This window comes from Rhea pennata, chromosome 3 (genome assembly GCF_028389875.1).
Source record: "Rhea pennata isolate bPtePen1 chromosome 3, bPtePen1.pri, whole genome shotgun sequence".
NCBI lineage: Eukaryota > Metazoa > Chordata > Aves > Rheiformes > Rheidae > Rhea > Rhea pennata.
Genome location: NC_084665.1, coordinates 27,885,181 through 27,957,269, shown reverse-complemented (window position 1 = coordinate 27,957,269; position 72,089 = coordinate 27,885,181). Strand labels below are relative to the sequence as shown.

The window sequence follows — 72,089 nt, the reverse complement described above, 5'->3', positions numbered from 1 at the left end:
CACACAGAAATGTGTGTTGTTTTTGATGTGATATTTTTGTTTTGTTTTTATTTTCTTCATTATGCTAAGGAGGAACTTAGTTTATCATTCAGAGGCAGAAAGAATGAAGGAAAGGAGATATCACTGTCTTCCCATTGTCTGAATCTGGAGCAATTGAGAGGGACCCTTGGGAGATGGCAGAAGATCATGGCAGAGAGTAGTTAGGCCCCCAACTTTTTTTTTTTTTTTTTTTTTTTTTGGTCATGCCAAGTAGTTTCGGGGGTATTTCCAGGTGCCTAAGCTTTGTTTAGCTTTCCACTTGTTCAAATATCTCCAGTTGTCTGTGAGACCCAGTCCTGTGAAGCAAATGTAAAAGTGCTTTCACTCTGCAGTCATCACTCCCCCCTCCCCTGGCTGTTATCGTCAAGCTACATTGCATACCAGCTCGTGACCTCTTTACTTGTCTTCCTCCTCATCCTCAGCCAAACCCTCTAGAAACGTTATAGTTAACTGTGCATTGCCCCAGGCTTTCATCGACTTTCTTGTGGGAGCAGGAAGAGGGAGAATGCTAGCATGACAGGTAGCTTCTGCATTTCATGGACAAGTTGAGCAACTCTCTGCTACAGCAGCTACCCTGAAGATATGGCTTATGCATCAGAGTCTCGGCAGGTTCCTCCCTGGAAGCAGGAGGCAGGAGGAAGGGCCTTGGAAGTGCGACCCAGAGTAGGAGGCCTTCGGCAGACAGCTCAACAGGAGAGCAGGATATAGGTGACTTTGCTGTAGTGCTGGTGAGCTCTACAGATAAAAAAGACGTTTTCCGTTGATGCTCTGAAACAGAATCTCTCGTTAATATTTTAGTTTAAGTATAAACTGAGATGGTTCGTTTTCTCCCCTGCCAAACCAAAGGTTTACCTTCAGCGCAGCCAGATCTCCCTCCTCGCTGGTGCATACCCCAGCAATGAGGGTACAGAGGAGCACTGTCACATAACATAGCTCAGGGAACATTTACATGTTTCAGACACAGCTGAAAAATATCAAGACGAGCCAGTGAAATCACCTCTCAGAAGAAGCTTTGGCCTGGTGGCTAGGGCTCCTTTTGGTCAATGTGCATGCTATAGGGTCAGACTTTTCTGGTAGAAAATGGAATGGGATTTTTCACAGTTTGAGGATGTGCTCTAGCCTTACCTGAAACTTCACTGAATCTGGCTACAGTTCCTGACTAGCTTTTGAATTTACCAAAGCTGCAATTTTTAAAAAGAAATTTTTAAAGTATTTGCCAAAAGTATAAATAAATCACTGGGCACTATGTCAGATGGGTAAAGCTAGGGTGGGGTGGGACTGAATGCCTGCACAGGAGAGGAATTCTTATTTTAACTGAATCATTCTTTATTAGCTGGGTATTTGTGGTATAAAGAGTGTGGTTTGTTGTCAAACTTATTTTCCTCTTCTACAATCTTCTCAGTATGCCAAGTTTTAGCAATTACTGTTTTAAATTTTCTTTCTCTCTTTAAGTAATGACTTACAAGTGACACAAGTGTTCAGGCAGAATTCTGTTGAAAATCTCACTGCAATATCCTTGTGTTGTTCATCTTGTCTACTGTGTGGACTCATAGAGGCCTAGAAGATAGTGTTGGTAAATTGCAGGGCAGCAGTACCTGAGAAAGCTAGAAGCATTCACAGCAGCTGCAACAGAGAAGTTTTCCTTGCTCTGTCGATTGGTTTTATTGTTTTTTTTTTAAAAAAAGAAAATTATTGTAATGCAGTATTCTGTAGTTGGGATTCACTTACTTTTTTACAGCAGCATTGAAAGGCTTATTCAACCACACTTTGCATGTAGCTATTGGAGGGCAAGAAAATTTTTTTGTAGTTACATCAATGATGTAAGAGTTGAGATTCCTGGGTCCCTGATTCCATGTAGTGAAGTTGTGAGGTGAAATTTGTAAGGAAAGAAATGTATTTCTGACAATATAGGAACTCCCTGGGCCTGTCCCCAAAGTGAGTGGGACTACAATTAAATTTCCTCCTTATGTAGAAGAAGCTATGATATTACAGGCTTTACTCAGAAGTTTGTTCTAATACAAAAGAATAACTTCTAATATTCCTTTCTGGGGTCAGTAGAGATTCAGCAAAGGAAGCTGAAGGCGCATGTGTCAAATCAAAGCCTAACTGCTATGCTTCTGCCCAATTGCTGGCTAATTTTACAGAATTTCTGGGCTGTCCAGGCATTGTTAGGGCTCAGAAACAGCAAGAGACACAGCGATGTGCCATAGCTTTTGGCTACACTCAGATCAATGTTGGAAAGGTTTGTTTGTTATCATTTCTTTGAGAACATTTCATTTACTCATGAGAGGGATATTTTTTTCATTATTCTACCTACTCATTCTGTCTTGTGGTTTGGTGCCACAGTCAATGGTTTCTCCATTAAATTTTAAATGTATTACAGTGTTTCTGGCTATAAAACCCAACTCTAGAGCCATCAGCTTCTTACTCTTTCTTCATGAGTCTGCAGCCTTTGCTTTTCATCACTTTCCTGCTTTACTTCTATTTCATCCCCCTTTTACTCAAATCTCACAGCAAGCACTGATTTTCATCAGCCCCTCTCTTTACTTGAACACTTTTCATCAGTTTTGCTCTTTGGGTTTGTTCCAGTAATCGTGTCTCTTTGTTTTCATGGTGTCAACTGTCATGCTTTGATCTGCAGCTTTTGTTGTTAGTAAAGTGTGTGCTCTAAAGAGGTTGTAACTGGAAAAGGGAAGATATGTGGAGAACCATATATCACAAGCAGTCCTCATGCACATTTTTGACATGTTGGAAAGAAAGGGGGAATAGTTATTCCTAGAATTATTTTTTTGTTCTTCACACTCATCTTGTTCAAGATTTGAGGTAAGAATTAGATTGTTTTTCCATGTATATGTACTTAATTGAGACATAGAGATCGTCCACTTGGCTTAAGATGTGCACCTTAAGGCAGTGAGGCAAAACCCTCTGTTGCCTGCCACTACAGGATATGATTCAATTGTCAACTGTTTTGTATAGATTTTATACAACCAAGGTAGTTAGTTAAATGAGTTTTGTGACTGTGGCGTACTTAAAAAAAAAAATAAAATAAAATAAAAAACAGCCAAAAGCAGCTATACCTAATAATTTTTAGGAAAAGCCTTAAGAAGTCAATGGCAATGCTTTTTCAATGGCTGGGGAGTGAATTGGATGGTTTCCAAAGTAGACCATGGAAAAATGCAGATCATATCAAGCAAGCATTAGCTGTGAGAGTATCCAAGGTTAGAGGGAGACTCATACTTCATTTATCAGCCAGGATTAAAGGCAGTGGAGAATGTTCAATGCAACTGTGCAAACATAAAACATATTAAAGAGCCAAGACTTAGAGAATGTCAACCGCTGCTGTTCTGAGCCTATCCATCACAGTGAGCCGGGAGTCACCGCTGAATCCTGCAGTGAGTCATGAGTGAAGCAAGTGTTACATAAGCTTTTTCTACTCCTGGGGATTTCAATTAACTTTGAATTAGAGATGTATTGTGTTGAATGTCATGGTGATACTGAAGAGATCCACAATGTTGTCACGCCCGTAGACATTTTAAGATTATTTAATCACCCTTATCTGGAAAGAGTTAAGTCAAGGGGATTCTTAAATATGGACAATGTTGCCAAAGATTATGGGCAACCCACTACAAATAGCCTGATGTTCACCGATTATAATCCAGTACAGCATGGTGTGGAGGATGAACTCACACAGAGTTTTGTGGTGATGATAACTTTATCCCTTCTGCAATCAATGTCTTAGCCAGCAGAGTGGTCCTTGCTGGGGGGCCCCAGCTTATGTCATTGGCAACCTGAAATCTCACTCTGTAGTTTTCCCCAAAGGGCTGTATCACTGCACACCAAGGGGTTGTATAGGTTAGAAGGTATTATTCACTCCTCTCTTACATTTCCCTAAGCTGTCTGGGGAGGAGTCGCTTGAGGAGGGCCTAGGAAGGAAATTCTGAGCTGAAGATGATGTAGTGGGCATGAGACACCTTATTTAAAGCAAACATTGAAAGCAACATTGAGAGGGCTGAGATAAATGTTTGGCAGGATACTCATCTACATTGTAATAGAAAACCTCCAATGAGAAGTTTAAGCTTTGACAAGAGTGCCACTTGACAGACAGATGGAGTTTCCCTGATTGATACATTACTTTTATATGAAGCAACCAAGGTGGGTTAGATGTCTTCACCTTCAAGTGAATTTCAAGCAATCAGGAAGTTCAAGCTCTGCTGCACAGAAGAAAAATTCCTTACACAGCTTTTGGGATAGTGTTGTTCTTATTGTATCAAACCTTAAAAGTGGTCTCTTAACAGCACTCTTGGCCAACAATAATGATGTGGCAGTGTGTTTTCCTTTGTAGTGGAGAAAATAAGGGTTTTGCTCTGCATTGTGAGAAAGATCCCCTCTGCATACCTACTGAAGGCATACAGAAGTCAGGAAAAAGAGGCATTTTTAACCCTTACTGTCAGGCTGGAGTGACATTAGCAGTCACTTTTATTACTGGTATCCTGAATTTTGTCCTTGTATGCTTTCCATATGCTTCTTATCTCTTTTTGTTCTGCTACTGTCCTTCTCATTCCTTCAGTTTGTCCTTCAGTCAGCTATCTTCTTCCTTTTCCTTCTCCACCAGAGGCTGGGGCATGGAGGGAAAGAAGCAAGATTCAGCTGCCAGTGCTGTAAACCAGTAGCTTTCTTGAATGTAAGAGATGACCATAGCAGCACCTTGAGTAGTAGTGAAGAGAAGAAAAAATGGAGATTTTTTTTTTTCAGTCTAACAGGCACACAAAGGTGAGAAAGGTCTGTGTTAAAATGGTTGTGAGTGGAGCTCTGCAGTGCATAATCTGATCCCTTCTAAAGGTTCATAAGGTACAGGTTTGTAGAGGTCCCCACCGTGTTCAGCAGGAGGCCCACATTTTCCCTAGTCTTCCTTTTGCCACTGACCTATTTGAAGAATCCCTTCTTGTTGTCCTTGACCTCCCTTGCCAGATTTAATTCCAGATGGGCCTTAGCCTTTCTCGTCGCATCTCTGCATACTCTGACAACATTCTTATATTTCCCCAAAGTAGTCTGTCCACTCTTCCGCAGTCTGTATATTTTCTTCTTCTATCTGAGTCTTCCCAGGAGCTCCTTGCTCATCCATGCAGGTCTCCTGCCCCCTTTGCTGGACTTATTTCTCCTTGGATGCCCCACTCTTGAGCTTGGAGGAAGCGATGCTTGAATACTAGCCAGCTCTCCCAGAGCCCCCCTTCCTTCTAAGGCCTTAACCAATGGGATTCCTCCAAGGAGGTCCCTGAAGAGGCCCAAGTTTTCTCTCCTGAAGTCCTCCTTTGCAATCCTACTTATTGCCTTGCTGCCTCCTCTCAGGATCCTGAACTCTATTGTCTCATGGTCACTGCAGTCCAGGCGTCCCCCAACCTTCACATCTCCAGCCAGTCCTTCTTTGTTGATTAGTACAATGTTCAGCAGGACACCCTTCCTTGTATACTCATACTCCTTATAAACACCAATGTAGCTGAAAGAATCCCAGCCTCTTGATTTTTAAAATAGATTTTTTTGACTCCTCGTCTTGCAGGCAAGTTCTCTTTGTCTTATTCTCACAAATAGACAACTGATGTTTTGCACAAAATGATTTTGTGGGTAAAAAGGTAATTTAAGATGCTAAGATGTATAGTAATCTCTTGTTGAGCATTTTCTGTGTCCTATGGTGCAAGTTCCTCTGACCTTCAGGAGCATATGGATAGATAGAAAACACTCACTCCCTATTACATGGAAAAAAACTTATTTTTTAAGTGTTCAACATCTTTTATAATGAAATGCCTGTAAGCAGAATGTTGAAATTGAGCGTGGAACTGCAATGGCTTGCAGGCACATTCTAGCACTATGTGGCAATTGATTTTGGTTTGACAGTGCCATTAAACAGTGAAGATTCTTCTTTATATTTTTGCAAGGCAGAAGAAATAAACACTGCAGGATTCTTTATTAGTTGAGAAGTAACAGTGGGCAAATTTGGGGTATTTTTTCCGTGTTAGGATCTCCCGAATGCTAGTACCGAATATGCTTGTAATAGGGATTTTATAAGATAAAAACCAAAATTCACTTTAAAATTTTCTCAAATTTCCTCATCTTCTTCAATTCCAGTTTGAATTTTGTACAAGTTTTTTTAAAAAAATCCCTCCAGTACAGTGAGGAAGTCTTGTAAGTTTGAACTCACTGTCCTAGCTCCCTGAGAAAACTGCAGAAAAAGTGGCAAGAGATTTATCTTTTGGCTTCCTAGAGAACATGTTAAACTGTCTGGACTGCTGAAGTCCATACAATTGCAATGAGACTCAGAATCGGGCTTAATTCTTCTCCATAGCAATATATTGGAAAATACCTTCCACCTGCAAGTTTCAATAACAGGAAAAAAAATAATCTTTAAAACCATTTATAGAGAAACAAATTATCCTTTGGGGCTCTATCTACAATAAAAGTCCATACAGCTTATTTAATCTCTGTGCTACTTTTGTTCATTTCTGTTGTAACCACTGGTGTAAGTGGTTAGACTAATGGAAAACTGGATTTTGCAGTATTCAAAAAAGGAGGGGAATGATTATCCTCAAGAGCAGGGAAATTATACCACACACTTAAATTTGAAGGCAAAATAGAGGGTTAGACTCTTCCAATTCATCATTGGAGTGTAAGAATATAAAATTTATGACTCCCTCTATAGCAGCTCCCTCTATATTCCAGAACAAATAATGAAACCAGTCAAGGGAGTGTAAACTAGAGCTACTACAATATAAGCATTTTCATTTTTTCCAGAAGACCATCTCATCCTTGTGTGATAGGTGACTGTCAGACAGAGACAGGCAACATGTGTGTCTCCCACTGTGACAGGCAGAACTCTTTGTTTTACAGGATAAAAAGAGATTTAAAAGATGTTATCCCTTTTGAGACTATTTTATTGAATTGTCACTTTAAAGGATTGGGTTGCGTTGCTTAAAGAAAACAAAACAGAAAAACCCTTTTAAAGATTTGTATTTTCCCTGAACAAAATGAGGTTGGCTGAGAGTTCTGTTTTCTCAGGACCTCTGTTTAGTAGCCGCAAGAAAACTCTTTGTGGGCAGAGACTTAGAAAACAAATACTGTGTATCCAGTATCTGATCTGTGTAGGTTTCCACAGCACACCTAGCACTGTGTTGTCTCAGCACTTGTATGTTATTTAAAAAAAAAAAAAAAAAAAAAAAAAAAAAAAAAAAAAACTTTGCTTATATGAACCTGAGGGATTTTATAAGACAATTCATTAGAAATACATTATTTTCCTTTTTGGTTCAAGTGTTTCAAAGAAGAAAGCTTTTTTCCCCTCCTGCTGAACAGAAGCCTGCACAAAGCACAGCCTGTTAATGATAGAGAAAGCCAAAATTCAGCTCAGGTGAGCTCCTCCCATCTGCACACTGGGTGACTTGTTTTGCTCTCCAGTGAGGGAAAGCTTTCCTGTGGGGCAGTGAGAACTGCCTGGTTGCTTGTCTTTAAAACCAGCTGCGAGTTCAGTAGATTGCTGCTCTTATATTGCCGTGACAGCGTTGTTCCTTAACATAAAGGAAAGCTTAAGTAATAAACACGTTTGCCCTCCGTTCGTAGAGGTAACTGCCTCTGCAGTCCATGTCCTCCTTTTTGCAGGATGCCCGAAGGGCGTTCTCAGGGCACGAACGGGCTGCGGAGGGGCTTGTAGGGGCTGCCCGCGAGGCAGCTTCGTCCATGGGGACAGGCAGGACAGGAAACGCATCTTCACAGCTACTTCCAAGACGGTTTTTGAGAATAGCGTGGATGTAGCTGTTGAGTCCTTTAACAAAAACAAACAAAACCCCCAAAAAGGAACATCCCCAAGTCTTTTAAAAAATCTGAAGATACCTTTGTCATGAGAGGAACTCTTTCTGATCTATTTAATTACCCAGAAGGATAGGATCTGCAGTCCTAGACAAGGGAAAAGGCTGTATTGTCTGGTATGTCTACCACGTGAATCCAAACAGACTTGCAGGTCTATGCTTTTGAAGATTTTGACTAATGGTTTACAAAGAGCAGACAGCCTAGTACACTCAAATAGCTGTTCCTTTTATCAATAGGAACAAAGTATTTGGGAAAAAAATATTTTTAGAGTCTGTACAGAAGTGCATTGACTTCCTAAAGTTGTGTTATCTTCTCCCAATGATTTGTGCAGCCTGACTTTTCTTGACACCCCCAAGAGGACTCTCTTGAACTGTTCTTCTCTTCCCTTATAGGAGAAGATTCTCTTAGCCAAAATGATATATTCAGACAGCAAACATCCCAATAACAAATAAAATCAAGAAATCATTATGGACCTAAGACTGTTTCATTGCAAGTGTTACGACAATGAAGTCTGACATCTTGCAACTCTGTGGAACTTTGTCAGGTGTCCAGCAAAGCACATAAAACTCTAATCTAACTGTAGAAAAGACTGTAATAGCTAACATTTACCTTCTGACCTTTTTATGTACATTAAAATCTGTTCTAGATCATTGTTAAAAGTTTTTATGTTTTCTTTGGATCTCATACAGTTAGTTAGATTCTTGATATTTAAGGCTTTACAGAAAGAAATATAAACAAATAAAAATCAATTTTCTCTTTTCCTTAGAGTATTACAAATAATTTTTCCACTGCTTATGTGAAAAATATTCCACTGCACTTACTGCTGTGCTGTAAAGAAGTCACCTCATCCATTTGGAAGGGCCATCACATCATTTTTTGCTCATTCATAGTAGTGGCCAATTTTAGGATAAGTTTTAGTTTATCAGACTAGTTTATCCCATCACACCATCTTAGAATTCTCTCTTATGTCTGCACATTTTGTATATGTGAACACATACATGCATGTATATATACTTACATACATGTATGTATACATGTACGTGTCTGTATGTGTTTGTCTATGTATTTTAAATAGAAATACTCGGAAGCTGTGTGGATTAAAAAATGACCATCCTGTCCATCTTCAGTTGATCACACTAAATTTATAGTGCCTGTGGGAAAAGGGCTGCCAGGTACAGTGCTGGCAAAATCTTTTTTTTTTTTTTTTTTTTTTTTTTTTTTTTTTGTGATTTCTTTCCCCTGGCTACCAAACTTGTCATGTTCAAGCTTTGCTGAGTAAGGTATGTGAGAATTCAAGAGAACATAGGCCTTTAAGTGTAGCAAATTGCTGTGTCAGGGCTGTGCTGACAGCCTGTGAGACAAGCCCAGTGAAATCTTCAGCTAGACAACACATTTTATAAGCATCCACTAAGTTCAAAAACCAGGAACCACCCAAATGTTACCACTGATATCTACACTTGCTCTCTGAAAACCCAAGTGCACTAACACAAAATAATATGAGTCATAGGCTCTAAAGGATAAAATTGTTTGTTTTATTGGCAATGCTACACCTTGGGATAGAAATGAGCATGGGTGTTAGTGAGACAGAAAATCGACGTCAAGAAAAAATACACCACTTTTGTGCTGCCTGTGTATAAGAACCTGAAGGGAGGGTGTCAAGGGGACAGGGACAAACTCTTGTCAGTTGCCCCATGTGACAGGACAAGAGGCAATGGGCAGAAATTGAAGCACAGGAAGTTCCGCCTGACCGTGAGGGGGAATTTCTTCCCTGTGAGAGTGACGGAGCCCTGGCACAGGTTGCCCAGAGAGGTTGTGGAGTCTCCTTCTCTGGAGATCTTCAAGGCCTGCCTGGATGCAACCCTGTCTAACATGCTGTAGGTGACCCTGCTGAGCGGGGAGGTTGGACTAGATGATCCCCAGAGGTCCCTTCCAACCTTACCGATTCCATGATTCTGTGATAATATGCCACAAGACCAACCCGTACCAAGAGGTGCACAAAGAGCTACTAGTCGCAACTTGCCAGTATGAGAACGTGCACTGGTCAGTACAAGTGTATTTTGCAGAAGACCCTTCCAGCCCGGCAGCCGGGGACCGCAGCCTCGCGGTGTCGCCTGCGGGAAGCGCAGCCGAGCTGCCTGCTGTGGCCCCTCCAGCAGCAGCCAGCCTGCTGCATCAGCCCTCGGGAGGCAGCTGTCCTGCTGGGTTACACGACTATCCCGACATCAAACTGCAAAATTTGCTGTCCACAAGGTAAAAGCAGGAAAACAGCCAAACTAAGGGGCACTGGGATCACATGAGTTGCACGGAAATCTGCACCAGTGAGTTACAGCAATTCACACCCATGATTTTAAAACTTTCTGGCAAAGGGGGACTTGGTCCTAACTCTTTGGAAAGTTTGTTAATTTAAAATTGTTTGGTAGGCTGGTGAGAAAATGTAGCGGGTGACTGCGGTAGACTCTACTTCGTGCACCTCCTGATAACTCAGGTCAGCGAGAATGCTTTTATTTGTCAAAGAACTTATTCAGCACACTTAAGCCATGGGTAAACAGCACACCTACTGTATTTGTGAAGAGAGTGTTTAAATGGGACCCCCAGCGTGTCAGCAGGCTTATTCACAGAACTTAATGAGTGTAAATTGGTGTTTGCTAGTGTAAAAAATACTTTACCTTATACGCAGAGAAAGAACTGATCTCTTAATTGATCTTTGAGCTATGTGATAATTGACAGTCTTGAGATGCCAGTGTGCGAAGTTAATTAACTTGTCAAATATATTTTAAGAAGCTGTTTTTGCTTGAAGATTCTTGTCATTTACAAGTTTGAGAGAGGCACTGCAAAGTCATGGATGATGCTAGTGTAAACACGGGATGAAAAAGAAGCTTAACAAAAGTTACCTCTGTCAGAATTTTTTCTTTTGCAGGTGAAGAGCATCTTATTCTTTCACAAAATCTCTGTGCAACGCCAGAACCAAAGCCTATTTGAAGTCTATAAAGTCTAAAAAATAATAAAACTGCGAGACAGTGTTGGTGAGTGAGAAAATGAATGGAAAATTTTTTGTACAATAGTGCAATTTCTCACATATGTTTAGCAAATAAAAAATAGAAACCAAGGAAATTAAAAACAAAAAAGAACACAACTTACATTTATACACTACCTAGTTTTTTGGAACTAGGTCCCTAAACATGCACTTTTTGAGCATTTTCAGCCTCTGCTTCCCTCTGCTATGCTTAAATGTTGAAGAGAATGAAATTTGGTTGACTTTATTCAATGACAACAATTATTTGAAGAACACCTTCCAAAATAGTCCTAGTATTATATCAATTTTAATTCTGTGTATCTGTGAGACAGTGGAATATATGGGTGTGCCATGTGTGAACAGCATCTTTCACTTCATGTAAGAATTGCTGTTTGTTTATGGTTGGATACAGTTTTCTTCAAGGAAGAGTCTCTCTCTTTGATGGGTACAATAACTATTCTCAGTAGTTCTTTTGTCCTCTCTATAAAAAGATCATTTGGGCTGAATGAATGAGAAAAATACTTCTCCTTGGAAAAACACAAGAGCAGGAACAATGTGTCAGCCCTGCAAATCCTTCCTCATGTACAAACTCCTTCCAGCTAACCAGAGTCTAATGAAGAATAGACTTAAAAGATTCCTAAAAAGACAGTACATGTGAATCAGCAACAATGGAAGTAATGTAATTTATTTGCAAATCTTTTTGTAGAGAAAGTTAAATGCTGGCAAAATGTATGGAATATTATAGAAAGTCAGAAAGTACTGTAAAATGACAGTATAAAAAGGGAAAATCAATGTCTACATAGTTACTTTCCGGTGGTGCTAATAATGAATGACAACTTCATTCCCAAAATTTCTCAGCAAATGTTACATCTTTGTGATGGGAATATGTTTGGTTTTTTTTTCATAGACATAACGGTGCTGGAAAGATGGTTCTGGTCCCAGAGTTCTGAATGGCTGATTGTAGAAAAGCATTGAGGTAATTCCCAACAGAATAAGTCAAAAAATTGGGAGAATATTTTTTTTCCTGCTTAATAAAGAGCCACCCCATCATGACAACGAAAGAGAGAAAGCTGTGACATTTTATTTCCTGCATATTAGCAGGTCTATACAGTTACATGTCTCAGTGAATACAAATTATGAAGGATAATTGAAACATAATCTTTGCACAACTTCCCTTGGATATGATTTTAACACATTCACAGATAACACAAGTCCCTTGAGCTCCAGGAGCTCAATAAATTCTTGTAGGTGGAGGCTGCTGGTGATGCACAGCAGGAGCTGTTTCCCAGCTGTATCACTGATTAGCAGGAATCTCACCTTGCCAAGACTTTAAAGCCCTGCAGAAAATGCACCAATTAAGTGCTCAAATCCTTCAGCCTTAAGCCATATGTTGGGGAAAATAATTCACTGGCACTGGGCTTTGGGTCAAGCTTCTTAGCCCAGCAGTTGATGTGATAATGCTCTAGCATTGTACTGCTTGCCCACCCAGGAGGAAGGAGAAAGAGACCTGGCTATAGTTTCTCTCTAAAGCAGAGCTCTGAGGAATAAGAATGTGTGATTTATTAATAATTTCAACTTTGAGAAAGGCGGGATGATGGAGAAAGAGGATTTAAAGTATTCTTGGCTCAGTAAGTACTCCTTGAAAAAGTGCTGCTTTGCTATGCTTCACAACTGTGCCTGCAGTTCAGGGTTCTTGTTTGCTATCTCCCTCTCCTTGTACCAAATAAGCAGTTTTATGAGTAGACTTTGGGGAATGAGCAAGGAAATCAGATTTATTTATGGAAGGGAAAGGTTGATTGCTTAAGGATTGGCAGAGAGCATGTAAGAGTCTACTGGCAATAGCCACATATTTAGCCCAAGGCTGACTTACGACACAGTGATTAGAAGTCCATGAAAAGCTCCTCAGATGCTGGAATTGCAGGGTAAGACCAGCAGCCTCTGCCCTAATTGCACTGTCTTTAGAACAAGGTCATCAACCTTCAAGGATATTAAGAAAAGCCTGAAATCATGCCTGAAAACTCCCACTGACTAAAAGGGATTTCCTGCTGTATCTCAAATGTGTGAGAGGGGCCTCACTCTTCCGAACTGTAAAACTTGTTGCCCTTCCTGGCAGAGAAGGGGCTAGGACCTAGTTGCACACAGTCATGTGGAGCGTTGCCACCCAGAGCGTCCCGAGTGAGCCCCAGGATCTGGGTTGTCCCAAGACCCATCCTGGCCACAGCCTCAACTCCCAGGAGCAAGAAGAACCTCGAAGACTTCATTAAAAAGGGAACACTGGAAATATTGCACACAACTTCCCACAGTAAAACAATTGCTTCTGCACTGAGGTGAATACTGGATGAATGAGGTGAATACAGATGTTCAAATAGACCATCTCTTCCCCTCCTGGACCCGTACTTGTTGCAAGATAACTTGCTGGCAGAGTTTAAGTAAGGTGAGATGCATAATTTGTGGCTACTTAGCTGAAGTTTTAATACTTGATTCTCCTGGTTCTGGATTCGTGTACCCCCACTGAGGTCTCACAGCTCACGTGTCACCAGTGATGTGGTTCAGCTTAGCAAGGAGGCTGTAGTAGGACGGAGAATGAAAGGTGGGAGATCCTGGGGCTAAGGCCTACAACCTAATTGATAAACGAACCTCTCCCAGACCTCAGATTTGTCCCAGGAACAAATTTTTGTAGCAGCCCTGGGTCCAAGAAGAGCTAGTTCTGAAATCTGTGTGTGGGGAAGGGAAAAAAAGAAAAGAAAATGTAAAGTAGCTACAGAGACAGAATACAGAGATTAGATAGCGTGAACAAACAGTGGACATGAGTTTGTTTTAAAGTGAGTTTCCCCACCTGCCTATAGTTGTCTCAAATAAGACCATAATACTGGGCACAGTTTTGCTTTTACAAGGTTTCTGCATAAATGTTTATGTGCTGTGAATTAAATCATGCACTTAAACAGGGAAGAGGATGAAATGGAAAACTTACTAACCATAATGATGGATGAATTGCTCATTAGTCATACTAACGGATGGCAAGCCCAGGCAGGAAGTTTCCATCCCGTAAATGTATCTCTGAAAATTTGCCAGGTGGAGGTAAAGAAAAACATTACTTTTGCCATTTTGAATTACTTCTTGAAGGGTTCTGGACTCTTTCTGCAGAGGGAATAAATAAGAACCTGTGAGACTAATAAGTATTGAATAACCTACACAATTTGAGATCAATAAACTTAGTTTTGCTGTTTGCCTTTCCCTCCAGCCTGCTTTGCCTCATGTTCTATCTGTGAGAAGTATTGTGTAATGTGTATGCCTCTCTTTCTTCCTTAAATCAAATATTATCGATTAGCAGCTAAGGCAAACGCTTTCAAAACTTCTCAGCTGAAAATGGGAGTAAGGCAAGATGGCCAGTTTTGCAGTCTGTCAAATATTCAAATTGTTTCAATATTTTGGAAGATGAATGAGAGCTGTATCTTCAGCCAGCCCCCTTGTTAAGCTACCCTCAGCACTGCTAGACGACTGCATTAAAATAACGATTTAGATCTTGGAAGTTAAACCAGTATTTTATCTGTTGAAGTGAATCTTCTGAAACACATCATTTGGATATTTTTATAAACAGTGTGAAATGACCCACAAACCATAAATATCTTTTGACTTAATTGTTTTTAAAGAAACCTACAGCAGTTTTCATTTATGTTTGCATGAATATTTACACAGCATCTACAGATCAAGTACTCGCAGGTACAAATAAATGTACCCTACTCTTTCTTGCATTAGACATCTTTTTGTTATATACTTGTACAGGGGGAGCCTGTTCTGTGATTCGCTTTTTAGGAGAGAAGGGCTTGGTGGGATGGGTCCAGGTTTCACACCTCATTAAATTCTTTTAATAAATTGATAAAGCTCCACCCTACAAGAAGCTGACCCAGACTACTTCTACTGGAAGATTATGGCAGAACTAGAGTTCCCATATGTCTGTTTTTCCACAGACATTTCCTGTTTTTCTACCTGATTTTTTTTTTCTGGGACAAATTTGCAGATTTCTTTTTGATGTTTGTTCAGGATTTGGGGATCTGGCAGCAGACTGGCTCTGGCAGTCTGAACAGAGTACTGCTCATTTTTACACGTTTTCGGGTATTTCTGCAAAACCTGCGTCAGTCAGCTACATAGCCTTGGTACCGTAAGTAATTTAACAATGATAAAAATAACCATCAGCCTGATGGTTATTTTAACTCCTTTTAACTACAGACCTCGAATGCTCGATTAATACAGGGCCTTGAACCACAGTGCCTCGGAAGGGTTATCAAGGAAAGGGTTATATGGCAATCGTATCAACTGCTAAGGCACAGGGAGCCTTAGGAGATGTCCCATGCAAGTCCTGTGAAATTTGAATTGAGAGGGAAGCATACTGCCATATTTCTCCGGCTTTACTCTTTCTTTGAAGACTTAAGCTGAGAGGATATGTTGCTTAAATCTCTGCAAATGTCTGTTTTCTGAAACTCTCAGGCCTCTCTCCCGAGTGTTTAGGGTTAGTACGGGAGACTTTCACAGCCTAGTCTCTGGGGTTCCCCCCTGCTGCGCAGCCCGCCTCGGCAAAGGGCTTGGGTAACGCCAGCTCCTCGGCTCAGGGCGCGAGCGTGCGCAGCGCGGAGCGGGGGCCGGCTCCGTGAAGCTGTCCGGAGGGCATCGGTTTGGCTCCGAAACGCTGGTAAGGTGTCTGTGCAGGTTTGCAGATGCTCCCACTCAGCTTATGTCTTATCTGGACATTTTACCTTTTCGTCTGCCTCTGACAAAACGCAGAACGTTTATAAACGTACTCCGGAGTCCCTCTTGTTTGCGTTTCATCAGCTACGTTGCTAATGAGATGGCGTGTTTGGTTTGATCTGTGACTTGATTGCCAAGAGTTTTAGGCATGTATTAAGATGCCTTACATTACGTGCTGACCTTTCAGTTGATCTTTTCTTAATCGTACATAAATTTTGTTTCCCAGTTGACAAGGTCCAATATATACAAAAACACACATCTATCTCTGTTTGTATAAACCCAAAAGACAGTTGGGGAAGCCTCTGTTACATGATATATAGGGCAAATTGCTCAGGCTGTGGCATCAGCAAAATAATAGCTAAGAAGTTTTTTTAAACATGATGAAAAAATATATTGTGGTAAGGTAGGTTTTAGCTCTACGGTCATTAACGCTGAATCTGTGTACTGTGTTCGAGCAGTGATCTAGCAGTGAAGTTTGGATCTAAATCAGGCATGGGTGCAGGGTTACTTTTTTTGTCAAATTTACCAGAGCACCTGAGATTTTCCTGACAGTTTTGTGCTGGAAGTGGGGCCAAAACTGATACTCGATTAAGCCTGAAGCCTGTTTTTGCAAAGTTAACCCATCAGGAACTGTATCCATGAAGTGAGTTCTCACCAGACCACTGTTAGAAGTCCAAGGCTGGACTCCTGTATCATTGAACCATGGCCTGAGGCTGCTAAGTTCTTGCTTTTGCCATCTTATCTGCATGTGAATCAACAACACAAGTGAAATAGCTATTGCCTCTATGGAATATCTAGCACTTTTTCCTTTTTTTGGGTCACAACTCAACCTACGCTTGGAGCCTTTCTGAGAAGGCAAATGAAAGAGTTTCAAACTTGAAGCAACAAGTGCTTCTGACAGAAAAAGTATTTTCCAGGAGCAGGTCTCGTTTTGTTTTCTGAAGGTGGTCAGACGCTGCATTCACCTGATGTTTGCCAAAAGATTTGTCCAATTCTGGATTGCCTCAAACAAAAATGCTTTGCCCTAGGTTTCACAGGCTTTGCTCGGGACCTTGCTGCTTTGCAGCGGTGGCAGGGCTTCATTTAGCAGAGGCCTTAAACTGGCATCAGGAGTTACCTGGAGCTGAAAGAAGGACTTGAGCACTGGTCTGAGGTGATTGCAATGATCTAAGGCAGGCATAAGCATTAGGCAGACAGCGTCCTTCCATAGCATCTGGAGCCAGCACGCTGTCTTACGTTCAGCTTCAGAAGCAGGAGGCTGTAATAAGGCAGCCGTCGGGTAACAAATGTGTAGGATATTGTGGCCTCAGTGGGAGAAAGGGATGAAATTTCCCATAAAGCTAAAGATGTGAGAAGGTATTTTTGGGATGCTGCCCAGCCATCCAGGCTCAGTGAGGAGTCAGATAAGAATCCAAGTCTTCAAACAACCTTAACAAAAAAAAATCTTTGCAGGCCTTTAATGGGACACAGCCAGCTTTACTTCCAACAGCACCACTTCAGCCATGCGTAGGTTCAGACTGAACGCTGTATTTGATTAAACTGGCAGGCAGGGGGAATTTCATGTTTCATTTTTGTAGCCAAAATTTCTGTTGCGCTTTTAGAAAATCTTAAGTAGTGGTAATAGAAAGAAAAAAGGATTACTTTTTAAAAAATATTCCTTAAGTTGTTTCTAAGACATTCATTGCCTGAGGCTTCATTTGCCATCAACATTCACTTTTTTGAGGCACAGCTTCAATTTAATTTTCCTCCTCACAAATGCATATGTAGTCATTATGACTGTGTAGCCACAGTGGCAAATGAGGTAGTCAAAGGTTTTCTAAGGCTTCTTTATATAAAGATTTTGGTCCTTATTCCCTCACTGTCTTAAGGAATATCCCATCCACTACAAAATATTCCAAATAAATTATAGGCACGGGCCTCAAAGCACCTGTCACGTATGTCTTAAAGAGTTTTAATCCTGGATTCCTACATTTTCAGAACTTAATCCCTGCTTTCTCCCTGCTGCTAGCTTCCAGTACTTCTAAGTGAACAATTTATAATCCTAACTGCAAAATGCATTGTCCATAGTGCATAGCTATTAAGATAAATAGATTGTACATGTGTACTGACACAGATATGCACATTCATTTTAAATCCAGGTTTTGTGCTTTCTTACAAATCCCAGTTGTGATGTTGATTTCAACTGGTAAGACATACAATTTAGTACACCATGTACTGTAAAATTTGAGTTCTTATATCCTTTGTATGTAACAAAATCAGGATTAGTCTTTTGCGATCTCTGCTGTTTCTTGTGTCCCTCAGCTCAGGCTCCTGTTCCTCAGTTATTCTTGCTCTTCTTTCTTAGGAGGAGGAAAACAGACTTGCCACACGATCAATTAAAAACCAAATTCAGATCTCAGGGTAAAACATTACAGAAATTTGAAAAATGGAGTTGACCTAATTCCTGTAGTATTTGCAGTGGCCATGAAAACATCTGTAGTCTTGTCTCAGAATATGAACCTGAATTTAAAAAAACAGAACAAATCCCACGAGTACTGCAGTGGATGGCTGCTGCTGAACTCATTCTCCCTCTTTCTAGAGGCGAAGGAAACACGTTGCAGACTTTGCCCAGGTGCGAGCAGGGCACTGAGGTCCCACTGAGAAATCAAAGTTTTGGGGACATGCCGGGAGGGTGCACCTGATCGTTGCCCCGAAGCTCTTCCTGGGATGGGGAGATGGGGGCTACCAGAGGTTCCTGCTGCCCTGTGCGCAGGGCTTTGCTCCTGCCTGTTGCTGGGCTGGAGCCAGCACCACTGCCGTGTTGCAGGGCAGCACCCAACGGCCCCAGGCCCAGCTCAGGTGGAGCCGGAGCTGGGGGAGGCGTTAGCTCCTTGTGATAAAGATGAAGAGGTCTGGACTATAAAAATACACTGATAAAAAGCATAAGCTTTTGCTCAGATTCAGGAATTCTTCATGGAAGTGAAATTACGACGTTTCATATTCACTTTCACTTTAAACAGCTATACCGATTTCTCTAGGTTTTGTTTATGCCTGATCCTTATTGAATAGATAGTTGTTCTGATAAATAGTGAGCCTATGTTTGGACAGCATAAGAAATATTTTTGTAAACTCTGAAATCCTGATAACTAACACAGTAATCTCATATTAAGTATGCTTTCCAACTGTGGAAAAATTTCTTCAAATACTGGGTGACCTGTGGCTTTGAATTTATAAATGAAGCTGTTTATGCAGCCGTATGCATAGATTTTGATAGCTGTAGAGAACACTACCTTGGGAAAGCAATTCTAATAATTGCTCTATCAAAATTGTATTTACTGTTTCCCACTGAATACTTACTACATTTACTTACTTTTCAAGTGAAATATATGTTTTACAACCTGCAAACTCCCCAAGCTCTCCATGAGCTCTTTTTATTTCTTTCATTGTCACCGATAATAAAGATAATGCAGGGCAAATTATGCCGTTTGCTCTATCTCTGTAACATCAGCTGCGATTAGGACATGCCTTCAGCAACATCTGAAAAACCACACTGGTTTGCAGTTTGCTTCTTTGGCGCATGAAATGGCAAGAACTGACTTGACTGCCATGTCTCTGTGGATTTGCAACTAAAAAACATCTGTTTGCCAAGTGAGCAAAATATATAGTGAAAAGAATGAGACTTCATGAACCTGCACTATGAATTCTGTACCTGCTCAGGAAATTTTGGCAGTTAAACTTCTCTCCAACTTTGGGTTTCATAGCAGCTGATATTAAATGCATGACATGTACTTTGGTCTTTTTTTTTTTTTAGGATTAGAAGCAAATAGTTTAGAGATTTTCATAATTTTAATACATTTAATACAGGAGTATAACAAAAATGTTCTCATAAATACTTTCAGAATGTTTATTTTCACCTTCTCTCTCTCTTATTTCTCTTACAAGTTTTCTTTAAAAGCCACCACATTTTGCTTTTTAGGTTCTTTTTATATGCCATTCAATCAATGAATATATAGTTCATTTAACTCACATGAGAACTAATTCAAATTTCAAGTCAGGTAGTATCAATCCAGTCAGCCAGAGCTGCACATCATGATCTAAAGGGCCCTAACAGATTTTCTTTTTGTGAATTTCTGCTTCTTCAAAACACTTGGCAGCACATTAAACCAAAGATTTTCACTTTTAGTCCCAGATAGTCTTTGGATGTTATTCCAGGATTTCCTGTGTGCACTACATGGCAAGAGATCAAGTCTATAAATTGCATCCAATTAAACAGATCATCTAGATCAGATCATGAGGAGGATGGGATACATTTGTACAGCAATCACTGTCCTAGTCCATATCAAAATTTCACTGTTCATTTAGGAATAAACTGACAAGAAACCAGAATCGTGATTTATTTAGCATCCCCAAAATTAGAAAGAAAGTACCAACCAAGAGAAAATCGCTGAATTTTGTTTTGGGGGTGACAGACTTTGTTATCAAAAGTGCAGTTGTTACTCTGGCATCTTGCATGGAAACACTGTCAGGGTCAGGCTTAAACAATGGGAAACCTGGTTATAAAGACTGACCATGGCGGTATTTTCCTTTACAGCAAGATGTGAACAACTGCAAATGGGTGACTTGTAAGTTGTTTGTCAGGGCAATAACTCTTGTTGACAAACGAGAGAGTTGGATGGGGAGAAAAGACGAGGAAGTTCCCTGATCTTTTTTGTCTCAATACAGTGTGCTAGATTTAATAGAGACTAGAAAGATTGAAGAATGCTGCTGATATTTTGCTGGTAATTTATTTCCAACAGAATTAAGCCAAAATAAGATATAGTATTTCTTCTCCTTTTTTTTTTTTTTTTTTTTTTTTTTTGGTCCAAGTTTGGACCATAGAACTGATAGCATTATTTTCTACTTGCGCTGATGCTATTGCACTGTCCTTTTGGAATTCTACCTCTTGTCTGCTGAGTGGAACTAAGTTAAAATGCTTTTCTGCTGATTTGGAAAGATTAAGAAATAAATTAAAATACCCTGACTGCCTAGAAGTCTTGTTTTACCAGCTGCTTGCAAAAATCTACTAATGATTACATTTTAAGTCCTTTTAGCACTTTGGGTTCAGCAGGTTAAGCCTACCGGACCTAGTGGCATGGGAGTCATGTGTCTCCTGTATCTGAGAGATCAATGTTTTATAGTAGGTTGGCTTAGCAATAAACAGTGAAAAAAAGAACCATCACTTTACACCTAGTTCTATTAAACATACAGTACTACCTAGGTGATGTATCTAAAGGCTAAAAGTAGTCTCTCTGGCAGGCATGGTCACGTCTCACTGAGTTAGAGCTGTCATGTGAACTCATATAAATCTGTTCCATTTATGGAAAATGAAAAACTCAAGAACCATGAGAACATAAAATATAATTAGGAAGTCATTTCACCATCCATATGGGGTTACTTCATTAAATTTAAACATATCTCTGCACACGTTTCACTTAAAATCAATGAAAGGATATGATGGTTTAAAAAGGTAGTAAAGAAAACAAAGCAAATATGCTGAATAGAGATTCTTAGAAGTATTTCTCTCCATTATTTTGCCAGGGGCTCCGTTTAGGTTGGATCATTACCTTACTTGTGTGCAGCACCTCAAATAGGCTGCACTATTCAAGTACAGTAGAGGTAGTAGGTGTTTTGTTCACAGAGAATTGAATTTAGAAACAAGACAATCAATTTTACTGGAATTTGAAAAATTATGTGGAAAAAATATTCTCTGCAACTAAACAAATTTGCTGTGACTTTATTCAGTTCTAGCCCTCTTAATCACCTTTATCCAAGTTCAAAGTCTATGGCTTCAGTGATTCAATGCTTAGGTTTTTCAAATTCTTAAATTTTTATAATTGATTATGACTGAGCAATTTACAAGTAGTTTGCACTAGAAAATCTATTTTATTTCAAAGCATTTTTATCAAAATTAATCAGGAACCACAGTATCTTTCCCTTCTGAAACTTGACTCTGAAAAGGATATGCGCGATTTGTGTGGATCTCTTACATATCTGATTTTCAGAAACAGGATCAGTTAGGATAATTTGGGAAAACTGAGTGACATTTGCCAAAAGCATTTCCTGGTGGTTTAACCTTTCCAAAAATGTTAAGCATCCTTTTAGGTTTTAAGACACCCCATGGCTTACTGAAGCTTGCACTGATGATTATCAGTTGAATGGGCCCTGTCATGAGAGATTTTGACCCGCGAAAACAAGGACTTCCCAGCAAAGAGATAACAAAAATCAAAGGTTCGTCCCACCACCTCCATGCCTGTAGCTTACGGTAAACAAAGCGGTAAGTAGGCTGGTTGCTTAGTACCTCTTTCTTCTCTTGTTCCCCATCTGAACTGTGGAGAGGTGGGCTGGTGGGTCCCTGCACGGACACAGAGTGTGTTTTCAGACACATCAGTCTAGATCGGCCATGAGATGTCTTAACAGCACCAGCCATGATTACGTGGTGGCCATTCCTGCTGGTGGCTTTCTACAAGTGCAGTGATGGTTTGTTATGAGAGATTTACTGACATGGGACCTACTAAAGCATAGGTTTACCTTCACTTTACTTTCACTGCACGCTTCACTTCTGATCAAAATACACAAGGCCTAAAATAGGTCACATATCACGACTAAAAGTACCAACAATCTAGTGTGCTTCTTCAGGTTTTATGTGTAGCTTCATCATCGATTTAAGAGCATTCCCTACAAAATACTGGGCTAGCTGATTACCACAGTGGCTTTCTATAACAGCCTTCAATTACTGCAGCCCCATACCGCACTAGTCCAGCACACATCAAGTAATGATGGTTGCCTGGTAATACTTTCGCAAAACCTCTTTATTAATAACTGTGAACTTGGGTTTCTTACAGATGACTTGTAAGAAACCCAATCAGGATGCTATATTAAAAGAAACCCAAACCATTCACTGTAGATCTCAGCCAGAAAGTTTGCATCTGCAGAAAAGAGATGTCTGGATCTGAATTGGCCCAATGTAAGAAGCAAAAGATATTAAACTATTCGGACCTGAATGTTGTCCATGTGTGGTTCCAAATCTCAAGCTTGCTGCAGTTGCCTTATATAGTGTTAATAATGAGTTTTTCTACTAGAAGATGAAGTTCTTTGTATAATCCAGTATAAAATAAACCAATCCCAGTACTCACTCTGGCGTATGGTCTTCCTCCAAATGTGAATAAAGCTAATAGTTTCATATCCTTCTGCATTCAAACCTTGGACTTCTTTAAAAATCTTAAATCCATTTTGCATTTTCACATCATTTCCAAATGTGTTAATCCTGTGAGCTTTTCTCCTGTAAATAGGCAAAATGAACTCTTTTTGGTTATGCCTAAGAGTACTGCTGGGATTTCTAAAAGATTCTTTTTAAAATATGATTAAAATAAATATGATGGTGTTGAGAAAAATATTTCCTGTAGCAGCAGGATATGCCTTTTTTTCAACACAAGTCCCAAGCTGGGCTGGAGTCTGTGAAAATCAAAGGCATTTTTTTAAAAGATAGAAGACCATATAGATTTGGCATGCTGACAAAATCTCACTTATGGAAGCCATTCAGTGTCTTAGCCACAAAAATTGCAGAAAGAATACCAATAAGATTTTTAGCTTTCAGAATACTGTATTTCTTCCTCTCTTCTCCCTTTTCTATACTCATTTCCTTAATATCTGCTCATTAAAGAAAGGAATTTTTTTTAGGAGCAAATAATTATCTGTTCCTGAAATTCCATCTCAGGGGTTGTCTCACCATCTTTGACAGACCAACAGTATCAAAATTTCACCTGAAGATGTATCTAATTCCATAAGTTTGATTTTGTTACATAAGGTATATGTCTGAAACATAACTCTCTCTTTGTTCACATAACAGATTAATTTTTACATTGTCATTTTAAAACACGTATTTTAGGTAGCTTAATCTTTTTTTAGAAGATTTATAGGGTCAACCTGGGATTACACTGAGTGATGAATAAACAAACGGAAAGAAAGTCTCCAAATGCTCTCACTTGGCTACATTTTAGAGAGGTTTTAGTGGAGGAAACAGACCACAGAAACATTCTAAGGATAAGAAAAGGAAAACAAAGACCTGAAGACCCTTTTCAGTCAGTATATTTTGCTTATTTATTAACTTACTCTTTCAGATTTTGCGTTTATAGCCAGGCAGTTTCAAATCATGTGATTTTTCTGTTCTCAGCTGAAACCACTGAGGGATCTGTAAATATTAATCGCCTCCAGGTCCACAAGCTTTTGAAGCCAATAAAAGTGGGGCTGCCACCCTGTCCCCGTCCCCAGCTGCCCCTGTGCCACATCCCTCCTTCTCTTGATGGGCGCTGACAACGCTGCTTCCCTTTGGGGCAGGGCCACCTCTCGCCAGTTTAAAAGGTCTGCAGAGTAAGGGCAGTGATCAGAGGGGTCCCACATTAATGTTTCTTTGTCCTAGGTGCTGCACAGAAACGTGCATGGACGTACACAGCCATCGCACGGTTTGCTTTCACTTGCAGCGGAGCAACTGAGTGCAATAAAGCAGAAACCTGGAGGGGTGGGGTGAGAGGAGGATAACTGTAATCAGATCTCAGCAGCAGTTGCTCCAAATTATGCAAGAAGCTGTTCTGGAACCTAACAAATGTCAATTATTTTCTGGGGTCAGCTTATTCCTTTCCCTCTCAGCCTGGCTGATGGATAACGCTAGATGGCTAAGGAGACTAATCAAATGGAAACTATTCTGAAGCGGGTCACAAGAACCTGTGTGGGAGGAAATTGTTGAGCCTTTAATGGCTCAAAGTTTCTTTTAAATTGTGTGGGTTTTCATCTTTAGAACTTAATTTCCAAAGTATTACACTAGGCAGTGGACTACAGTGATAAAGGACAATGCTGTGCAGAAGGGCTTGGGGTCCTCCAAGGTCCTTGACTGTAGAACGGTATTATTTTGAGTATTGCTATGGAAGGTCTACACAGAAAACTGAGTCTATAAACAAGTAGTAGCTCTGAGAGCACTGGGACCAAAGAAGCCTGATTTCCTGTAAATTCTCGTGTTAAGTTTTATAGACCTTTGTCCTCTAGCTGAAGTTTTTCAGGTGGCTGGAGCATGTATCTGGGCTCTCTTCCATGTGGCCTCTCTGGTGTCTAACAACATGTGAGCTCGTGTTACCTTCTTTCCCTCACCTGTGGCGTTAATAAGGTTTCTCTCCTCTGCCCACTGTACGTTTTCAAAAACTGACTGGAATCTGAGACTCTGAAACCCCTGTAAATGTGGTTGAAACTCTACTTGCTAACACAAGGTTTGAATTTGTCCACAAATACGGAGCAGCTTTAACTGAGCAAGGGACCTATAATTCCACTGGCTTCAATGAGGTTGCTGAAGTGGGCAGGAGACAAAAATTTTCACATATGAAAAATCTCTGGATTTTAGAAAATGTTCCTCCCAAATTGCAGTGATAGGCAAAACCATCAAAACTATTTCATAGAAGTGAAAATCTGTAATATTTCTTTTCAAAACACAAATATCAAAAAAACGAAAAGGATCAGCTCACCAGGTGCTTGAAGGCACCCTGCCCCTGAAGCTCTTTGGTGGGAGAACTGGGATCAAACTGGGCATCTGAAGGCCCTGAAAATCCTGCTATACTGACCAGGGAAGCTGACAGAAATATGGTAGATATATGTGTTACAAGTCCCTGGAGTTTACATTTTTCAGCAGAGAAGGTTTTCATCAAAAAATAAGTTGCTGGGTCTAGCAGTTCCTCCCAGTTCACACACTTGAGCTGTGAGTACTATCAGGCCCCAAACAGTGCCAGACCCTGTTGGCATCTCACACGATAACTTCGCAAACAGGAAAAAGATGATGATAACAGAATACTAATATTAACTTTGTAGGAGAGAAAAAAGATCTTCTGCACATTGATCTCATTAAGTAAATGATTTACTGGAATTTCCTCTTCCGTTGCAACTTGCTTAAGAACATATTCGATCTCAGCTATCTAAGGCCTGGATAATTTCATCTGGTTCACTGCCAGTTATGACACAATCATTTAATACTGTCACTTTTCTTGGCCACCTCCATTCAGTGTTTGATGTTGGTTTCTGTTTCTGAAGTAACCGGACAGTATTTTTCTAAGATGCCAGACATGTCCTACAGACACCAGGAAGCTCTCATCTGGATGTGTTAATGTGCTTAAAGCTGGCTAATCATTGAAAATTTGGTGTGAGGTTGTCAAGGATAGTGCTATCTTTCTATTCTCCTTATAAGAAAAGTTTTACTTTAATATATGCCAGGGATTAGGAAAAAAAGATATTAGGAGACATAACAGAAAATGCATAATTGAGGATTGATCAGACTTGATTAAGTTTCTCTGGTTATCCTAATCCCTCTCTCCAACTGGTCAGCCACAAGAAGTTAAGCTCTGTTAGCAGTTTGCAATTCGGAGCTATTAGCAATAAAATGAAGTAAAAAAGTAGGATGAAAGAAAATCCTCAAGAAACTGACTTAGCACAAAAAATAATTAACTAGCTTAATGATAAATTTGAGATTCTGCTGACTAACACTTCATATTCTTATGTCTAATTCCCATGAATATAAATTAATGGACATTTAACATTGTTAATGGTATAATAAGGATCACAGGTCTGTGGGGAGGGATATGCACAAGATGGAGAGGTGATTTTGATATTGCGACTTCAATTTCAATCCAATTCATTAATTTCTAAGATTAAAGATAAAATGAAGGCATAGTCAACATCCATAAGAGCCGTTTCTGAATGTCAGACCATGAAGCTACTGGACACCAAGAATTAAACAAATTGCCTAACATCTATAAACTCGTCACTTACACATGTTATCGGATTAAAAATAGAAACAGATCTGATCGCTGATTTAAGAATCAATAATAGTTTTTAAAATAGGTGAGAAACTACATTAGTACCTCCCTGCTTATCTTGTTAATGACATTGGCTAAAATTAGTTGCTGATAATGGAGAGAGCCTGACAGTCCAGTGTTTGGGAAGATTTCTCTGTCTGCTTTTGATAGTTCAAAAATAAGAGTACTATGTGAAACATTTTTATCACCAAAAAGAGATTTTTATTACTTGCAAATATTGTATGTTGGGCAGAGGACACATCTTAACTGACAAATGTATTTAAACAGTAAAAACATCTAATTAGGTTTTATAGTACCTGTATTTGTCTAACAGAGAGAGTTGATTACAGGAAGATCAATATGCAGGACCAAAAGGTGCAGCAATGCAAGCGCTCGTTTGGTTGCTGGGGGGGGGGGTGGAATTAGCAAGGAATGTACCTCAAAGCCAACTCCCTCGCCCGTGGAGCTTGTTGTCTCACATCTAGCATTAACTGAAGAGCTGTCTAGATATTAGCTATCACATTATTGATTACAAGCCAAGAACTCAGAGGTAAGCCCAGTGTTTAAAATGATCAGCCTTACAAGGGACTAGTTAGGGCTGCACCTGTGATGACATTGCAATAGCACAGGCAAGTCGACCAGCCCCGTAAAAAGAGGTGGATGTGGGAACACGCAGTCCATGTGGGCCCCTGAGGAATTATCCTTGCTCTGACCTAGGTCTTCTCCAGCACTGCTTGGGGAGGCTGTTCAGATGGACATGCAAGGAGAATTGACCAAGGCTGCACTGGCATGCCAGGGGGAGGTGATCTCTTGCTCTGTCCATTGAAAGGGTGAGGTCTGCCTCTCTTGACCCTTCTTCTCCATGCACTTTGGGCTTGCTATCCTTGTCAACAACCCTACAGACTCCAGGTCTTTCCGCTGAAAGAGCTTAAAGTCTTTCCTTCTGTCCTTTTTTAGCACCTTTATACACCAGGTATAATTAGCTTGAGCATGTTGATTCCGGAAATTAAAACCTATGATCTATATGTTTCAAAGTAAAAGATTTTTTTTTTACAGACTTTACTGTTGCTGCTTCAGGTGGCCTCCAGTCAAACACACTGTCTTCCACTGTATCATTCCAGCCTAAAACATTAAAGTGATCCACTTATAACTTCTTATCAGTGCAGCATGAAGACAGAAAGAAAAAATCACTTTTAAGAAACAGCATGTCTTTTAAAATAATCAGCTCAGACTTCTGGTTCAGATTAAGCACAATAAAGCTTGGGTTGCACCCGTAGTATATCCTTTGGGGAAGAAAACACCACAGAGGCGTTGTTCATAAGAATGGATTAGGCTTGCAAAGATCAGTAACAAATATAATCTGGAACCTCAATTCAAATGCTTTGGTTTTAAAAACAGAGTTCACTGGGGCCAATGTATGCCAGATGTAACAACCCTAGCAAGCAAAACTACTTATTTCTATACAGAAATTCCATTGCAAACACAAACGTTGTCTGAAATGGTGTGAGTTTATATTCTGAGCATATGAAAGGGCTCTGCAACTGCTAACATCCCTGGGAGCAGTCTGACCAGCAGAGCCAGCACTCCTTTGTGGAAAAGCAGGAGCCCTGTGACTCTTTTATTAGTTGGATCGTGCTTTTCTCTATTCATGGTCAACAGTACTAGGAGCCATGAAGGTGGGAGGGCAGGAGAAGTTCATCATCAACTTATTAAGCTACACATATTACACAGAAAGACGTTTTTTCCCATAAAAATGTAGGTTACAGTGTAAATAAAGTATTCCCTTTCTCCACAAACCTTTTCAAATGTTCAAGTTAGTTGTGCTTATCAGCACATGCATGCATGCACACACAGGACATGCAAGCATAGACCTACTAAGGGAAGAACAATGTGGAGTTTAATACTCTTTCATGAACTCTGGTTCCCATTCCCATGCCATACAATAGGATTGTAGGTAATAAAATCCCTACTTCCTTTTCTCTGCCTTTATATCACGGCTATTCCTGAATGAAGAAGTACATAACTTTTTCTTCTTGACTTTCGACCATGCAGTCTACAGTATTTATGTGCAAAGTTCACTTTCAGAACAGGTATTAATATGAGCTTTAAAAGGCTTGACTAAAATTGCATTTGGAATCCAAATCCTTTATATTATTTAGTGCTTATGATGTGAAATTCTGACTAAACTTTACTAACAGAGATCTAGATACATGAGTTGAAGTTAGCAGCGCATAGAGTTAGGCCCTTGGACCCAACAATTTAGGCTTGGTTCAGGATACCTGAACTTGTTATAGTCAGTTGTGTGCCAGATTTTTCCTAATTTGTTTTCTCAGCTGTATTTTGCACTGAGGTAGGGCTCTAAAAGCACCAGGAACAGGAATGGGGGGGGAGGGTTGCTCTTAGATACTTATTTTCAAGTGTGAAGAAAAGTTACAAAGAACATCAGAAAATAGGGTCTGGAATTTCGGGGTTTTTTAATTCTTTGATAAAATCTATGGTTTCGTAATACTGCAATACTGAAGAGAGGATTCAAGATCCACTAGTGTGCAGCTGTGTAAGTCATTTTCTCTGCATTACCTCCATAATGGTTTACAAGTGAGAGCTTCTGTTTAGTCCTGTTGACAGACATATGCAACAGAAGAGATGCTACATACATGGCCAGAATATAAATAAGAAAAACAGATTCCTGCCCTGTTGTCACTTCCCTCAAACACATTTGGACAGTTGCTAAAAATGTTCTTATCTTATTTACAGGATATTTCCTCTTAAAACAACAAAACGAAGTTACAATATTAAGAAATTCTTTATTGATCTGTGAATAAAATTATTTCTGCCCTGTGAATTCTTACTTAGTCCTTGAATGGAAGTTTCATTTCTATTAACTACCATTTAGTTTAACATTTTACCAGACTAGCAACTTTTTATCACCATCAGGTCTACTAAGTCAGTACACACCTTGCAGAGCACATTGCTGTTCCCAGACGGAATGGTCAACCTGAAAGCAGCACCGCAGGGTGTACTGATATACCTTTAATGGCAGCAAATCATAAACGAACTAAAGTGGTTACACCAGTGGAAGAATGATGAATAGCTCTCAGAATAACCCTGTTACCTCCCTTTGGAAATGATGATGAGAGGTCAATGCAAGGAGTATTTTGTTTGCGTTCTTCTCTTGACCCACCATGACCCAGCTGAGACACTGACAGAAAATTCATAAAAAAGGCTGAAGGTAGCAATAATAATCAGAAACCCTATAAAAAGGACTTGATCGGGGAAGAATATTCTGAAATACAGCTCAAAGTTGCAGGCTGGAAAAATAGCCCCACTCAACATCTGACATGTTGCCCAAACTAGACAGGAATCTAGTTCAGCTGAATTTAAAACTTTTGGCACTTTTAGATTATTGAATTAGATTTTTCTTGTTATTTGCTTACAGTAAAGGTGAGATTTAACTTGGAGTTGAGATTTAATTCATGTCCAGAAAAAAAAAAAAAAAAAAGATTTGGGTCGCAGTGAAAAAATGGCTGGTCATAGTTTCTCTCAAGGAACACCTTTCTGCATGATCTCATTCCTTGGAGTAAAAAGAACATTCTGCACCTACGTGATTTTTATGAAATAAGGTTGCTTTACATGTTGCACCTTATCTTTCTAAGTTTTGTCAGCCAGAGAGATGAACAAATATTCCGGGCACTGAGCAGATCGCGACTGAGAGTACAGAGAGGATCTCCTCCTGTAACGACTCTTCCACCTTGCCAGTTTGTGTTGCTTTTCCAACAGGTGAAACACCACTCAAAAACTCCTTTGGCTCATCCTGGGAGAGTATGAAAAAAATGGAGCTCCTGCTTCCATGAGAGTGAGTACGCTGACAAGGAACAAGTGGACAAAAACTACTGTGAAATTATGGCAGATTCTGTATGGATTAAGTATATAATTTTGCAAAGTATTCCAACTGTATATGCTTTGCCTCAGCCTGAATAACTCAACCGAAGGATTTCAGGGCATGCAGAGCTAATTAATTTGGGAAAATTTAGGAGTCATTTTAATCCAATCATATTAAATAGATAAATAATGGAAAGTAATTCTCTTCACTTCCCTCTTTTTTCCATTTAGGCCCTTATTTCACTCCTGCTGATATATTTATTTCTGAAGAATTTGCATGCATAGCTTTCACATGCTGATAGACTTTTCATCCATGAACTTTCAGGGCAGCACTTTGTAATTCCACAGATGCTACAGTCCAAATCTCTTCAAAGTACTTCATATGTGCAATAAGGGTCTAGTTAATCTTTATTAAAATAACAGTAGAATATGATAAAACTATTGGATGCACTAAGTTAATCAAAACAGTTTTTAATGCTGACTTTTAATAGGCTGTCATGTTTCAAAGATGAAAGATTTATACCAGTATCTAATAGCCAGTGTTTCTTCTATAGCACACTTTCAGATATAAAATATTTTGCATGTTTTGATTGAAAAGGCTGAATCTAGTTCTCCTCTCACTTCCACCATCTATCTCCAGTTTGAACATACTTCTCTCACAGTACTAGTCCTGGTTAAATTAGTACAGCTGATAGGAAAGTCAGGTCCTCAGTCTTTGTGTGGACTTAACTATTTTTGTTTCTCACAAAGAAGGACACCAATGAAAGATTGAAATCTGCACTTCTCGGATTAAAAACCTATAGGCACTTCCATCAGAAGCTTGGGGAAAACAGTCCTTTCCTAGCTAAGGGATAACTGCCAAGCCTAAACCTGATAAAATCCCCTATTTACAAGGATGGAGTTCTGGCCACTACCATTCTCAAAGAAATCTCTATTCTTCGTTCTTATCTCAGCACATCCATCACCCCTGGGCTGCTGCCTTCAAAGCCCAGAGGACTTTCCCACCAAATGTGCTTAGCATGCTCCAAAATATGGTCTCCCTTAATAAACCACTAGAAACCATTCACTAGTTGGAGAGTTCTAGCCAGTATTTTTCCAAGCACTCGCTGCATGTCTTCAGGCACAAAAGTGGGATCTAGGGAAGCACAACTAAGCAGATGTGTTCTCCAAAGACATCTATCGCTACAGCTCAGGTGACCTGAAAACTGCTTTTACCGGGATACTCAGTTAAAGCTGTGATAACTTTACAAGTGTTACAGACTAGAAAAGTGTGAGCCTTTATTTGTAAGGACGGTGGTTACTGAAAGAAGCCAGAAGGTATCACCCCTGTTAAATTTCTAATTGGCATGTTCAAAAGGGTTTTGCCTAAACTGGAGAAAGTGCATCACCTGGTTTAGTCATTAATAAATAATTCAAGGCCAGATCCAAAGTCTGTTAAAATTTATGGAAAAACCTCCCACTGATTTCAGTAAGCTTTGGATAAAGAGCTATGCAACTGTATTTCTTCCTCAAGGCATTTTTAGTTTGGGAGTATCGTATCATTGTCCTTATTATTTTAGTGCATCATAAAAGTATATCATTGTCACAGGAATTTTTAGCAGCTGAAGGTAAGAATAGGAGAGCTCCTTTGTGCAGTATAAGAGCAGAAAAAAGGAAATGATCCAACCAGACTCACTGTAAAGCCCAAACATGCTCTCTTACCACTGGAATGATACTGTCAGGTTAACATTATAATTGCTGATGGGATTTATGCCAGCAGTTGACCCAGCTAGCAAGTTGGTCATCAACTTAAATGGGGATGTAAATCCTAATAAGAATTGAAAGAACAGAATTGCTATGGCGAATTCCCCACGGAGCCCTTGAACAGTAGACAGTGTTATCTTTGCAGCTGTGCGTAGGAAGAAAGCATAGACATCCAAAGTCCTTCAGGCTTCAGCATGCACACAATGGTGTGTTTCAGATGAATGCGTTTTTCTGTTATGGGCAACCACTAACATGGCTCCATCCTTACATCTGGTGCATCTGCCTTTTTTATTTTTTATAGCTAATGGGAAGCCTATTCAGTAAGGAAGATGTTTTCTTTGATTTTTTTTTTTCTTTACAGGAACAGTACAGTCATGTCTTCATACACATACAAAGAGCAAATGCTTAGTGGGTGGTTTTTTTACACTTATCTTCTGAAACGGCTGTTAAGTATGCTATTTCAATGAACAGTGCCATCTAAAAGGCTTTCTCAGGCACAGGTTGTATTCTCTTTTCAAGTATTTCTCCAGTACCTACACTGATACGTAAATTGATAGTCTCCAGCACTTTATAAAATTTTAAAGGTTTGAAGCTCACTATAAATTAAAATTTTTAGATATCAAAATATGATGATTACGGTGTATTGTAGAGCACATAAAATGCCTTAGTGAGAGCCAATTGGATATTTTTGATTAATAAGAGACTGAGAACCAGATACAGCCTGGTTATTTTCCACCGCAGCAGCAGTACAAAGAAGTCATAAACTGAGGTTAACCAACCAGTTAAAATAGTTTGTAGCTGTTCTGTGTCACTAGAGCTGCATGAAGAAGCCAACATACATTATTGAACACAGTTCAAAATCTTTACATAATAATATTTTCAAAAAAAAGTTTAAAAACTGATACCAACATATTTTCATTAACATGCACCTTTGCTAACATGAGTATTGGTTTTACTTCATTCGTTTTGCTATTACTGAGTTTAAAGTTGAAATCTTTTGACACTAGTCTCAATTTGGCTTTGTCTTTAGTGGTATATGAAAGGCAGTTTCTATATTCCTATTTTTCTTTAAAAAATATGGATCACCTTATAGATAAATATCAAATATAATGAAATAGCTAAATAATCTGAAAAAAAAAAAGAAAGAAAAAGTGAAATATATCAGCCAGGTTGATATCTCACAGCTGAAGTCCTTGGATATTGTGGGTACTTTTTGGGCAGTATATGTCGAATCACCACTTTGCTGTGGGTAAATACTATAGGTTGTCTGTGCGGTGTCCAGCACAACTCAGAGGCGTAGGAGGAACAGCCCAGCTATCTTTATATGTCCCCCTTTCTGATTAGGACCTCTAGTCAGTTCTACCCTAACAATAAATTAGAACAGTTTCAGAGCTGCTTTATCTCATAAAGTTCCTTAAGGGGCTGTTGCGCTAGTCAAAATTCACCAGAGCTCCAAATCCTACTTATCTCCATGAAGACGAGGGTGGGCTGATAGGAAGCCAGCTACACCATCTTCCTGTGAACTGAAGATTTCCTCCGTCTGTTAGCACAAGGAAGAAAAGACTGCGCTGAGATGCGATAAACAGCATTCACAGATGTGAAAGGTTGTTGTGAAGAGAAGGGGAATAAGCTAATCCCCACGTGCAAGGCACATAGATAGGACAAAAAATGGTGTGTTTAAGTAGAAGAAAGAAAGGCTGCAGTAAGAAAGATTAAAGAAATATTTTCTGAGTAACATGTCCACTGAGGAAAGTCAAGTGTAAGAAAAGCTTGCCTGAAGGGAATGTGAGGTCTCTTCATGAAGCTCTTTAAAAATAGGAAAACAAAAAAATTATCAGGAGTGAGATGAGCATGGTTTACCCCACCTCAATGTTCCTGTCAGGACTATTTTGTGAAAATCCCATCGCACTAGAGGAGCTGTGTACACTTCCTGCTAGAGATCAATGACCCTGCCTACTGGCATTTCAAAGAGTAAGTCATCAGAATTAACTTATCTAAGCCTGGATTTGAAATTACACGGCGCTGCAAGAGGGTGGATTACAGTCTATGGACAAAAGAATTTATTTCTGTTAACAAATTCAACCACAACTTGTTCCTATTTTGATAGATGTACTACATCAGCAGTTTAGTGTGTCCTCCATAAACACCTTTACAACAAAACCATAGTGAAAAAAGCAATGTACAGATGATTCTATTAGAAATATAATCATATTTGTTTAAATATTTTCACATAGATGATGAAAATGATGATCAGAGAGAGAGGTGGGGGGATGTGGGGGTAGGAGATTGCTCTCTGAGGCTAGAGTCTGAATGGAAAGGCTTAATTTTGGAAGGCCTTACCTTGCTGGTCTTCCAGGGAGTTTTGAAAAGCTTTCAGTCCTCAGCAGAACCTGGGTGGTAGTGGTAAGTGAAAGGGATAATGAGAACCCAACCTGTGTTATTTTTCCCTTCTAGAGCTATAAACTAAAAATCTGAGGGGACCACAGAAAAACTTGGGTATTCAATGGATTCCTCCTTACGGCTGGCAGAACATCAGCTGGGATGGAGAACTGGAGGTCCTTGTGCTTACAGGAAGGGTTTTGACCATTTACTTTCCTAGTCAGCATTACTTGGACTCCATTTTCCTCAGATAGTTGAAAATTGGCTTCATGTTTTAGTAATGTTCAAGTCCAAATATGAACAACTTCTGATAATGTAAATTTTGGATAAACTTCTGGTTTTGGGTGTGTGTACAGCTGAACCTGAATATGACATGAATTTCTCTTAGTCATAGGGTCCCTAGAAAATAACAAAATAAAATAAATAATTGAAATGTAGGTAACAGTTCAGGATCGTGGAAGTCACAACAAAAAGCTACCTTGGATGTCAGCTATGTGAGCATAGCTGTTTTACACTTAATGAAGCAACTGTAACCAGAGAGAAAGTGAACTCGCTCTTTCCCTAAGGCAGACATTCAGGTTACTGAATCAGGCCAAGTGAGGTTGTGGGATTTCTTCTAACCAAATGCTCAGCCTGCATCATCATTTTTTCCTTCTCACCACCCACTTAGTCTAGCTTTCCATACAGTATGTCCTCCAGCTGCCAGCTACCGCAGCTAACCTTCCCAGAAGCAGAGTCCCTCCCTTAGTGGCTGCTGTCCATCATCAGCTTTGGAGCAAGTGTACCAAGCTTGCTCCCAGATGGAGGTCCCCTGCACGGTACATAGCGTATTGTGCTACTAGGCAAGATACTGGCGTGGCCTTGTTTAGCTACCTGTTGGATCAGTGAACTCATTCCTCTGCCTTGATAATGATTCCCACAGGCTTTCACGATGCCTAGCAGGAAGGCAGAACTGAACAAGTGCAGACCTCCCCGCTGCTGAACTCGGACAATAGGCTGCTCATAATACCAGCAGATGTTTTTGCTTTTTAGGCCATACGGGGCAAATTTATTTTCCTCTCAGGAGCAAATGCAAGCATAGCCAAGCCTAAGAAATTCAGAGCTAGCTTCCGGAAACCCGCTATTGACCTATGCCGCAAAGCGTTACTTACACTTAAGGCCCATCAATAATGAGGGTCTTCTGGTTAGTCCACTCAACTGCCAGCTCAGCAAAAAGTGGTGTGCCTTAATCAACTAAATTGAGCTTAGTTTCATAGTTTGCTGTGGTTAAACGCTGTGTACCAGACCACTTCTCTGCTTTCTCTATTGTATTTGTAGTGGCAAAGAGTTCTTCGCTAGAAGGCATTGAGGTGTGAAAGTTGTAGCACTCTGATGTCCCCATTAACATTATATGTACCCAGCTAACCTATATTGATTTTTCCCATTTATTAAAAATACACATTTTTTTAATGAGCCATTTTTTGTCTTTCTTGTTCTTCTCTGTGTTTATGAGAGCTCTAAAATTAAATCTGAAAGACAGGGGGAAACACATAAAACACTTTAAACTTTTCAGTTCACAGAACTTTTAACTGGATTTCTTGTTTGGATTCAAAGAGGCAAAACACAGGACTTTGATGTTCTTCATGTGCCTGTTAAACAGAGAGAAAGAGACCCACCAATAGGAAGAAGCTGGCATAAAGCCCTTTTTGACACAGCAAGCACAATGTAAAGGATTAAAGGTTTAATCTAGAAGATATATTGCACACTAAACAGCGGAACCATTTAGGAGAACATTAAATGGCACTTAAGCTAAACAGTTGTCCTTGGGAACTGCAGTTTATATAGGACTGCTCTAATATCCATTTTAAGCTTGCTGGGCTTTAAAAACAAGATGTCATTGTTTTATGCAAACATACACATTTAATCTTCCCTTGTGAGGTTGTTCTTGAAATATCTGGCTGCTGGACTGGCAAAACATTTCAGAGGAAACAAATGGGGCTGGTGTCAAAACTAGTACTGTTGCACTTTATTTCTAAAGTTATTTGCATGTGCTCCGTTGAATTTTTTTGATCCAAATAAGCAAACCACAAACTTTTTCAATGATAAAAGCCCCATTTAATTTTTTTAACAGTATTCCCACTGTTCTATAAGCAAATAATAATAATACAGTTTAAGTAACGTGAGAACACCAAGAAAGTGGTCAGTTCTACATTCACTTGTGTTCTGAGTTCTTCATAAATTAATATTTATGGAACTATTAGGAGGCTTCAGCCAAAAATAAAGACCACCCAGAGCAAGGGTTTCAATTTTAGTATTTTAGGCACAGTTCATTAAAAAAAAAATCTTACAAAAAAGCCTTCTTATGCACCACGTACAGTGCATGGATTTTCATGCATATCACTCAGTAGGCGTGTGAAGCATATTCCATTCCTAACAAATTACAATACCTGCTTTTACAATTCATTTACTGCTTTTCGTCAGGGAGAGTCATCATCTCCACCAAGCAGGCCAGAAGTAGCATAGGAAAAAAGGTAGTAGAGGGAAGATTCTATCTTTCAGGAATATACAGTCCAGGTCAAAATCTTCCAACATTTGAACTGATGACCTAAAAAATAAAAAGAACAGAAGATATCATTTAAAAATTTTAACAACGTATCAGATACCTTCCACCTTGTTACTTGTACCAATAATGATATTAATTCTTGACATGGTGGCTAATCAAACCAGGACATCCCCAGGATCAAGTCACCATCCCCCAAAACCATCTGAAAAGACTAAGTTTTGTGATGGTCCTTAGTTTGGTCAAATGAGCCAGCAGTCTCCAAGCAGCAGACAGGCAGTCCCAACGGGGCGCCTGGCTAGCGACCCCAGAAGAGAGTCCCAAGGCAAGCTCAGTGAGGAGAATGACCACCTCTAGCAGCGTCCTGGTGGCCCAGAGTCACAGGTAGCTCAGGATGGAGCAGCACTTACCAGTCATTGCAGGGAAGATTAAATAGTGTCACAGCCATGCAGCAAACAAACAGAAACCCTCCGTCTCTAAGGATGGGTGCAAATCTGTTCCTGACTGCTGAACCTACTAGAAAAAAAGTTAACAGTTATTTTTAAAATAACCCCACCAGGCTCCTTGGTCGCTGGGTCGGTCATGCTTATCGTCGTTGTTAGCATGTGATTAACTGCTGGGGTATCTGTGAAGCTGTTCCTGTCAGGCGGCAGAGGAATCCACTTAACTGTTTTTTTTTTTTTTTTTTTTTTAATTAAAAGCAGCAGCTGATACCTCATGGAAAACATTCTTTGTACAGACAATATAGACTCTGTCTGTGCTACATGTTTGCCATAGTTCTCTGTCCCCATTTGACATCATTAGCTATATTTGCCTGAACCCAGTGTTGAGATATGCAAAGAGCAACAGCTATTCTGAGGCAAGCTAAGCACTCAGACTTTGTCTAGACCACAAACAAAATGATATCCAGGAATGATTTAAAGGCTTCAGTGGAACAGAGTTTTGTTAGACTTTAAGCTTGAAAGGTTCGGGTATGAATTGTGGCAGCAGTAATAAACAGATCATTGTCCAGTTGTGGGCAGGATGGTATGGAGCTCAGGACATGGAGCACATCAGCTGTCCTCCCTGTCGATAACTTTTCTCACGATAGTCCATCCTTTTCAGACCTTCTAGTTGTCCACAACTTCAGAACCTGAAGCCATAACTTTCCTCTCAACTAAGACCATCCTAGCCAACACAACACGAAGTCTCTGCCCTGACTGTTTTCTGTCTCGGTCACACTCCACCCAGACATCGTTTCCAGGGGAAACTTCAGCTCCAAGGAGGCCCTGTCTTGGATCCAGCTGCACATTGTGAAGACAGCTTGGAGAGCGAGAGAGAGAAAGAGAGAGAGAGAGAGAGACATGTCCTCACAACAGTAAGTCTCCTGCCTATATAAAAGTAGGAAATAACTGAGAGTAGAAATAGTATTATTGATTAGAACAACTAATATAATTAGAAAAAAATGCCAAACTTCAGGCACGTAGCCCTTTTTCAGGTCTGAAACAGAAACAGAAAATTTCAAAGCAAGGTCCAAGTAGAGAGCTATTTCTCTGATACATTATGAAATCTTAATCTGTAGGACATCTGAGAGAAAATTAGGCTTCATCTTGCCCACAGCCAGTTTCCTGCTTTCTATGCTGCCTTTAGTAGATTCTTTTCTTTGCTTTAATGTCTGACTGAAAGTCTTAGTTGTTACACTAAGTGTCAGCACATACATATGTCCTTTGTGTGTAAGGCAACACAGGCTTTACTTAGCAACTATTTTCATGGTTAGAAAATGCCAAATAGTTGGGATTTCTGCCCTTTTGCACAAGTCCTGCCTCAGAGTGAGCCCTGTCTCCTGATCAATGATTGCATCAAAGGTTCTGGCAAGGACTTGGATATAAAGGCTAAATATAAGGCTTTCATCAGCACGAGGTGTTAGGAGGAGGAGAGGGTGGAGAACTTGAGGAAAAAATAGTTGGCCTTGGTAGAAAATTCAGAGAAAATGAGTTATTCATTGTGGGCTATATAACTTTGGACACTGAAATTTAAAAAATTGGACAATCTCAGAATTTTTCAGAGTCAGAATCTAGTAAATGCTAGAGATAAAATGTTTGTGGTCAGCAGAAAATTGTCCCAACTGCAGCTGACTGCTTCCATTCTGTAACTATGCATACCCACAAATACCAAGTAACCAAAACACTTTCTGTTTCTTAATAGACTGTCTGTTGTTAATTATTTTAGTTGCTTGCAGGGAACAATGGAGGTGGATTGTAAATGATGGCTCAGAAATGATGAGAAATAAATTATAACTATTTTTAATGCTTTGGACTTTACTAGTATATAGTGCCTCTCAGAAGATCTCAAAGCACTTAGGGATAACTAATACTATTGCACTCAATTTACAAGCTAGTAGAGAGGGGTTAGGGAGTTAGGATGGTATTTAAATTTGAACAGGGTGCTGGGATGGCTTTTGCTGCAGCTATTTATAGAGGATTTACACGACTGTAGTGTTTATTGTGTCTTTCAATAAAAAGCAGCTGCAGAAACACACAGCTGGCAAGCTTCAGTACCTGTGAGATACAGAAGATATTATCCAGAAAGCTGATGCACAGGTACAGGGAGATTCACATGCTTTCTGCAACAATTTAAGTATTGCTTTTCTAACAAAAGTCTGAACTGATTTTAAATGTTTAAGTTGTTTATGTTCAAAATTCTCTCTCTGCCTGTTCCTCAGCCAGATCCTCATCCTAATACAAATCAGTCAACCACATCACTTAGCTACAGAATCAAATTCTTCAGCTAGGCCTTTACTGCCAAGTTATCCTAGGCTCTGGTACAGGTATTGTCCCTAGAGACGCTCTCATCCACAAACAGAAACCTTCCCTCCAGGTTAGCAGCGTTACTGACCCAGATTTGCTTGCAGATTCGCCAAACATGTGGGCTGTGTACTGCTTGCACTCTTGCTGACATTGGACCTACTGTCCCATGAGAAAGCAGTATAAAATGGATTCTATAGCCTCCTTCGATCCTTTTACAGTCCCATCTTTCTACAAGACCATGATTCCCCTCACTTTTGCACACTAGCAAGACGCTAGACAGCTCTACACTGTCTCCGTACACACATCATACAAGGGAGATGAAAGGATCAAAGATGTGACCATAAGTTGAACATCTGCATCTGCCCATGATCTATTTGCTTTGACGTTTTCTTATCTCACATGCCTTTCATAAACTCCAGAACTTTCAAACCAAATCCTGCTGTCTTCCACTGTATTATCCTAACTTGTGCTGGAAGAATGAATGCAGTTTATACATATCCAGTGATTAAGAGACCATGGAGAGGTTGTAAAGGGGGTGTGACCATCATTAAAGCAAAAGGGCTAAAACAACATTTTGTTGAGCCACCCACACAAGAAGACTGAGTAAGTTTTCTGTGTCTAGCATAGATTGTTAATATTTTTTTTACTTTTGTTTCTGCAGGAGATGAGTTGGGGCTTAAAGCTTTGTTCTTTCAGGGAGTCTCTTGTGAGAGGCCATGTGAAGGTCAGCAGAACTCACCTTATTAAGACAGAATAAAGAGAAAAAAGATTAAAAGAGCACTGGAGATGCTCTGACCCCCAAAAAAAGCACGTTAAATTGCAAAAGTCCAGCATGTCTTGCCCAAACTGCATCATGTCTTTTCATCCAGTAAGTCAGCAGCTTCTGCACTCATTGACTCTATTTTATGGTCCTACTCCTAAGATTTCATAGCGGGGCTCATTAAAAAGGCATCCAGATCACTTCCACAGTTTTCTGTGGACTTTGGATTAGACTCTGTCCACACTTATCCAATTAAAACCGTCATTCAGTCCCTCGAGATCATCTTCCTTTAATCTTCTTGTAAAAACAGTTAGAGTTTCTCAGGACAATACAAGATGCACTCTCCACATCACTAAAAGAGCAAAGGATACATAAAAAACACATTGGCACCAAACAGCTAATACATCACATTTTGCCATAACTTCACACTCTGTTCAGTCTTACAGATGTCAGTTCTTTGCCACGTTTGGCCCTAGATTTTCCCACAAAGGGATCCCATTCTTGCATGAGACTATGTCTTGAACAAATTGGTGTGTCACATGCATTCAAAGGGCCATGATAAACCCTCCCTCTTTGCAGAGGGCTCCCAATTGCACGAAAGGAAGTTCTGCGAGGGTAGAATCAAGTTAAATTATACCATTTAAGCATTTATTATACCATTTAGGCATGGGCTAAAATGAGAGGCTGAATCATGTCAGGGAGCACATCCACAGCACTGTGAAAATGCAATTCTTTATAGTACAAGTGTTTGGGACAAATGGGAAGTAATTTGTGACGTGCCTTCTCAGGGAGCAAGCTATCTCCTTTCCCACCTGCCGTGCAGCCCCGCTGGAATATAGAGAAAGAGGAGAATTTCATGATTTAATGTGCTATTTAACCTCTCTTTTCACACTTGCTGTAGTGAAAGACTTCTGGGCCTGGCCCCTGAGTCCTACACTTGAGCAAACTACAAGGACTGTGAAAGACAGGGATGCTCTCGCTCTGTCTTCCCCATTCCACTGTGCATGCACTTCTGAGATGGACAGTTTACCTTATAAGAAAAAAAACAAAGTTGTTGTAGTCATGAACACTGATGAGCTATGTAAGTATGGGAATGAAGTTCATTGTGTATGTATGTAGGTAGGTTTCTTGCACATCTAGGTATGACTGTGAATGTACAGGTGAAATATTATCTCTAACAATCTAAAAGAATAATTTAAACAGAAGCAGATAACAGAACACGCTTTCTAAATCAGAGTAAATTTTGAAATGCAACTTCATCTGAGAATATTACAAAAATACACCTGAAAAGGAGATTACATGGGGCCCAATATTTGCTGCCATTGTTCACAAACCATGTGTAAATAAAAGTAAAGGCAAAGCGGCACAATCATCTCCCCCTTTCTATTTTTATTTGCTTCTGCCTTAAACACTCTGCCTAGATGCCAGTAGTAAGTATCTCAAGAATTTATTTGTGGTAGCTCTATAAATAGTGGTTAGGAGCTGGTATACTTCCATCAAATTGCATTTTCTGCAGTTAGGAAAAGGATCACTAGATCTGGCCAGATTTTCGTGACAGCTCAGTTTGCTCATTGCTACCCACAGAGCTGTCAAAAAATACAGTGGCCTGGAAGATTTGAGGTGGAAGATTCTAAATTGTGTTATGGGAGGATTTCACAGGAGGATTCAGTGGAGTCCAGTAATTTATGATTGCGTCTGACCTTAAATGGGGTATCCCAAGGTCATACGTATAAAAAGCTATGCCTCTCTCCACGAGTTTGGTTTTATTAAAAACTCCTTGTATCTTTCATGACAGTTTTAACTTTTCACAAGACACTCACAAATTAGAATCATCTTCCTTGTGGGCCTGCTAATGGAAATCCCCTCATACAGTTATTAGTCACTGTCTTACAATAGCTTCTTGTCTCTAAGTACTTTGATGTTGTACATAAGAGCCATGGATCAATTACATTCATTTTTCCCATTACTGGGCAAATATTTGGACATTTTCTGCTGAGTTGATTCAAGGCAGAGCTAAACCAAAGGAGCTGCATACTGTGCAGGCATTTCTAACCTTCAGAAGCTGAAGGTTTTGTGACCTGGGTGAATTAATAGATGTTTATTCTAGTAGGATAAATGGAAAAACACCATTTCTATTCTAGGCAGATAAATGAAAAGCAAGGAAGATGAGGTTTGTTATGACAAAAATTGTTCACAAGTGGCATGTTGAAATGAGGAAAAGCAGGTATATATTTATATTACAGTCCTAACAGAATGTTTGTCAAGAGAGATTCAAGTGGTAAAAAGCATTAGCAATTGTTGTGTTTCCTCACTTACTGAAACAAATATTTCTGCTACAACTAGTCTGCTGAAGTTGACTCAATTGTAAGGATTCAAAATATCCAAATTCATATCTTCTGGAGTGAAAACCCAGAACTTTTTCATTAAGATATGATTTCTTCAAACAAGAACACATTGCTATTTTTTCTTGTCCGCTTCAAACAATAGCTGCAAGTCTTCCACCACTGTGTCATAAACCCATTTTGAAATATTTCACTTGCCAAGATTCTTCTGCAGAACAGAAGAAGGAAGGCAAGCCAGCTGGCATATCGAGCAGTGGCAATCTCAAGTGCTTACCAAATTCAGGAATGTTATAAAATAAGAATAAATGGATGCCATTCTACAAAAAAATAGTGCTGCAGTTATTCCTCAGATGGTCCTGGTCTTCTAAACTTAAAGTTCACTGCTAACCTTTATGGGAATTTTGGCTTGAATAAGGATTTTGAGAAGAGTTTGATTTGGTCATTTTTTAGCAGACAAAATGGATTCTCTGAAACCACTTTTTTGATAATCCAGAGAGGAGTTTCTGTGACTGTGGTATAAACAAACGCTCTGTTAATTCAGCTGCATTATTGCTCTGTTACTAGGGATCAGATCAGGCCTGCCATGCAGAAAGTCAGAACTTCAGCTTTTATGGGCCTCTCTTTCTTCTTTCAGAAATCAGGAACTTCTGAATAATAGGGATGGTGACTCCCTAGTAGTAATCCTAAAAGATAATTCTTCTCCGGGACAGCTATGTGATAGTCATAACTGGGTGAAACAGGAAAAGACATTTCTTTTTGTTAAAAGGCTTAGGAAATTCAGACGAGGAGGCTATTGTTAATCTACATTGTTAATCTAAATAGATAATGGATTTAGAGAAATTCAATAAATGATAGATGAACAGGTGACTAGATAGTGAATTTCATGATCATGGCAAAATCACGCTTGTGTTTTTTTCAGTGGTGTTTTAAGGCTATCTTTATCTAAATCTTTATGAATCTTTACTGAGCTCTTTATTGAGTATTTCCATTTACTAAAAAGTCTGATATTCAGCCAGAAAGTTCAGCCAGCTTCTTTGATAAATAACAATATTTCAATCAATCTGTAAATTATTGGAAAACAAGTTCAGTCTGAACCTTGAAAAAGAGAACAGTTTAAAAAAAGTGTAATTTATTTTCAAATCTTTAAAATAAATTTGTGAACCTTGGTACAAAGTTGTCCTATCTGTCATTTCCAAGATAATCTCTTATATCACAAACTTGACTTGACACAAGAGAAGGTATAGTCTAACACTATTATCTGCAGTGACTGTCTGAAAGGGCATAAATTATTATTTAGCTGAAGACCTGATGCTTTCCATTTGTGTAAATCTGAGTCAGGAAAAACACCATTGTAATCAATGGACTGTGCAATTGTACAGATAGCAGCAAAAGGGTGCCCCAATTACACTATTTTTTGCACATTTTATCTTTCTTTACCCATTTCCCAGGCTTCACATCCACTTCTTTATTCCTTAAAACGAAAGACATTGCAAAAAGCTTGGAGCTGGAATAGCCTTATCATTGGGAACAACCCTCAAATCAATGTGGCTTTTATTAAGCATTGTCTTGAAACTCCCTGCCAGGACTTGAACTGAGGACAACAGAAGTTGGTGTATTATTACATTAAGACTATTGTGATTTGTAGCTTAAAATGCTTTATTTCATTTTCACTAAAAATAGTTTTGCAGCATATGCAATTTCAAATAAAATAGGATGAAATTTACTGCCTCCTTCCATTTATGGCTCAAGCAGTTTGTTGGAGACATCATCATTCATCACAATGTCATCTTGTGATGATTATTTTGCCTGCTGGGTAGAGGCATTTTAGTTAAAAGTGAAAGTACCAATTGTGCTAACTATAATTTTGCTTGCAGTATATTGAATAAAGTAAATGTGGCATGGGAGTTAAAAGCACAAATTCTACGAGGCGCTGAGAACATCCCCCCAGATGCTGTGCGACCTCAGTTCCCATCCAAGTTGATGGGAAGCTAACGTGTCTCATCTTTTTCAGGGTCAGACCGCTGACGATTAAACAGTTCTAGCAAATATGATCTCATTCTTATTTGTCTGGGACATTATGAAACACAACATGAAGGAAGTTCAGATGTGGTAGCAGAATACAAAGTACTAACACACCCAGCATGGTGCATGAAATGTGTTCCTTTATAATCCTATATTTCCCAGACAAACACTTGTAAACATTGAAGTAAAACAAAACACATTTCCTTTTTATGAAAAAAATGCCTTAAAAACCACAGGATTAACAACATCAGGGAAGGACAATCCCCTGAAGGGCCTAAATATTGTTTCCAAAACTTGGGCTAAGTTAACTGTATTCAAGCTGGAATTTTTGATGATAGAATATGGAAAAATGTTTTTTAGAAAGATTTGTCCCAGCAAAATACACGCTGAATGGATTTTGAAATGATACCTCATGTTTTGAACAGCCTTATTGGTGACAGAAGATGTTCCAGTGGTCGGGGTAGGAAATGGGATTCAGAAATCCTGGATTTGGTTTCTATCTTTGCTGCAGGTTTCCCACATGCACAAGAGCAAGCCACTTGATCTGTCCTGTGTCTTGGTCCGATGAATAAAGAAAAGACATTCTGTTTTCTTCAAGTCACCAGTAATATATGTGGAACTTACCTGCCATACAGACAGCCAAATATACGCTGAGGCAGTAAGAGTTGATAATACTAAACTATTTATATAGTAAAACACAAAGCATTGTGGATAAATACACTGAGGTGAGCTGTTGCTGAATCATATGTAAGTAGACAGAAAATCATGAAACTGTTTGATAAATTTTTATTCAAAGGTAGCAAAAAGTTCCTCCTTTAGGCATCTTTCTTTTTTTCCTGCTCAAGCTGTTTCTAATCATTCATTCAGAATATGAAAGGTATCACATAAGTAAGCATCCCTGCAAATGAGGAGAATTAAATAGACAAAAAGAATAGTGCACAGTGTGAAAGCACAAGCAATATAATACAGGCCTGGACCAATATCTCTCTGTTAGAGTGTTTTGTCTCTGGCAGCAGCTGGGAGGTTTGATCAGGGGAGGCCTCAATCCGTGTTCTCCTTCTGAGCATCTGCCTGCTTCCCATCTTGCAGCAGTTACCAGTGCAAGGACTTCTGAGCCAAAGGCTGCATATAGGCTACGAGTTTTTAATAGTTAATAACAAAGCATCTCATCTCCATGAATTTGTCTAATACAATGATTTGGGAATTTTTTTTTCACCAGTTTGTCTTTCACAGAATCCATTCTTTGGTAAAGAGTTCAATAATTTAATTACGTTTTGAATTTAAAAAGTACTTCCTTTTTTATTTTTAACCTGTTATCTAATAAAGTGGCCCATAGTTCCTATATTGTTGCAAATTTTTTTTATTTTCATGATTTTAGAAATCTGTACCATACTACCCTTTTGGTCATTCCTTTTGCAAGGGGAGGATATTATCTATTTATAGATAATTCTCCTTTATAGAAACCTTCTCTGATGCTCTTGTTCCCATTCTCTATATCTTTCATATTATCCTAACACATCACAGCTGATTGATAGCTGATTTTATATTTGAATTCTTTTGAATCTCTTGTGTGAACACCACCTATTGCTACTGATTTGTCATTGTACTGACTTGTGCCAAAATCTCTGCCACTAATATTTTTGGCTTGCTTTGCTGTGGTTTAACATTTATTTTGCTGGAGATCATATTCTTCCTCTTTTTTCTTTCTCTGTACACAGCTTTCATATTTTGGAAGATGTCTTTCTACTTCGAATGGTTTCTATTACACTACTGTTAAACTATCTTCTTCTTATGGATGTGGTTCTTTCAGAATATGTTTTTGTTGAGGCTAGTGATGTACATTGACTGACATATATTTCTCCTTTAAAAAGTATGCTTACTACTCTTTTAATTGCTGCTTTCAACTCTCCCTTAAAGAGCTTTCTCATCTTTATTTAATTTCCCAACTAAGTACTCTTCAAAAATACTTTGGTGATGACTTATATTTTACTCATGAAACCCAAAATCTCAGAACTGGTTTCTAAATGTTGACTAACCAAAAAAATTAGGAGCTAAAGCAAAATAACGAAAGAATCTAATGAAAGTTATCATCATCTGATGATGGAAACATCAATTTGGCTGCATATATTTCACCTTAGTCAGCAAGATGAAGTATGTTAAATGTCCTTTTGGCAAATCTGTCTGTGAAAAGCCAAAGACTACGAATTAAACCACAGTAAGTTCTACCTGCAGCTTTATATACAGCCTTTGTGTACAGAAAATGACCCAGAGTTTTCACGCTTCCTCCCTTAGCAATTATGTATGGATCTTCTTAAAGAAATAAACAGAAATGGTTGGGTAGCTCACACAACTGGAATCCTGTGATGGATGGATATAGACTCTAAATTTAGGAAGGATAGGCTGGGACAGCAAGGAGGGGCACTGCCCTTTTGGTGAGAAAGCAGAGGGAATGCACAGAGCTCTGTCTAGAGACAGGTGAGGGGCGAGTTGAGAGCTTTTGGGTCAGGATTAGGGGGCAGTCCAGCATGGGCAATGTTGCATCAATGTTTATAAATACCTAATGGGAGGGAATAAGGAGGATGGGACCAGACTCTTCTCAAGGGTGCCCAGTGACAGGACAAGAAGCAACAGGCACAAACTGAAATACAGGAAATTCCGCTTGAACACAAGAAAACATTTCCTTACTGCAGGGGTGGTTGAGCACAGCAGCAGATTGATCAGAGTTGTGGAGTCTTCAGCACTGGAGATAATCAAAACTGCCCAGCATAGTTCTGGGCGATGTGCTCTAGGAGATCCTGCTTGAGCCGGGAGGGTTGGACCAGGTGATCTCCAGAGGTGTCTTCCAACCCCAACTATTCTGTAATTCTGTGAAGTATAATACAATGTAAATATAAGGGATATCCATTATTACTGCAGCTACTAAAAAGAAGAATGTAACACAAAGAACACCACATTTACATAAAACTCGGACTTCGCCACTAAGTCTTTATGTATCCCCTGATCTTTTTGCAGGAATATGAAGGCACTGTGCCATGTCAATTTGTTTTTAATATTTATAAATATAGTAAAGTAGTTATGAACCTACTGGTCTGTATTACTATTTGCTTTAAATAAAAACTGATTATGTCTTTTTAGAGCACAATTCACCAGTAGGAGAAATTATGTAGATAACATGTACCACAAACATACATATTATATGTGTATACAAACATATTTATGGTTGTTTATGCATATATATTCTATATGTATAAAGGTGAAAAAGAGATGTTGGAGGGAGGCGCTTTTCCAAGTGTGTAGGGTTTTTTCAAGAGTGTAGGATTGCTGTATTTCTGCCAGTGGGAAAGAGCTGAATTAGTTCTTTATTTTCCACTTTGAGATTTGAATCCTGTAAGAAAGCCAGTAATTTTTGAATAATGGAAGAAACAAGATGGGAAGACTGGAAAAACAGATGTCACTGTAAATGACAAATAAGAATACAATCCTCTTCAACAAAAATTTCTATCCTGCAATTTTCCAACCTGATTTTTTTTATATGAAAGCTTTAATGCAGTGTAAAAATAAGTAAATCTCACAAACACATATTTATGTATTATGCACCTATTTTGAATTAGTTTTTAATTTTTGATAATTAAAAACTGTTTAGAAGAGGAAAAGGAGCATGCATAAAGGAGGGATTTTATCATGGATTTTATTATAAGCACAGCTCTGAACTCCATGAAGCAAAGCGCATAGCTCACAGCAGCTGACCTAGAAATCACTGCTCTGAAATGATCTGTGGAAAGGCTGAAGTTCTTCCGTATGTGTCAGAGATACTGGGCTTTCCAGCTGATCAAATAGTTGTTTTAAACCATCCAGTATAATTTTGCTTTTTGTTTCTCGCAATAATACCAAACCAGCTTTTTGCTACCACAGAACGAGTCAAATGCACGGAAATAGTAAAAAATAAAAAGACTACTATGTTTAGCCAGAACCATGTTTTGTCATTTTATCATACAAACTATGTCAGCCGGTGGCTGCATGAGTAATCTAAGCTTCAAACAATATCATTCTGTAGATAAATCAACGGATAGAGACAGAAACAAGCTAGGTCTATTTTAGACAGCCTAATGATCAGTAGGTTTTTTTCTAATAGCTTGTTAGACTTCAGCCTGTCAAGACTGAAGATTTAGGGACACTGATTCACTTGAGATTTCCTGATTGCATTCCCGCTGGGCTATCTACGAATCACAATAGAAGACTCCTAGGAAAAGGGGAAAAAATGGATAGCTTTCAGGCCTTTATGAGGCACAGGCTATTGTCATGCCCCGACTAAATCCTAATTACTCTGATTAACAATGCAAGCCTGTCACTGCTCGTGCATAATAGTGAGAAAGTTTGCAGTAATTACTACGAAATTCTGCCACTTCTGCTAAGGCCTTCACACGTGCCTTACTGGGACATTGTCTCCCCTGCATGCCATTCATCCAGCTGTTGTTTCCAAAATAATGTTTCCAGGGTGAATCTCATTTGCAATTCAGACCAGACCTGAACATACTCAGTGGGATCAACTGACTCACATGATGGGCTGCAGGATTTAAACAATATTGAGAAGTTACTGACTCAGGGTATCAGATTTCTTGATTCTTCTTTGTATTAACTTCCCTTTTAAAATCAGTGGTTCATGGTAGGTTATTATTCAGCTTTAATGTCACCTTTTTTATTTCTTCTTCTTTTTCTGCATAGCTTATCCATTTCAGAGCTTTATCACTGTTTTAGCTGTTAAATACCTCTAAGGATAATGAAAATAATATTGCACATAGGTGTCTGCAACAGCATATACGCATCTACTTAGAAGGTCACGTCCAACAGTTTAGTGAGAGGCATAGCATTGCTTTCACTGGAGGAAAAAAAGGAAAAGCTTGTAAAACAGAGGCATGACTTTATTTATGAGTAAAAAAAAGTATTTTGAGATGTTTATGTTAGAATAGGAGACTCCAGTCATCTATACTGCTTGATCTCTGATTTCCCAAAACACTTTCCTTCTCATCTTCTATTAACTCTATTGTCTAATCCTGTTGTCATTAAAACTAACCGCAAAATTCTCTGATGAAATCCTGATTCCACAGGAATTAGTAGCAAAGTTGCCATTAGCATCAACAGCTGAGTCCAGAGCCATGCGATGGGTGGCCTCCCTCACACTCCCTGCAGCCTGGAGTCCAGGGGACACAGGCAGGACATGGCAGAGACGAGGGAGAAAAGGTCACGTGCCATCACAAAATTCAGGTGCAGTCAGGGCCTGAAACCAGACCTGCAACTCAGCGGACACATACACAGCAAGAGGGGATTTCACCTTTATCGATTTAAAGTGCAAGTGTATTCCTCCGTTTCTGATAGATAAAGTCTGGCTCCTGCTAGCTTCCAAGCGCTCTCACCTGAACTGAATCAAACCTCTCAGTGCTCAGCACCTTGCAGGATTAGCCCATGGCAGTTCCAAGCTTGCATAACATACCTAGTCTTGTATGAAACAGAAAGTGTTCCGCGATGAAGCTTATATAGTTAAATTGTCAGTTATGCACCACTAAAAATAATTAAATAAAAAAAAAGGTCACGATTAAAATTCTTACTCTTTTCCTATTTTACAGGACTTATCCTGGGGAATGCTGAGAGCTTTCTGCCACATCCTCCAGTTGAGAGCACGCTACTCTGAAAGGGGGGGGGGGGAGAGGTTGACCTAAAAGAATGGAATACTGCTGCTTCCTTTGCACATGTGTGCACAATCTTCAGCTCTCCCTTGCATTCACTCAGTGTATCTTTGGAGCCTGTCCGGCTTGGAATTTATCAGGTGATCGGCTGAAAAGGAAGGGACATTTTTATTTGGCTTGTATAAAATAAAATTTCAAATTAAATCATTTAGAAGCAAGCAAAAAACCTGTAATGATCTGCTTTGAAAATACAAATCCGTTTGCCTGTCAGAAACGCATGTTGATTTCATTAAACTTCCTATGGCAACTGCCCTGACAGCCTGGCCAGCCGGCAGTCCTCTCCCCGATCACACTGGTGCTCAGTGCCCAGGCAGGCAGAGGAACAGGCCAGCAGGAAGGCAGGCACTGACACAGATTGTTCCATTTTGCCAGGTATTTGGTAATGTTGATGTTTCATTCCGGCACAGAACAAAATGAAATGTTGACAACCTGGAATTTCCCACAAAACAGACGTTTCCTTTTCCGGCCAGCTCTAACATACACACACACGCGCACACACACTTGCAGAATTATTAACTGCTATGTAATGACACCAGACTATATGCCCACTTCCAACGTGTGGTATGGAGGGAATCCAGCCCTCAAAAATCCTGCATTAAAACAGTCACTGGAGAGCTGTGGAGTTTGGAAAGCTGTTAGGTTGCATAGCTCTTTCTTCATGGAGCAAGCTGGAGCTTTCTTTAATTTAGCTGTGCGAACCATCGGCACTGGAGGAAGGAGAGCTCGTCTTTTGTCTAGAAGCCCGGGGAGCGACTCAACACAGTAACTTCATCTGTTACTTACAGAACAAAGTGCGAGAAGGGAATCACTGTTTGGATCAGCAGCAACTCCTTCTCCATTCTCTGAGTCCTTCCCCCCCACCCCAAGAGCAGTTGCAAAGTGCCAAAAGCTATCAGAAAGTCTGCTTTGCATCAAGCAAACGCTACTGACCCTCTGAGCTAGCCCACAGGGAAGAACACCAGGAGGGAGATTGCAGCTGAAGATAGGACTACTTAAGTGGCAATTCATTGTGAACCACTTTTCTAAGCTGTTGATAGAAGCATTAAGTGTGAGAGAGGAAGGGGACTTATCTTTCTGCCCAAGCAGAACCCTAATGACTCCATAATGACTGCTAAATAATGTTGTCAATAATCTCTATTTAATTATACAGCTCCTGTATGCCCTAAAAAGGAAAGAAAACACAAAAGTAGTCTGCAGTCCTAACTTTCCCAGAAGTCCCTTAGCCTAGTTCTGTAACATGTGTGTGCATATCTAGGATTAGTTACTATGGGGAACATAATTCACTTTCCATCCTTCATCTCATCTGAAACATCTACTCATGTGAAATAGATTTGTCCTACTCTTGAAGCAACCATCAGCAAATGCTGTATCTGCTATAGCTTGTTAGCAGGCAGGTAAGCTCTTTCCAAGATAAAAATACATGTATTTTCACAACTCTGCTTTGGAAGGTTCTTCAGAAAGGTTTTATCTTTGAGCAGAACTGACTACAAAAACAGGGTGTTTAATGAACACAGCACCACTGTGTGTGAAAGTCTGAGGAATATTTTCAGACAGATGCCTATTGTAGGAGCTGGTGACTTACACAGTGGCCTTTTTAAAAGCCTAAAAAATATGAATTCCTTCTTTATCATTATTTACTTTTTTACCGATTCTGAAAGTCTCAGAATAGGCCCAGCTTTGAAATAACAGCTTATTATTATACTATGCATGCAATAGGCTAAGGAGGATATTTTATTTAAGCACAAAAATCTATTTTTGGCTTAGTATTCCAAAGCTTTCTTAATGCTCAATTTACTAAAATATGTCTTCAGGCACAGGCCAGATTTCGGCCAATAAAAACACTGGTTTCATCTGAAATATTAAACAAGCTAATTGATAAAAAACATGGCATAATAGGTGAACGGTCTGTCATTTGACTTCTACCACCAGTTCAGGAGAGTTATTGTTATTATAAATAATAAAAGTTAGGGAAACATAAGAAACCAGATTTCCACTTACTGTGTGGACAGGGAGCCAAATTCTGAATTTTTTGATTAAACTTATAATATGCAAGACTGAAGCAGGAATGGAGAATATCTTCAGAACTGTACTTTGATGAAAAAATTTCAACCATATGTGTTAAATATTTTGCTGCAGTTAAAGCTGATGAATTCTGCTAGTGGTTTTTTGCAAATTTGCAGTGTATCACCTGCGCTCTCCCTAATGTGTATACAGCAGGAGAAGTAGAAGTGAATGTGTGAATATCTACAGATCAGTGTATTACTTTAAATCAGGCATGAATTAGATTAATAAGAGGGGGAGCGAGTCTATGAACTGCCTTTTATCAGCATCTCATAGACCTGATAATGAGTGTCTCTTCCAAAACAGGGAAGGCAGATGCCAAAGGCCAGTGCAAAGAGTGAACGGGGGCAGAAGCAAGTCAGAGTCAGTTCATGACCAACTCGGCCATAGGCAACCCCTTTTCTTAAGCCATTTTGAGAGTCTTACCCTGGGCAAAGAGCTGCCTTCTCATGCCTCCAGGGAGGAGTGCCAGACACTGGGGTTAATTACAATATAATTACAATTATAATATAAAGCCACTAGCTTTACGGAGGAAGCAGTAAAAGAAGCACAATGACATCTCCTCATCTCATTGCCAGTGTCACAGTAAGGACATATAGACAAAAAATTGAGGGAGAGCCAGTCACAGCTAATGATAATCTCATGCATCTAGGGAGTCAGCCACTTGGCTTCTCCAAGTGAGGTCCCTTGGAGACACGCAGGCAGGGAGGGGTCCAGAGGCAGGCTCCTTTATAGCAGTAAGTGGCTCCTTTCCCTGTGAAACAGAGACAGGGAAGAAAAACAAAAGAGAGCACGAGAAGAAGATGCCAAGAGAATAAGCTGAGTTCAGTGCATAATACAAGTCCCAAAAGGCAGTGGGAAATGAGGAAAGGCTCTATATTCCTCCAGTGGAAAATATTAGAGCATGCACATGGTCTGAAATGCCCTTATTAGTCAGACAGCAGCCATTTCTCTTTTGCTTGCCTCATTTTTTTCCATTAAAAAATAAAAGAAAATTGGCCAGTTGATGTGATTCAGCTCCTGAACTGGCTTTTCTAGAGGTAACACTTCCTGTCTGAGGTACTGTTTCTGGCAGGATGGATTTCCTGGCTGAGATTTTCAAAGTCACCTAGGGAACCTGTGTATTCACACACATACCATGTATTTAAGCAGGAATTGTCATCTAAATCCCATGAGCAGATGTGAAATACTCTCTTTCTATCCTCTCTTTTCACTTACTCATTCCTTGCTGCATCTTTTATCTTCCTGTTTTCTGTTTCGTACTTTCTTCTCACAATCTTTCTTTCCATTAAGCTTCCTCACATTTCACTTCTTAATGATTTTTTCTCTCTTATTTTTTTCCAGTAACTGCCAGCTTTTTCTATGCCTTTGACTTTCCTTTCTCTCCAGGTGCTGTTTCCCTCTCCACTCTCACACCTTTGTATCATCAGCCTGCCCTGTCTGGCCAGTTGCCCCTTATATAAGAGCTGAACTAGCTCTTTTTCCAATGTTACCTTTAAAATGAGAATTAATTGCAATGCATCCCTCCCAGCAGTGAGGCTTTGTAGGCCATCCAAACTCCATCATGTGATATGCAGAAACACCTTCCACACAGTTCCTTGGGATCATGGGGACCAGGGAGAGAAAGACTAAGTGAAGAGAAACAGGTATATGTCTCCTTTTCTTAGCTACAAATAACTACCTAAATAATACTCAAATGGTTCTGAATGCTGACATATGCACCAGGTTTTCTACCAATGCACCAAATTTTCCACTGACTTCTCTAATATGCTGCAAAGATAAAGCTGTGCTGATTTGGCTGGTTCAGACACCTGCCTGACTATGACTTCCTGTGAGTGCTCTTTATACCTAATGCCCTACTTCATACCTAACGTATGCAAATATCAACATTTGCAACCAGTCTGAACCACTGATTTAGAGCTTTCTCTCCTATTACTAGATTGTTGGTGTGATAAAATGAGACTGTACAACAATCCCAAGAGTGCAACTGTCTTTAATGCTGTTCCTACTTTGGAAAACAAGCATCCTGATAACAATCAAAATAACATATCTGAATGCACTTCACCTTTGTTTTTCAGAATAAAACCTGTCCTGATGTCGATCCATGCAGTATGTGAATATACACTTAGCCACATGGGCACAAAAAAGCCACTTAATTAAGAAATGTATAAAGAGTGATAACTGTAGATTAATTTTAAACATTTCTTTATGAAAAATAGAAAAACTTTATGAGTCTTGCTGCATATCTAAGAGATTTAATATTTCAATTTTATATTTTATACTAAAACTCAAACCATTACACATTTTTTTACCTTAAGATATTTAGGTCCTTTGAGGTCAGAGCTTCTTTTTGTAGTACTTAGTTACCCAAAGCTGTTAGAGTCTGCCAACTCTATAGCACAGAATTTATAGCACTGGGTCAAAGACAGTTCCTGGAGGTATTCAGCAGCCCTTTGTAGTAAATCAGCAGTCATGTCTTTGATAAATGTCTCCTGAGTCCAGCAGTAACTATTCCTCAGTGCTGAGAGATAAAACAGTAGTGAAAGACACACAGCAACAAGGAACTAGTAAATAACTTCTAAGGAAGTTATGGTTAACCCAGTGCTCGTGAATACTGAACTTAACAGTTCTTGAAAACAACATGGAAGCCTATCTGGGCACTTGAATTCCAATGTGCTGCTCACGTATAAAAGGTGCAGCACCCTGGAGGATAATAAGGCAATCATTATAACACAAATGAGGGATATAAAGCTTTTTCAGGTTGATAAGAACCTCTCTAGACCTTTCTATTTCATCTGCATCATGAACTTCCACATTCAGTCTGTTACTTGATAATTCTATTAAAATGTGGACCTACAAGCAATGAACACAGGGTTCATCCAGGCTCCATGTTAATACTCTAGGATCTGGTCCTGCAGCTGCAACTGATATAAGCAATCATTGCTTACATGAGCACTGTGCACACAAAGCTCTTTTGGCCTCTCATCTTCAGATCTACTCTACCAATCAGCAGTATTTAAGTCAGTGGCGATATTTTCATGGCCTTAAGTAGGCCCATAAAGAGATGCCATGGAGTAAAGAGATACAGAAGGACTACTGGCTGGCTTGGTCATAGCTGGAGGGTGACCTTTCTAGGTCAGCTTTCACCAAGCCGAAGCACTGCTCCCCTGTGAGATGTCATAGCAGCTTGGCATTTCAACACTCCGAGAGGACAGGCCATGTTGGAAGTCATAGCCTTGTTTGCACCCTGTCAATGCCTCATCGCTTCAGCCTCAGGGGGTGTGAGAGCTGATTAAGTCAAACACTTCCATGCGTAATCAGGGTTCAGGTACCTTCAGCCCTTGGGCAGGGTAAGGTTTTGAATAACTGGAGTCCTTTGTCACTGCATGGTTTCATAAGTTTCTACCATCAGAATATTATAGTAGAGGAAGCCAGAGACTAAGGCAAAAAGAAAATGAATAGGTTGTACAATTCTTTTGGCTGAGATTTATGGGCCCATCTCATCTAGAGTGAATAGGCAGCAGTTTAATTCGGCAGCATGAAAATTTGTCCACTGCTAGCAAACAAATCTCTTTACTTTTTCTATTAAAAAAGTCAGTGTCGTTAAAAACCTGAATTAACTCCCATCCAAGCCATCAGATAATCATCCAGGTACTGGAACGACGCTAGGAAAAATATTATTTCATATTCTTTTCTTCTCAACTCAGTATCTGGCATCTTTCCACCAGGAGAGAGAAGACTTGGCTCTAAGAGGAATGGCATCAGACTGCAGCAATTCTCTTGCACTGTTTTGAGATCACTTTTTTAATTCCTTTTTGTGTGTGTGTGTGAGAGAGAGAGATTTCATGTAATTATCTCAGGAGCAAAAGCCCAACCAGTCTCATTCATTAAAGATTTTCTTAAATGCTCTGGGATCTCTGATAACAGTCATCTGTATCTACTAATGAAGGAGACGTGTCTCTACAATGGGAAACAGAGCACATGATTATTTCTGAAACTATTTTTGAAACTATGCTCTTATAGTTAAGCCAAAATTACTTACATACAAGCACTGAATTCTGGATAAAAGTCACTGTATTCAGAGCTGGGCATTTACACAAGGAAATTCCTCCAGAATGATAAATTATACCAGAAGAGAGATAGAGGAATCATTATTTCTGGAGCAGCAATCTTTAATAGTTCTCTCAGTGGATTCACACTTAATACACATGATATAGGAGGAAGCTATTTTGAGGTCTGGAGAAGGAAAAGATTTAAATTAGGATTAAGTGCCAGGACTAATGAGGCAGTGAGATCTGTAGTGTCTCTTGCCTCTTTAGATCTAGCATATATTAGTAAATACAGTAAAATAAAAGTTCATGCTAAGGGACTAATGAATAAAGACATAAAATGTATCATTGTGATATACTCTAAGGCCATTTTAAAGTTCTGTTTGAAGATGCAAAATAATATAGGCTACCCAGGACTTATAACTGGTTAAACAGACTAAATGGATGAATGTAATACAGATGAATCTAAGGTTTATAGGGAAGAGATCTGATGATCTCTACTATGTTGGTGTAGAAGAGAAAGAGACCTGGTTATTAAGTGTAACTTTGGATTCCAGCTCTGGTGAGGGAGATCTTAAGTTTGCTGTTTTAGTGCACATTAACTACTAAAATATTACTTCCCTCCACCTCCCAATTCCCACAAAAGTCGAGGAAGTATGGATCTCTTTAGTCCCAGACAAAATACTGAATACCAGCACTTTGCCTTACTCCATTTACAGCACTATTCTGTTTAGTCCCAAGGCCCATTGCCTCACCATGTTCTGTAAGCTGTGCTCAGTGGTGTGGAGGAGTCAGACTGGGTTCCTTCAAAAAATCCCTGCCTGTGAGCTGTTGAATTTTCCTTGGATTCAGTAGTCCCTCGTATCATCCCTGCACATCTGCATTCAAACATTTCACAATCTAACCCCAAATATGAAAGACGAAACAGAATAAAATTTTATTTTAAGATTTACCAAAAGTAAACTGGCCAGGACTCAGATCTGCTGGTTTATGGAGACACTGGACTGTCTCAGAGCAATACAGTCTGCTTCCATAAAAATTCACTGCAGTCCAGAAGATTTATCACTAAATCTTCTCTGTCAAGTAACAGTCTTACTCCTTAGGCTTCTAACACATTCTCATACCTAGGTTCCCATCAAAATGAAACATGCTTTAAAAACTAGTCTAAAACTTTAGCAATTACATTTTTAACCATGACCTAAGAAGACATCTGTGCTTCTCTGCCTAACACAGCTGACAAAGCTGTGTGAGGGGCAGTGTTCCCAGTCAAAGGCATTGGCTTGACTGTGGACACATTTCCAAAGAACAGAGCACTCTTACAGCCTTTTTGGCTAATATTTTATCTGTGAAGAAAAAATAAATACACAAAATATATATGACTCTATAAATTGGAAAATATGAAATGGTCCAGAAAGACCATTATGGACCTTTGTATGCATACCTAATTAGCCTGTATAGTACTCTGACACTACTGTGTTTGGGGATATTAAAAAAGAAACCCTCAAGCAGATTAGGTATATGGGTCAGTATCTTCTGCGGGGGAGTGGATATTATACAGAAGCATCACTGGAGTGCCCTAACAACACACATGACTATTATTCTCTTCAGGGAGAGAGCTGTGCCCGAAATTAAGCTTTTCTCACTATCCTCGTGAAGACAGGCAAGAAGCAATGATAGTTCTAGTAGGAGATTCTCTATCAGGCATTTTTCATACCCAGTGTTTGGACAGAAAGCAATGGTAAAACGTATGTCGTAACAGATTCTGTCTCTGTTTATGCCCCTAGCATCTAACTCCCATCTGTGGCCTGGTACACAGGCAGCCTGTTGTACAAGGGAGGCTTCAGACAGCTTGGGTGTATTTTAACTTTTGTATTTAAATGCCAGTACATTTGGTAGCTGAATTTTGACCATCTGACCCTTGCAGGGAAGTGGTCCTTGGAGGCAAACACAAGGGAAGACCCTTCACCTCTTTTCCTTGCAGTCCCCCCTGAGTTGGCTGGAGCCATCTGAAGCCTGACTCCAGTCTGCAGTGTATCTTACATTCACACATTTCTTTCATGAAACTGGTAGCAGAGGGCGTGAAAGAACAGCTGGATAACGAAGGGATAAAAGGGCACTGGATCCTTGGCATCCACAGTTTCAGAAGGTTGTTTCAGGTGCTACTGTTCCTCCCTTCTTTTCCTTTACTCCATCAGCATTACCCTCCTTCAATTTCCATGGGTTTACAGTCACATTTGTCTACCTTTTAACATACCTTTCTCTACCCTGTTTCTGTGTGAAAGACTCCCATGGACTACAAGATAAACTAATTTAGGGCAAGATTTTCTGAATTGCTGAGTTCCCACTTAGGTCTCCAAATACCCACCAGGTTTTCAGAAGTGTCTGTTTTGTTGGGTATTTTTTGGGGAAAAAAAAAGACCTTTATTTACATGCATAAATGGGATATGAGCTTTGTCAAGACGCTTATTCCATTCTGGGGTCCTGGGTTCCCTTGACTAGAATGGACTACCCACGAGGAGCGGGAAAGGGAAGCACTTGAAAAAGACCGACAAAGCAATTGGCTAGCTTGTGTAGAAAAATGTTTTTTCTTCTGAAGTCTTTTGCAAATCGTAAGAGACTTGCAAGCTATTTGTAACAGAACTAAGTCAGAATGAACTAGGCAGAGACATGACTGTTTTCTCTATCTTGCTAGTAACTTTAACTCTGTGAACGAACTGCCCTTTGGTTTGCAGCAGTAGTTTAGTTCTGCTGCTTTCAAAGTGCCCCACCAGCATCTTTATGCAAAATGCTAAAAAAGGAGGATGTGGCATTCGGCAGCATTGTCTTTCAAATCAATGTATGTCGTAACAGTCATCCCAACTCTCACACGCAAAAAACTCTCACGTGTCCCCAAAACATGAGATTTTAAAAATAGTAACCATTGACTTATTTTTTGTCTCCTGTCTTTGGTGTTTGGTTGGGTTCACATTATCAGGAACTTGCCACTTGTAAGGCTAGACATACTAAAAACAAACCTGGGATTACCAGGTAATCATTTGAGCCCAGGAACTGAGCATTTACATGTGAGACTCTCGATAAAATCATGAGAGCTGGCAACAATACAATTGTTACTGTAGTTAATGAGAATTTCAGGAACTTTCATACAAAAGAACAGTTGCTCTGTGTTTAAAATATTTTTTCTCATAAAACTACTGTACAACTGAGCTTTATATGTAGCTGCCAATATGAATTCATCAAGAACAGTTCATGTAAATCCTACCTTATTTTCTGCTGTAGTAAGGTAAGAGATTTTGTGAGTAGAAGAGCAGCATAAGATGTCATATCTTGACTTCAGAAAGTTTTTTGACATTGTCTAAGGTGACACTACCATAAGCAAACTAGGGAAACAAAACTGTAATTGATCCAAGGTAATTGCCTATGGGATTCAAAACTACTGTACAGAACTGGTTGAAAAATCATACTGAAAAAGAAATTATCAGTGGCTCCCTGTCAGACGGAAGGCTATAGGTAGGTACATTTCCTACGTATCTGTCTTGGGCCAGGTTAGTATTTTCGTTAATAAAAATGCTTGGTACAGTTTCAAGCAATGAAAAAGTTTAGAGGTGTTGTAGGCACATTGGAGGAAAGGATTAAACTTTCAAATGTCTTAGAGGGAATGGTAAAGTGGTCCAAAAAACAGAGCAGGATACATTATAATACAGACAATGGCAAGGTTCTAAACAGAGGCAGAAATAACCATTTGCACGAATTCAGAACATGGCACGATCAGTTCTGGAGAAAAGGTTTCAGGGATAAAAGTGGTTTACGAGTTAGATATGTTATTCATAAAATCATACTGCATTGCATAAAAATAGTTGTAGGGAATATGTAACAATCCTTTTCTCTGACCAGCTCTGTCAAAACTGTAAATGAAGTTCCATTCCCAGTTTTAAGCACTGCATCTCAAGGAAAAGACAAACCAGCTGGAGAGAATCCATGGAATAGAGAGAACTGAATGAAATGAAATGATAATAATCTTCAAATAAACACAAGGCAGCAGTAAAGAGAAGATCTTGCAATGAATAGGACAAGAAATAATGGGCCTACGTAACACCAATGGAGATTTAGGTTGTTTTTTAGAACAAATTTATGTGAAGATAAATACATTAATTTTAATAAGGGCAATAGTAAGACAACTAAAAAAAAGAAAGTACTATCTATGATTAACTATAAAATATAACAATTTCATCTTGCTGTATACTGTTCCTGCTGAAGTTCAGTCAAATGAGTATGTTCATGCTGCATTATAGGCAAACTATTCCAGGAGGCTACTGGTATTGCAGTCAAACAAAAATTAACAATTAAAAATGATGCAGAGGTTCGTAGTCATTGTTCCAGGTAATCTTCATTACTCTCTGACTGAAATTAACTGCATGGTTATTTGTGGAACTGGAATCAGAGACAGTAACTAAATTGATTTAGGTCAACTGATAGGGAGAATTTAATTTTTATCTATACTATTACATAATTTGTCCTTTTTTTTGTGGTGGGGGTTGAATATCTTTTCAATTTAAATGTCCCCAAAGGTACACATTTTAAATTTTAGCTCACCAACCAAAGGATCAGAAAAAGAAATTCAACTGACACTCGCTAAGCCTTCCAGGAAAACACTTAAAGACCAATCTAGATACTCTTTACACTTTCTCAGGTAACAAGTAAGCAAACAAATGTTTGAATAAATGAATAAATTGAGTCTTCTATAGTAGTAAAAGGTCCATAATACCCTTTCTCCATTTTACAGATTACCTTTGGGTGTATAAGGGCTACAGTTTCAAAATGATGAGAATTTCACTGAACTTGTGGTTAGCATGCCCTATTTTTGAGAAATCTAAAAATTTGACAAGGAAATTAAGAAGTTAATTGAAACTGCTTGGTCTAACAACAGCCAAAGGCAAAGAAGATACACTGATGTTAGACAATAAAGTTTCATTTCTTTCCTGTCCTGAAAGACGATATGTGTTAGAACTAATGCCCCTTGGCATGTGAGTTTGCTGGAATGTAATGCTTTAGCATGGATCAGTGATCTTAAAGCTTTCCAAAGTGGGTGCAAGTGTCAGTCCATTGAGTAATGAGCACCAGGCAGGATTGTTCCCTACAGGATCTGTCTAAATATATACAAAACTACTAGTTGTCAACCTGAAAATAGGCTAAAAGGCTATTTTTCATCTGCTTACTTGTCAAGAGTACAAAATAATATATAAAAAATAAGGACATGAGGAAATACTGACTAGCTTATGGCAGAGATTTATAAGACAGGTTGAAGAGTGTGTAGAATTATTCCTAGTCATGTGAAAGTCATGAAAATTACTTTCTTTTCCTGGAAAAAATATTATGTAACTGCATTGTGAATATGTATTTGCACCAGTTTTTGAATCAGAAGTATTTTGAAAGAAAGCTCAAAATTTTGAGGTCAGTTTAAGAAGCAAAGCCTGTGTAACTAAAATCGCTCATGAATAGTGACTCTATGACAATGACTTTTTTATCATGTGGTCTGCAGAGCTGTAGAAGTCCACAAACTACTTTTACTCTGTGAGTCTATGAAAGGTAATCAAGAACACAAGAAGTTGTCCATAGGCTTTACTACAGAGTATCATAGCTTCCCCAGAAGAATGTTGAAGGCCCAGAAGTTGAAAATAATCGAAAACCACTGTACAAAGCAGTAATCAAAGCAAATGGTTTGCAAACAATCCAGAGCTGGAGATACATATTCACCTAGGAGCCAGGCCCATTTACTGCCTTCAGTGAAAGACAGATCTCTCCCTCATTCAAAGCCCACTGAAACCAATGTGAGTCATTCCAAGACTTCAGTGGTCACTGGACATGGCTGTACTTAAATAATAAAGTCATTTGTAAAATTTAAACTCATTTGCAAATAATTCATATGCCAGAGAGGAATAAAATTCATGAAATAATTATTTTGCTGTAAATAATTTGCCCTAAATCCAGTGCTTAACTAATTTCCGTCAAAGCGTTTGTATAATATCTGCAAATCTAAACTGTAAACTAAGCGGAGTAAAACTGAATTTCAGCATTCCACTGAGTTCTTTTTGAAGGTTTTATGTGCTATATATACACTATATTCATATTTAAAACAGCTGTTTAACATATGAGCATTTTACTACTTAGTTTACTTCTACCATTTTTCCATTAATAAATTCACCATATATGCAGGCTTATGAACAGACTAAAACAGGCCCAAATGTTCTAAATGCACAGTCAGTTCATTAACAAATGATAATAAAGAGGAAGAAAAAAGTACAGTTTTTTTATTCATGATTGCTGAAAAGATACAGGGGAAATGGACTCTCATCCAAGCTCACACACCACAGGAATAAAAACCTGTAAGCCGTCATCTAGCAAAAAAACACCCCATATGTTTAAAAAAAGTTTGAAGAAAATTCCAGAGGAAAATAATTGGAGACACATCTTTTCCTTGTTCTGCTCTTGCTCTGTTCTCAGCATCAGGTAATACAGGTATATTTCCTAACACAAAAGCACCCCCTAAGATTTTCAAATGTACCTAGGGATCATCCTGGCTCTACGGAAACCAGCTGCAAGGTATCTCAGTTCAAACATACAAAAACTAAAGCAACCAAATGCTACTACTCTTTAAGAAACTCTAGGTCATAAAAAATGGCTGCTTTCTGATTCATTGCTAATATTGAGCCTAACAACCGAACTTTACACAGTTCAGAGCCTGTGAGCCTCTGCCGCCGGCACAGACACACTCACCCTTTCTACTTAGAATCAATGGCAAACTGTGCTGCAGGTCTGCTCACAGTGGAGATGGCAAACAGATGAGTTCCCACACTTGTATTCACTTGGGTTCTTTTCGGCAATTTTAGATGAATTCAGAGGTCACTGGAAAGTGAACCCTGACAGGACGGAATGCTTAAATTACAAGGAAAAAAGCAAACAAACTTGACCCCCTACTCTTCATGATGGCTCTGACAATTGTGAAATGAAAAAAAGAAAAAAGGAAAAAAAAGGAAATTACAGAAGGTTTGATAGGAAAAAACATCTTGTTGTGCAACATAGTATTAAATGCAATCTGTGCATCAGGGAGATTAAAACGCACTCTCTCTCTCAGGTTTATGAATTCTCTTCTCCCTTTAAAAATTCATGGACTCCAGACAAGCGTGGTGCACGCTAAGTATTCCAATTGCTTGTGAAAGGAGCGTTTTGCTAGTGGAAAATGTGTTGTCTCTTTGATTGCAAATGTAGTTGATTGTGGGGCGAATGAAAGGGTGACCTGTGACACGACCCGCTGGCGCAGCAAGGTCATTTTTTTTCCCTCCTCACACAAAAGATAAGAGGCTGACTGCTTACAAAGTGTTCCGGCAAATGGACAAATTAGGACTGCCTGGACTCCCGCTCCGATCAGGCAAGTTATTCTAAGTGAAGATAAGTGAAAGTTTGAAATGTTTTTAGGAGGAGGCAGACTCCAAGCTTTCATTCCTTCCTGAAATGGATGGATTGCAAAGCAATAGAGCTGTGCAAAAATGGCTTGCCCAGGAGTTTGATGTTTCAGACCCGAAGTTTGTATAACTGAGCAGAAGAGAGGAGTAGGACAGGAGGGCCGCGTGGGTGCAATGTCGGACTGGGACTCAGGACAGCAAGCCTCAGTTTGACTCCCAGCTTGATCATTTGTTTCCAGTGACACCACGCAAGAATATACAGGCAAGCAAAATCCTCCTCTGAGATGCCTAAGCACAAGCCAGATCCTGGGTAAAATTCATATAGCCACATTACCATAGCATTACATTTGAATAACACCTGCCTGTTCAGGACAACTCTGGCACCATGAAAATTGAACTTTATGGCTCTCAGATCCAAATTTGCATCTGTTCTGCCAGGTCAGAGTGTGGGCAACTTTAAGTCCACATGCATCTACATGTAGAAACATACTCTTGCTCTACTCTCACACCAGCATTTTAATCTCTGCAGGAGTCAGGGAGAATATTTTCATACCTTGGTGATGTGTTACGAGATAAAATTATCTCAGGGTAAGAAGCGCCCAGATAGGACTGTGCTGTTCATTTAAACACCTAGCTAGAAAACTGAGAGTTTTTTTTAGCAAAACTAGGGTAAGGTTTTAATTGAGCCCTCAGTCAGGCTACGGTTTAAGTGAAAGTAAGTTCCCTAGTTTCAGCACACAACCAATGTAAAGTTCAATCATAGCACAGAATTGCTTTTGAGATTTGGGTTTTGAACCCTAACCCTCAGAGCAGAATTCCTGAGTATGAACTCATTCAAACCAAAGCCAAAACAAAGGTTTTCATGAAACCCAGGAAGCCTGAAACACCAACTTTCTTAGTAGTGCTACAAAGCAAGTTCCAAAAAACCGCAGAAAAGCCCAAACACCACAAAAAATTAAACAGATGGAAAATGTCATTTTCTGGAAATGCTTACTTCTGCCTACAAAACTGGCAGGTTCTCTAATTTCTGTTTGATCTGCTTTAGAAATGTAAAGTATCAGTAAAGGCCTACCTAAAGTTTTTCCAGCACACACCTGGTACCAGCTGCAAATCAAGAAACTATCCCATAGAAAGCAGTATCTTAATCACCCACCAAAGGGTAACAGGCCAGATATATATTTTCAACACATCCATGAAAAGCTATCAAATATGGTGCAATGTGATTTCACTTCATGAACATTTTTCGCTGGAAATTGAATATTCTTGGGAAATTATAAAAAACTTGCAAAATGAGAAATATATCCCAGCATCACCCTGATGAATCATATTTGTACCATCTGACAGAATATCACTGTCAGTTCATTTGGGCTGTGATCCAAAGGACTCTTCAAACAAGTATTCAACTCTGAGCATGGCAGCAATCTTGTCTAAGGATTCATATGTTTTAAATGAAGAACTTTCTTTAGCACTTCACAGAGTCTGGAACTATATTCAAAGATAAGTGAGAGGTAAACCTGAAATGAATTCTTGTGTAGAGTACAAGCACAGACATTTTCTTTTTAGCATTTTTTCTCAGTAATCAAAATGAACATATAAATGAACTTCTTAGCCCTATTAAAATCGAATGTCTGACATGGAATGAGCAGCAAGACTGATTCTGCACACAACTCCCATTATTTTTTGGTGAAAACTGTGGGAAAATTTAGTCGTATGTATCTGTCACGCCAAGTCTTTGTCTGTGACCAGAACAATGAAGACAGAGAATCTGGAGATCATTTCCCTCAACACCGTCTTGGGCATGCTGATATTATCATGATGTTGTAGAGCATCCATACCTCCTATGTCATGATTATATCACTAAAATATGTGGGCATATCTGAACAGCGATTCACCAATAGGCTAAAGTGAGTAAAGTCAAATAGAAACTTTTATTGCCCCTTGTTTTAGAACATAACAGAAAATACTTGACATCTGGTCTCTTTTAATGGCATCTGGAGTTGTGTCTAAGCAGATACTGCAAATTCAGTTTCTTCAATTGCATTTAAATATCAATATGAGCTATTTTAGCAGAGACACAAACTCTTCATTTTAGGGCTAGTTAAACTGACAAATGAAGAAGAAAGACATTCTAAAGCTCCTTTGGTTAAAATCAGAGTCTGTATACTGTACACTCTTTGATCTCTGGCTCAACAAAGAACAATCTCAGCACAGAGGCAGGATGAGGAAGATAGGCTGAGGAAAGAAAATATGCATGGAAAAGGACCATCCTCTGTCATTCAGCTCCAGAGCAGGGCACATTGTGTTACTCTTTCTGTTTGCTTATTTGTTTTGATTTCTGTCTTGCTTTCATTTTTTTTTTTTTAACAGGGAATAAATAACCTTGCCAGTGGCTTCTGACATTTTTCAGGTGAGCCATGCCACAAATTCACATCCTCTACTTAGCATTAGCTTGTAACCTCCAATAATTAATAAGTTACACCAGTTTACCACTGGGACAGACTAAAGACATATATGGCCAGTAACCAACAGTTACTGCAACTGTCCTGCCAGGCATTAACTTATTAAGTTGCTATAACTCAGCTGCCTGTCTGAGCCCAAGCATATTGGGTTAATGAAAGCTCTTTTTTTTTTTTTTTTTTTAACCATGCTGAGATTTCTACTAGAAGCATGCAATTTAAGTTTTTGAACTAGGCTGTTGGGCTTTGCAAAAAGAGGAGGAAGTAATTTAACTTTTTCTCATGATACAGAAAAATCTAGGTTTATATATTTTTTTTCATTTTCCAGATTACTATCAAATGGCTTCCACACTGACTTTACACAAGGCATTTCTCCTCAGCTCATTGTAGATACTGTTACTATTTAGCAAGAAAAACAACAAGTTCAAGGAACATCTTGACTCTGTGTTCTAGCTGCCCAAATTTTGCTAAACTATCAAGTCCAAAATAAGAACATTTAACATGTGCTGACAGAAGTGAATAGTTGCAGGTATATTGGTGCATTTCAAGAACATCATAAGGAATAAGATAAGATGTATCTCTAGTCACTGGACTAAATTCTGCTGCCTGTTTTCAATGCAGTTACTCCAGTGAAATCAACTGAGTGAATCCAGATTTACATTCATGTAATAGAAAGCAGAATCTGACTCACCATATGGAATCCATTTGGAAAGAAGTCTAGTTGTGAGTTTTATCCAAAGTTTATTGAATTGTTCATTTTTCTTATTTTTATTTTTCTTGGTTTCATTGCAGGTTGATAAGCAATCTGAATGCCTGCTGAAGACTAAAGTTATTAACAAACTTCTGAAAGCAAAGGTACCTAGAGAAATAGACAGGCTATCCTATTTCCAAAACATCACCCAAGTTTCTTTTTGTTGTTACCACACAGAGCTCTGATCCAAATCATCATCAGCCCTGAGGGAAAGCATAGGAGTATAAATAAGTTATAAAAGAGTATTTACTTCTTAAATAAGCTATTTAGAACCTGCTGTATGTTTATAGGATCACAGTTGTTGCAAAATGGGAGGAATTCTGATCCCCAAGCTGAATCTTTCACAGCTTTCAAATAATGTTCATAGTGGCTCCTGAGCACCACAGCACACAGAAATCCCAAAGGATTTCTGCCTGTCTGTAGCTCTGCCACAGCTACAGTGCTGGGTTCACACAGACTCCATGCCCATTGCACAGATTACAGTATACACAACAGGCCAGAAAATTGGTGTGGTTTCCATCTTACCAAGGATACTGTCAGCATCAAAAGAGAGATCTCATGACACTGAATGTCAGCTGAATTACCACATCAGGAATGTCTTTACTAGTGTTGTTTGTTTTAACAGCTTTATGAATGGAGATAAAAATTAAAATCTATGCTGTTCTAGCCAAATCAATGGGCACAAGATCTACGTTGTGTATTTCAGGGGAAGACATGGGAGGTAGCTCAGGGCAGTATTTGAGTCATAACTGCATTTCTGCAAGAAGTAGAGAGAGTATGCATGTCCAGAAAATAATTTTCAAAATCTATATAATCATTAAGATATAATTAAACATTATTAATTCATTCTTAAAAAACACAGGTCTAGCATTTTAATTCAAAAAGTGGGATTGAACCTAAAACACTAGTGCTTTTCTATATGAAATAAAGGAACAGATACAGTCAGTAATACAAGTTATTGGCTCATTATTAAATGTTCAGTAACACCATATTTGGACAGTGCTGTCTTAAGGGTTGATATACACCTATTGTCATGGAATGAAAACAAAATAATCTTCCTTAGACAAGTAAACCAGAAGCATGATAAATAGCTGTTATAACAGCTGGACATTTTTTACCAGTGCAATTTCATGCAATATTAAAAAGTCAAAGGAACTCTCTTCAACACAAATACAGATTTTCATGATATAGTGAAACTTTCCAGAAGCTGTGCAGAAATGGAGAAATCTAATCTCAAGCCACTATTTAAACATGATGAATGAGACACTCAGAGTAATTATGTACCTGAATAATTAGCATTGTACTTTACAGATAAAGAAGCAAGGGAAAATTATTTAATGAGTGTCAACTGCTTAGAGGAAAAAGTTGAGTTTAAATTCTCTTCTAGAGAGGCAAAGAGCTCGGCTCATTAAAGTAATATATCAAGATCTGAATAAGAAATGAGCACAATGCTAAATTGATATGGCCTCATGAAATAGTCTGAAACTGCCCAACTGCACAGGTCTCCAAAGAGAAATGAAAACAGGTCTCCAAGCAGAAATGAAAATGAGGAAATAGATTCTTAGTTCTACAGAACTGAAGGAAACATGAGCAGTAGACTCATTGAGTGCTAAACTGATGAGAAAGTTGAAGATGATACAGAAAGTACGGGGAACTATAAATACTTAGGACATCAGGTGACAGACAGAGAGCCACCTGGACTGCTGTGTGGAAAAGTCATTGGCAAAAATCTGAGTTGCAGTATGGCCAAATGTAGGACACCCAGCTATGCGAAATGAACACTGCCAATACAGCAGCTTCCATCTGGCAAATTATAGCTCTGGAAATATATAAGCTCTGGAAATATTTAGGTGCCCAGAGGAGTCACTAATGTTGTGCCACAACTGAAAGAATTAATTAATTTAAGGGTTAGATGGAAAACTATGATATCACTAAAAAGAACAAAGAAAGTCACCATATAGATACTTTTCAAACTTATGTTCAATTCTGTATTGACTCTTGAGGAATTACAAAGAGTGCAGAAAAGACTTGGAAAAATGACAAAAGGATTGAAAAATTTGCCTTATAATGAAAGACTCAGGAACTCAATGGATTCCTATATCAAGCGGAATATTAAAGGGTGACTGGCTTGGGAAAATAAAAGTCATAATTCTTCAGAGTTGCAAAAGATCAAATTATAAGGAGCTTAACTGTCTAAGCAATGAAGCTAGACATATTCAGAACAGTGACTGATTAACCACTAGGACAACTTAATAAGGTTACCATGAATTCCCACCATAGGACATTTTAAAACATCACTAGAATGTTTTCTAATTTACGTGCTTTATCTGGAGTGAGAAATACTTTAGGGAAGTCTTACATCTAAGTTATGCTGAAGGTCAGAGTAAATGATCATACTCCTTCCATCTGGTTTTGCACTCTCCAAGAAGAAAGCTCAGAATGAGCTTCCAAAAGGAAGGAGCTGGCCTCCTAAAAGGTTTAGCTAGCATTTATTTGAAAAGTGTTTGTTTCTGAATGACAAATACATTCTTCAATGCTAGTCTGCAGCATACACTTTTTATCTTACTACTAAATTTTAACAGCCAATCTTTATTAGTTTTGATTGTCCTTAGTAGGAATATTTCATTTGTTAAGAGAAGCTGCCTCTTAGCAGCTGGCAAATTAGACAAATTCCCTTGTAAAAGAAGTTCAGGACTGAGAGGAAGAGATTTTGTGCAAGATTAGATTAACAAAACTATTTACTTCCAAAAGGAAAGACCTAAAAGACAATGCCATAACATGTGTACCAAGTCCCTTGTCTCAGTTCCAGAACTAATTACTATTACAAATATTGACTCTGCACATCCTGCCTGCAATCTAACAAAATGTCTTTTACTAAATTTTCTGTTGAATCAGTCTCAGCCTCAGATCTATATGAGACTGTTCTATTGCTGTTTATATAGACCTTAGGCCAGAGAAAGCGATTAGCTCCGGCTGCTTGGACTGCTTTAGTAACACAGGATATCTATGAGCATGGACTTGATGACTACAGTTAGTGACCTTATAGTTTACCTCATCAGGAAATTCACTATAGGTGAAGATGAAGAGGGCCCTCTATTATATATATATCGCTCCAGCTCTCAATATTTTCAGATTTATCTTATTTTAGCACAAATAAAGGGAAAAAGCAGTGAATAATGGTGTGATGCTCTTCCTTCTAGCAAGTATTTTTGGTAGTGCAAGTCCTTGCCAAAAGGTTTAGCAAAGCAAAATGAAATTACATTAAAAGTTTAAATAGAGATGCTTCAGATAATACTTTGGGGAGACCAAAATCTTCTTCCTTGCCACCTTTTATGATGTAGGCTCCTATGAAGAAATCCATTTTCTCCTTTTGGGGGAAAAACTGAGGAATTCTCTCGTGTTCTCAGTTGGTGTTAGTGACAAGGCACTTCTTAGTCTCTGTCAGTATCATACTTTGCTGCATCTTCTGGATAATAGTAGATGAAAACAAAAATTGCATGGTATAAATACACAGACTAAAAAGAATAACTTAAGGAATACAGAATCTAGATCAGATTTAGCAGCATCTCAGCCAAAATACAGAAAAAATATCCACAAAATTCAAAACTTTTCATCTACATATTTCCAAAATGAAATGTTTTGGCTTTTCCTGTTAACATGAAGTCTTTTAAATGAAACTGACCTTTTAAGTAGAGTAAAAAAAAAAAAAAAGGATTAAATAGCACCTCAGATCAGACAAGGCTTCTACATGTTAAACCTTTTTGGATGGCTTAAAATTCTCTCCATTCATTTTTCCTCTCTTATTTTTTTTCATAATGCAGCTGTGGAATGGAAAAATCCACTACCCATACAGCTCTAAACGCAAGGCCAGAACGCCTCCACTAAACCAGCAACATTACTCTTGATCCTTCCTAGAATAATTTAAATATAGATTTGAATCCCACACAATTTGATGGGGAAGGTTTGTGCTTTCAGTTAAGCTTGCATTCCTACAACTGTCAGTGATAATAGCAGTGAAATGCATCAGATGGAATTCCTTCTGGAAGACTGATTTTTTTCAGTTTGTCAATGTCTAACCATTGTAGGTCTACTGCCCTAGTGCATATTAGCTACTATTAAAAATGTTAAGACCTAAACACGGCACATAAGCATAAACCTCGCTATGAAAATTTGTTTTTCCTTACTCACCAAATAGTGTATATTAATCCATGTAAACCTTACTACATTTAAAGCCACAAATCCCCATGCTATGCTAACTCAAAAATATTTAATAATGTCAGTCTTTGGAAGTGAATTGTGTGAATATACTTTAGACACAAATGCTTAATGTTGCTTAAGGTCATCTTATGCAAAGTAAATGCAAACTCTTACTTTGATTTCTTTTGTTTCCTTCTTTTTTAAGGGCAAGGCCTTCTCTTTTCTTTCCATAGATAAGTATAAGATCACCTTAATTAGCCAATATTTTGGTAAAAGAATACTTAATCAACATTCAACTAGAATAATGAGTGTTTTACTGATTGGAACTCAGTATCTGGGCTCACATGAACTTGCAAATTTTGAGTTGACTTCATATTCTGTTGAAAAATTACTTCTACTTTTTGGAAATCTGCTACCAGACAGATTTTTAAAACTTCATT

General features: G+C 39.0%; 2 long non-coding RNA genes across 2 annotated transcripts; one reads left to right on the top strand and one right to left on the bottom strand.

Moving 5' to 3' along the window:
• Window positions 1–36,033: 36,033 nt before the first annotated feature.
• On the bottom strand, window positions 36,034–37,633 carry LOC134138355 (uncharacterized). The gene is made up of 3 exons (XR_009957866.1): window positions 37,438–37,633; window positions 36,915–37,072; window positions 36,034–36,116 (listed from the first exon to the last, which is right to left on the bottom strand). It is a non-coding gene; the product is annotated as an uncharacterized LOC134138355 (long non-coding RNA).
• A 138-nt stretch (window positions 37,634–37,771) lies between these two features.
• On the top strand, window positions 37,772–56,648 carry LOC134138354 (uncharacterized). Its single transcript, XR_009957865.1, has 2 exons — window positions 37,772–38,384; window positions 50,559–56,648. It is a non-coding gene; the product is annotated as an uncharacterized LOC134138354 (long non-coding RNA).
• Window positions 56,649–72,089: the final 15,441 nt, after the last annotated feature.